The sequence below is a fragment of the Gossypium arboreum genome, chromosome 6 (genome assembly GCF_025698485.1).
Source record: "Gossypium arboreum isolate Shixiya-1 chromosome 6, ASM2569848v2, whole genome shotgun sequence".
Lineage (NCBI taxonomy): Eukaryota > Viridiplantae > Streptophyta > Magnoliopsida > Malvales > Malvaceae > Gossypium > Gossypium arboreum.
In genome coordinates this window covers 106,599,488-106,671,576 of record NC_069075.1, presented here as the reverse complement: position 1 = coordinate 106,671,576, position 72,089 = coordinate 106,599,488, and the positions used below count along the sequence as shown (strand labels likewise).

Here is a 72,089-nt window from a genome sequence, read left to right as displayed (position 1 = left end):
CACTTTCACTAGCGGAACCCTTTTGTTTCGCAACACTTTCACTTCACGAGCTAGGATACGAATCGGTTCTTCTTCATAACTCATATCGGCTTGAATTTCAACCTCGATGGACTAATTACGTGCGACGGATCAGATCTATAGCGTCAAGCATTGAAACATGGAAGGCGTTGTGAATCTTTTCGAGTTCGGGGGCAAAATCAAGCGATACGCAATCGGCCAACTCGTTCGGAGATTTCGTGCGGTAAATGAATCTCGAGCTCAACTTGCCCTTATGGCCGAATCTGAGTATCTTTTTCCACGGCGAAACTTTAAGAAGCACTTTATCTCCCACGATACTCAATGTCCTTTCGTTTCAAATCCGCGTCGATTTACGACGATCGTGGCCGCCTTTAGACTTTCACGGATTACCTTTACCTTCATTCACATCTTTAATCAAATCCACTCCGAAAATTTTGTTTTACCGAGCTCGGTCCAAAACAATGGTGTACGGCATTTATGCCCGTACAAAGCCTCGTAAGGCGCCATCTTAATACTTGATTGAAAACTATTGTTGTGGCGAATTCAATCAAAGGTAGGTACCGTTCCCATGAACCACGAACTCGAGGATGCAACATCTCAACATATCCTCAAGTATCTCGAATTATCCGCTCGGATTGACCATCGGTTTGGGGGTGAAAGGCGGTCTTTGAAATGCAACTTGATACCCAAAGCTTCTTGCAATTTCTTCCAAAATCGCGAGGTGAACCTCGGATCTCTATCCGACACAATAAAAATCGGTACCCGTGTAATCTCACAATCGAAAGCGTACAATTCAGCTAGTTTGTCCAATGAAAATCCGTGCATACGGGGATAAAGTGAGCCGACTTAGTCAATCTATCAACGACAACCCAAATCGCATCCTTCTTACTTGCGACAATGGCGGTCCGGACACAAAGTCCATTGTGACTCGATCCCATTTCCACTCGGGTATCGTGATCGTGAAGTAACCACAAGGCACTTGATGTTCCGCTTTCACTTGTTGACATATTAAACATCTCGAAACAAAGTCGGAGGTGTCTCGTTTCATACCATGCCACCAAAACCGACGTTTCAAATCGTTGTACATCTTCGTACTCCGGGTGGATTGCCATTCGGCTACAATGGGCTTCGTTCGAATTATCGAAATAAGTTCAATTCTTTGGAACACACAAGCGACTTCGAACCTCAAACAATCGTCATCATCAATTTGAAACTCCGATTCCTTGTTCGAACACACTCACCCGTTTTGCAAGCAACTCCTCATCAACTTTTTGAGCTTCACGAATTTGATGAGTCAATAATGGTTTGGCCTTTAATTGACTACTAACACATTGTCGGGCGAGAATGGACAAGTATACATTCATAGCTCGTAAAGTAAGCAGTGATTTTCGGCTTAAGGCGTCGCAACCACATTAGCCTTTCCGGGTGATAATCAATGACAAGCTCATAATCTTTTAACAACTCGAGCCAACATCTTTGTCATGATTTAAGTCTCTTTGAGTCATCAAATATTTGAGACTTTTGTGATCCGAATACACATGGCACTTCTCACCAAATAAGTAATGTCGCCATATCTTTAAGGCGAATACGATGGCGACCAATTCGAGATCATGGGTGGGATAATTTTTCTCATGTGGCGTTAATTGTCTCGGCGCATAGGCCACAACTCGACCTTCTTGCATCAATCGCAACCTAACCCAAGTAGGGAGGCGTCGCTATAGATGACAAACTCTTTGCCGATTCGGTTTGTACTAATCTTGGAGCTTCAGTCAAATGAGTTTTCAATTGGTCGAAACTTTTCGACACTTTTACGTCCATTCAAACTTGACATCTTTACGAAGCGGTTTCGTCATGGGTGTGGCTATCATCGAGAATCCTTTTACAAACCGTCGGTAATAACCTAAGCAAGTCCCAAAAACTCGAACCTCGAATATTTCTTGGAGGTTTCGATTAAGTATGGCTGAAATTTTGCTCGGTCGACTCGAATACCGTCTGAGATACCACATGACCCAAGAAGCTAACCTCTCTTAACCGAACTCACACTTGCTGAACTTAGCATATAACCGCTTATCCGTAAAATTTGCAACACTAATCTCGGTGCTCGCATGTTCGGTCTCATCTCTTGAATAGACCAAGATGTCGTCAATGAACACAACTACTGAACCGATCCAAATATGATCGAAGATCCGATTCATCAAATCCATAAATACCGCAGGGGCATTAGTGAGCCCCAATGGCATCACTAAGAACTCGTAGTGACCATATCTCGTTCTGAAGGCAGTTTTGGGTATGTCCGAATCTCGGATTTGCAACTGATAATATCCCGATCTCAAATCTATTTTTGAGAACACTGAGGCTCCCTTCAGTTGATCGAACAAATCATCAATCTGTGATAACGGATATTTGTTCTTTATTGTCACTTTATTAAGTCGGCGATAGTCGATGCACAACCTCATGGTTCCGTCCTTCTTTTTCACAAACAACACTGGTGCACCCCAAGGTGAAAAACTCGGGCGAGCAAAACCTCTATCCATCAACTCTTGCAACTAAGCTTTCAACTCCTTTAATTCCGTTGGTGCCATACGATACGGAGCTATCGAAATCGGTGTGGTCCCAGGTACAAGCTCAATACCAAACTCTATCTCCGAGCAGTGGCAAACCCGGCAATTCTTGGGAAAACATCCGGTATTCACAAACCACCGCAAGCAGATTCGGTTTTATTTCTAACTCCTTATCATCAAGTACATACGCAAGGTATGCTTCGCACCCTTTTCTTACATATTTACGGGCCAACATTGATGATATTACGGTGGCAACCCTTCAAGTCCGTAGACTCAACTCGGATCATCTCGTTATTTGCGCATCTCAAATCAATAGTCTTGCTTTTGCAATTCACAACCGCATCATGCACGGTCAACCAATCCAACCCAAGAATAACATCAAATTCATCGAGCGGAAAAAGCATCAAGTCCGCGGAAAAGCAGAACCTCGAATTACTAGGGGCATTTCTTACACACTTTGTCGACCAAAGACGTAACGACCCAAAGGATTTGACACCGAATTACGAACTCGATGAGACTCAATAGGTAAAGTCTTCTTGGATGCTAAGGTTTCGCATATATAAGAATGAGTGGAACCGGGGTCAATCAAAGCAATCATATTAGTATCAAAGAGAGTGAAAGTACCGTAATAACATCGGCGATGAAGCATCCTCGCGAACACGTATAGCATAAGCTCTAGCAGAGCGCGAGCCTCGGATCTGGTCGTAGCATCTCTAGATCCTCTCGACCACCACTAGCATTGCCCATATTTCTAGATGGTCTACCTCGGCGATGGTAGCGCCGGTTTCCCACTCGATCTACATTACATTCGAGACAACCTCGGGCAATCTTTAATGAAGTGGTTAAGCGATCCGCACTTGTAACAGGCGGTCACGGAATCTACAACTTCGAATGCCATTTGCCACAATGTCGACACTCCGTTCTATCTCGACGTTCATTCCCAACACAGCAGCAAAGTGCCTCGTGTACCCATTGTCGATCACGATCTCGTCTAAAAAGGCCGAAGTGCCTCTAGGCGGCCCACATCATCTCGAAATTTCTTCGATGCCTGTTGAAGAGACTTTCCCAAGGATCTTTTACGAAACTCTCCAGTTCCCACATTAACTTTTGTTTTTCTTTTCTAAGCTCCTCGGCTTTACAAGCTCGCTCGACAAGTACTACGAACTCTCGTATTTCAAGAATGCCAACGAACATTTTATATCTTCATTTAGCCCATCCTCGAGCGTTTACATGATAGCCTCGGACGAAACACATTCCGGCGTATCTACTAAGTCTAACAAATTTTAAACTTGTAGTCGATGGCGACATAGAACCTTGCTTAAGCTCAAGAAATTCCTTCCGTTTTTATCAACAAACCTCGACCGATATACTTCTTCCAAACTCGGTTTGGAAAAACTCCCAAGTTACTTGCTCTCGGGACACAACAAGTCGAGTACTCCACCAATAGTAGGCGAAATCGCGTAGCAAGGAGATAGTACACTTTAGGCATTCATCGGTGTACAAGATAGCTCATCGAGTACCGGAGAGTGTTGTCCAACCAAAATTCAGCTTGCTCGGCGTCGTCGCTATCCGTAGCCTTAAATTCAGTAGCCCGTGTTTCGGATTCTATCAACTGGGGCTTACTTGACCTTATTTGGTCGATATCTGGAGGCATTGTAGGTCTGGGGTTGTATTTGTTGGGAATGGAGGTTGTGGAGCGGTAGTATTTGTTAGAATGTATTGGTTAAACCAATCATTCATCACGCTATAAAAGTTTGTCTAGCTTCATCATTAGGATTACTAGCATTAGGTTGAGAGTCCGCGGAGCTGTCCCTTGTCTTGAGGCAGCGCTACACTCTCAAGATCATCACTACCGCTTCGGTCGGGATCGGGATCCATTACTATAAATAAACACATTTCAATTGTCAGAAATCACCACACTATCAAATAATCACATAAAATGGCATGTATAGCTAGACCCAACACATTACGGTAGTCCTAGAATCGACTAAACCATAGCTCTGATACCAATAAAATTGTAACACCCGTGCAGAGCCCGTTCTCGAGTCGAACACAAGGTGCACACAAACTCAGCTAAATTGTTTTCACAAATCCATAAAAATTTTCCAGACTAGCTGGTTACTGCGTCACTGTCGCTTCAAAAATCATATCTTGAGTTTTAAAGCTCGAAAATCAGTTTTGTAATTTTTACCTGAAACTAGACTCATAAGTCCATCAACATATCTTTTTCTAGAATTTTTGGTCGGGCCAATTAGTACAGTTTATTAGTTAAAGTCTCCCCTGTTGCAGGGATCGACTACACTGACCTTCGTGCGTTACGAATTGGATATCTCCCTGTACAGGGCTTCAATTCTGATGCCGTTTATTTCTATAGAAACTAGACTCAGAGAGGAATCTATACATATATGGAATGACTCCTAATTATCTCTGGTTAATTTAAAATGAATTTCTAAAGTTGGAACAGGGGATCCAGAAACCGTTCTGGCCCTGTTTCACGAGAACTTTAATATTTCTTAACATATAATTCATATGACCGTTTCGTTTCTTCCATATGAAAGTAGATTCATCAAGTTTCATTTACATAATTTATTCACTATTTAATTATATTCCTACAATTTTTAGTGATTTTTCAAATCCACACCACTGCTGCTGTCAGCATCTGTTTTTCAGGTAAACCTTACTTATTTCGTGGTTTCTATGGACCAACTAAAGTTTTGTCATACATAGGTCCACATATAATCATTTTTAGCCATTCCAATGGCTGATCATTTGCTCACACTTCCATTCAGTCCGTAGTAACATCATAAAACCATACATATATACATAAGCACAAATGGTCTAATGCCATACTCCACTTTTACGAGCCATTTTCGCATGGTCGTACACACATACATCACAAAAGTACTTAAAACGCAACAAAAGGGTAGTCCTATACATGCCATTTCAAAATCCAACCAAAATATATACCGAAAGGGACTTTGATAGTGTGGGAGACTTGACTTCCAGAAATCCAGTCCGATAGTGACGAGCTAAAATCTATAGACAGAGAAAGCAGAGAAAGCGGAGTAAGCAATTTATGCTTAGTAAGTTAGAGCAAGGATTCCAGCACAACAAAAGCATAACATTCATATAGCTAACGGATAATTTCATATGCACAAATTCTCAATATCATACTTATTTCACATTCCAACCCCTATATTCATACATAAGGGTTCATCTTAGCCAAATGCCGAAAGCTCATTTCTCGATTGAGCGAATATTATTCAAGGAATCAACTATTCCAAAGCACATACGAACATACCTCGTTGCTGGAATTTTCAAGCGTATTAGCTGAAATTTTACAGCAGGTTCATTCATTCTTGAATCACGTATCTTGAGTTTAACCGGATATGGCTACACATTCAAATGCCTTCGGACATAGCCCGATTCTGATAACTTCATACGAATGCCTTGGGACTCAACCCGGTTTAGTAGCTTGCTCGAAAGCCTTCGGATCTTAGTCCGGATTTAGTAACTTCGCACGTATGCCGTCGGATCTTAGCCCGGATTTAGTCACTTAACACAAAGCCTTGGGACTTAGCCGGATATCATTCGAATAACCATGTACATTTATCAATAAACCATAACACATTCACATTTCATTTTCATTAGCAAAATTCGACACAAGTCACTTATCACATTTGTAATTTCGGCTCAATAGCCACACACAAAGAGCATGATTTTAATTTGCTTTAAACATGATCTAATCAATTCAAATTTAAGCTCTATTGCTCAAGAACTTACCTCGGACGTGGTCGAACGATTTCGACGGCTATTCCATGACTTTTTCCTTCCCTTATCGGATTTAGCTCCCTTTGCTCTTGAGCTTAATTTAACAAATAAATTGGTTTTATCATGTGAGCATCGAAGAGGAATTCAAGATACTTAGCCAATATATATACTCATTAGGCATCAAAGTCGCATATATACGAAACCATGAATCTAACTCAACACATTAGTTAATATTCCTCTTAGCGAATTTTCTAAGCCAAGAATAGGCATCAATATGCTTGCCTCTAACCGAATGCATGCACACTAATTTCCCCTCATGTGGCCGAATATACATGTCCAATTTGAGGCCAATTATACACTTAATACCACACAAAACAGCATACATTTTACTACTAACGCATTACATATCGTAACTCATTGCATATCTCTCATTTACTTCATAATCGAGACATCATCACAAGCAAATATACACCTTGAAATAGCATATATGTCATACCAATACATCGTAATGCGAACATATATACATATATATATACTAGAGCCAATTCTCAAGTGGCTTATATCCAAATATATACACATATCCAAAGCTTAAATCTTACTTACCATGCAACATGCATGAATCATACTTATGGATATAACATGGCGAATACCACAACACCATACCATTTCAATTTGGTCATGGTAAAACAAAGAACTTAGTGTCTCATTCAAAAAATGCTAAAAGAAAATCTAAGAATCCTCAATCCTCCATCACATGTATCATTATCAAGCTTGATATTTAGCATGCAATGGCATTAACACCATATTCACTTTGGCCGAATTTCATTCCCATGACATAACAAAGATTTGAACCATGGGCTAACAAGAACATCAAGCTAGCAACTAAAAACATGCATTAATCTCATGGCACAACCTCAAACATACCTTAATCTTGATGCAAGTATAGCCAACCTCTTCCTAATCCTCTTCCAAACCAAGTATGAAGCAAAACTCCCTCCTTATCCTTAGTATTTTCGGCCAAAAGGAGTGAAAATGGATGAACAAAATTTTTGTTTTCTTTCCTACCTACACGGCAATGGGGAGGAGAAGCCTTCACACACACACATTTTTTTATTCCATACTCCTTATTTTATTTATTCCAACATAACCCACTTACCAAACATGTTTCATGACATGATTTTTGCCCATAATTCCTTGTCATGGCCGGCCACTAGCTATTGGGGGAATTTGACATGCAAGTCCATTGTTTTGCATGCATGCTTTAATTAGTCATCACACATTTCCCCATCATACTTTCAAAGTTTACTACTAGGTCCTTTCTAGTGAAATTCACATTTATAACTCTAAATCAAAGCATAAAAAATGTCACACATGGGTTAACACACATTATAGGCAATAAAATAAATATTGAATTATTTTTATGCCTCGATTTTGTGGTCCCGAAACCACATTTCGACTAGGGTCGTTTTAAGGCTGTCACAATTTATAAAATTTAAAAAGAAATTAGAATTCATCTTTGATGATGTGAAGATAAAACGTTGTCATATTCTTTTAGTTTAACAAATTATGTCTTAAAAAATAAATAAAACTAAATCCACCCAAAATTTAACACGCAGGCAAATTTAACACACACCCAACATATTTAGTTCTTTTATTATTTTTTTACTAAAATAAAAAAAATTGTTAATATTGAGAAAGATATGCCTAGTTCATTATAACTTATAATTTTATAGTTTTTAGTGAAGTTAAATCACATTTTCATTTTGAGGTGACAATAAGGGCAAAGTCAAGAATGGTAATAAGGGATAGAGATTAAAAGTGTTTATGAATCTAGTTAGATTGAGTAAAAAAATTTAAGCATAAGTCTAATTTGGCCAACCTACTCAGATAGTTCATTTCATTAATTTAAAATAATAAAATATTAATTATATACAATTATATATTTTATAATTAAATTGAACTAAAAATTGTTTTTAAAATTATTTATATAAATAAATTTATCGACTCATAAATAGATCTAATCGAAATTAAAGTGTTAAAATATCACATTTATTTAAATTTTAAAAACTTTTTTACTTGAGTTCATGTATGAATAGGGACACTAATTAATTTTACACACTATTTCAATTTTGAAAAATGAAATAAAATCTATTAAGTAATAATTCAATGTGAGCTAAGTAGAGAAAAATCATATTACATACATACTAAATTTAAAGAATTAATGTCTTGATGTAGAAAATGTAACACCCCAAACTGGCCTAGACATTATGGCCAAATCTGGCGATTTCACATTGAAGTGTTTTTTGGAAAATATAATTTCGTTGAAAAGCCCTTTTTACATTAAACCTCTTTGTGGTCTTAACAAAGATTTAGGATGTCTCGTTCAATGTTAAAACTCAAGTCTTTTAGCAAAATGTTAATCATATTAAATTGTTATTACTTTTTAAAACATTATTTGTACAGAAGTTATTAAAACATGTTGCGTAGCCGTGATGTTTGTAAAGCATTTATCTTTTGAAAACTCGTGTCCTACTGCTAGCATATATAAATCAATATAAATAAAACCCTGAATTTATCGTTAAAAATTTAAAGAGGCCTTATTACAGAAAATACCCAAATTAAACTATTTATAAATTACTAGTCGAATACGGAAGCGTAAGCTGTTGTGTGGCCACCTTCGAGTCCCTCACAGCACCGATCCGCCTAAGGATTACCTGCGCAGATAAACAGAAGGGTGAGTTTACAAAAACTCAGTGTGCAATCCCTTAATAAGTAACAGTCATGCAGCAAGCAAAAACAGTTTGGGCCTAAGCCCGTATCAGTAATAGTGACAATATCAGTCTCGACTTTGGCCCATCTCAATACAGAAACAGTTATGTGTTCGGGCCTTGGCCCATTGCAGTAACAGTAAATGGTACAGTAACAGTAAACAATATGCAAGTCCTACCCAACCAGCCTCTACACACCACTCCGTCTAGCACTACACACCAAAATAGCACCGGTTGCGGCACTAAACAGTATTTGCAGTAGAGCTGCCAGTATAATAGGCTTAGAGCCATCATGATTTGATAAAAGTGCCAAGATCAGAAGACACTTCCTCCAATCATATAAAAACCCACCCCCATGCAATGCATCATGCCACATGTCATGTCATATCATAATATTATATATATACTCAAGAAAGTTACAATAGCATGCTAAAATATAAACATACATCACATAGGGGTAAAACAGTCATCTTACCATAAAAGGGCAAAACAGTCATTTTACCTTATAAGGGCAAAACAATCATTTTACCTCATCAGGGAAAAATAGTCATTTTACTTTATAAGGGCAAAACAGTCATTTCACCACATAAGGGCAAAACAGTCATTTTACCTCATAAGGGCAAAATAGTCATTTTATAGATTAAGGGTCTAGGTACGCTTACCGACCCAACAGAAGGTCCACAGTCGTCTCGGGCGACCCGTGTAACCTTAACAGTCAAACAATGAAAATGGGTCCAAAGCCCATATTACGAGCCCATGTGGGGCCATACGCCCGTGTGGCCCACATAGCCCAAAAATGGCCTTGGCCATGTAGATTACACAACCTGGCCCAATATTCTCCACACGTTCGTGTGGTTTACTCGTGTGTGCCCATGTACACTTAGGGCTCACACGGCCCATTTCGGCCCAACGTGGCCCAAAACGGCCTAAGCCTATGAAATCACTCATGGTGGCCTCTACAATCCAACACCCATATTTTTGCATTCGAACTACCACACGAGCCAGCGCAGGTTCGTGTGGCACCGACGGTATCTTATTTCGGCTTTTACCGATTTACGAGTAGAGGCAGTGTTTTATACACCTATTTGCAAAAGTGCTCGACTAACCCACGAGAACTGATGGTTGCTAAACTAACTAAAAAATTTGACTAAGGCAAGCGCACCTATCGAACAGTAGTATAGTTATGGTGAGACCGAAAATATCGTATCCAAAAGGATTAAAAGTACTAGTAATTACTAACTTTTCATTATCTAGCCTAAAAATTTAAAGGATGTTTTTAAACTAAAATTAACTATCTAATTGACTAAGAACGCGACAGAGAATAAAGTTGGAAAATACTTTTGGAAAACCGATGGAGAAGACAATACCCAACGAAGAATCCACCTAGACTTCCCTTACTACTTCTGAATTAGACGATTTATTCACTTGACTTAATCCGTAGAAATCTTTAGTTTATGTTAATATCTCTCTCGAGACTAAAAATAACTGACTCTAGGTTGATTAATCAAAATCTTTTCCTAATTAAAACCCCTATTGTCGCATTAACTCTATCTATGGATTCTTTTATTAGATTTGACTCTAATTCGGCAGATTTATGTCGTCCTATCTCTAGGATTGCATGCAACTTCGCTTAATTATGGAGGATCTACTCTTAAACAGGGATTTTTGCTCCACTGAATAAGCACATCAAAACCTGAATTAATATCCTGGAATATTAAAGCGAGGATTAAAACTCATAATTAAGAATAAGACAAGTATTTATCATATAATTCAAATAGTAATAAGATCCGTCTTAGGTTTCAACTTCCCCAGGTATTTAGGAAATTTAGTTCATAACAATAGAGGAAAACATCTCAAAATTGGGAAAACAACAAAACATAAAGAAACCCAAAGAACTTCTAAGGAAATTGAATGAAGATCTTTAGTTTTGAAGGAGATCCTACTTCTGAGCTGACTCCGATGGCTGTTCTTCAAGTATTTTCTACTTTCTACCCACCGTCCCCCTTTGATCCTTCTTTATGATGTTTATATAGACTTTGGAATGCCCAAAATAGCCCAAACTTAGCCTTTCTTTAGTAGAATTAGACTTGAGCTAGATAGGGACACGACCGTATGATACCTCGTTGTGAAGGTGCTCAGGCTGTGTGCAATTCTGACTTGGTTTAATGTCGACATGTCCATGACACACGGGCGTGTGGATTACCTATGTGGAAGTGCCTAGGCCGTGTGAAACACTGAATTAGGCCCAATTTTTCCATTTTTGGCTCATTTCTTGCTCTTTTTGCTATCCTAAGCTCTCCTGAGTATAAAACATGAAATTAATTGATTAGGAGCATCAAACTCATTAAATCTTATGATAATCCTTCCAAAAATATGCCAAGCATGGGGTAAAAATATGTATATATTATGGTTTATCAAATATCCCCACACTTAAGCATTTGTTTGCCCTCAAGCAAAATTTTCAACTCACAATTAAAATTAATTCTTCTTAACTTATAATCCTCATCAATAATGTTTCATAGTAATCCACAGATAATCACACATTGAACATCCAACTAAAAGAACATCAGAGTTTCAAACAATCCAAGTTGAGCATTTTAATCATAAGATCGTAGGTATCTCCCTTTATCTAGGTAATCACCTTTAATTCCAAATTGACAAGAGTTGCATCCTCACTAATGATTCATTCAAATCACTCGAAGTATTTAAGGTTCACTGATTAAGCACTCAATAGTCAAACATGAAAAGTTATTACCATAGGCTTGCATGAAAATCAAATCTCCACCTCTATAAATGAGATGATACACAAATCAAAAGGTCTTTAACAGGGTTGTAATGGGGCTTGGGTTAAAGGTATGGATAAAATCTGAAAAAGAGGGTTAGAATCGAGATTAATTTAGAAAATTACCCAACTTAGAAGAATAAAGCCAATTACTAAATTACAAACAGGTGCCAGAAATAAAACTTTCTAAAATGTAGTGAGCTTTCCCTCAATATAATAACTTTAACTTGTCCAAGCTCTTTAAAACAATATGTAATTGAATGAATATAAAAATACAGTTTTTTTTTAATAATAAGACAAGTAATGGAGAGTATATAATAATTTAGCAACTGACATGGACAGAAATAGTTAGGTAACTAATCAAATCAAATCTCGATAAAAAGTAGTCAATAAAAAGGGAAATTCTTAACGAATCAAAAAGGATTTAGTCGTGGGTTAATTATTAATGGGAAAATCAAGAAACAATGGTTAAGGCTCAAGGGGGTTCACTAAGGGTCAATTATATGGGTAGCCTTTTTATGGGGTAAATAGGTTAAACCTTAAGTGCCTTTATCATTTTAGTATATCAAATCAAAGGTGTGGTCCTGTCATGTATAATCGATGCAAGTTCTAGAATAGTGAGTCAATGTTGACACACAAATAACCAATAAAATAAGTGAGCAAGGAGGATATATGCTCTAAAAGGCTCAAAATCTCGCAAAAATTATAGGTAATTGATGTCAATCTTGTAAACTTAGAACTTCAAGATAATACCTCAATTCAGGGAAACAACCTAGCAATTTTAATACTCAAAAGTCAACTTATCATGCTTGATTCTCTACTGCCTTACAGTTAGACAATCAATACATAATTACCTATGTTTTGATCCAAAACATGTCAATAAAAATTATGAATTAATCAAAATTTATTCAAATAGTGATATGAAAAAAATTACTTGGGGATTAGACAAAATTTAGGGGTTTTCTAATAATGATATGACTAACCTCCTCACACTGAAGATGCACATTGTCCTCCATGTACAAAGATAGATAATGACAACATAAGCATAATATTATAGAAAAGGGGGAGAAGTGAAACTGCCCTGAATTTGGATGTAGTCATTGAAAGAGCGAAAGTGAGTTTAAAGAGATTGGAAGTGATGTGTATGTGACATGTAGACAGAGGTGAAGGTAGTGGTAGAGGTTAGGCTCCACAATCACAGTGCCCAGCGAAGAGGTTATTGTGGTGGTCGGTATCGTGGTGACTATGGTCGGGGTCGAACAGGACATGGCAATCGTGAATTAAGTGTCCCCATAGGATTGTTTGTGTATTCCTGAGTAGCACCAATTGACTAAACCTTTTGAAACTAGGATATCATCAATAATGGTTTAGGGTGTTATATTAATGGGGTCGTTATGGTTGCTCATAAAGAAACAACCATAAAATTTAGATATTCAAAATATACTAATCAAAGTCTTTTTAAAACATGAAAATTGGAAATAGAAATAAAAATAAAAAAATAAAAACAAAAAGGAAAAGAAAATTAAAGTTGAAATATATGGACTCAAAAGTCCTCGTCGGTAGCTAGATCGTGAGGTGGGGGTGCTAGAGGCAAATGTGGAAATTCAGACAAATCTACTGCAGAGTCACCTCTGTGTTTTTGAATCGCTGAGTGCAATATTGCTGAAATCGATCTAGGTTGGCAGAAATTTCTGTCAATAAAGTAGCTGTATGAACTGATCGGTGACTCGGCGGTGGCTGAGTAGGTGGGTCCTCATGAAATGAAGGGATATCTTCAGGGTCATCCTTATCGGTGACTCGTGCTAGTCGGTACTCAGGAGGATCGAACTCACGATGTCGCTCTATCATCCTCATGTGGAGCATACTTTAGATGCCTTGTAGGGACATCTGGCCGATAACTGTGAGTGATGAGGACTATGCTGATGTGTTTAGGAGCCCAAAGTATCGAGCTAGACAAGTCACATAAGGGTCAATGCTGATGACTCTCTTTCGGTGTCGTTCTGTCTAATGGCGAAAGGCAAGGGCGATAAAGTATGCGAGATCAAAAATATGCGCTTGCCTCATACTCCATAAAAAGTATGCGTCGTGAATGTTAACGACGCTGGTGCTCTCTCGCCGCCCTGTTAAGGCGTGGGCTAAAAAGGCGTGGAGGTATCACAATGCCGGAGAGAGAGCCGATGCCTTAGAGCGGCTGGGATCATAGATGCCGGTAGCAGGCATGAGGGCTGCCCAACAAGAGAAAGGTACATAATGGATGTGATGGTAGAGATGGGCAAAATTGTCGTCCTCCATAAATTCTTCTGTATAAAGTCCTAGGGCCACTCCGAATTTTGGGACACTCAATTGTCGCACTAGTTTGCCGAGATAGAATTGGACTGTGCTTGGGTCATTGTATTCCACCATAACCGACTGCAACTGAAATGTCAAACAAAGTTCCAAGGAGAGTTCCAGGTACGTTGGCTCAATAATGTCAAGGAAGCGGCCCCACGAAGTGATAGCGAGGAGGGCCCAAACTGAATCAGCTAGGTGGACTAGCTCTAATGCGGCCCAATCGATGCAACGGCCCACACCAATGGATCAAGCATATAGAATCTGAAACAATTCCTCCTGAGGTCTTGGAGAAAATTAGAGGAATGGATTGCGTATCTCAGTGGTGGGACCCGAGAAGGTTGCACCTGAACCCTTTTGCTTTTTAGAAGCGGGGATGGTAGTTTTCTTACCTCTTGTGTTCGTCATAATTTCCTGCGAAAGTAACCACATAACTCGAATCAACATAGTAACCAAACGAATAAGAACAAACATCCAAATGCAACTTAATCAGGCCGACGAAATAAGTAGAATCATAATACCTAGTAAAAAAAACTAACTAATTGAGTACTAAATATATAAGCAAACTACGAATTTACTCAACAAAACAAATGGCCCTAAAATCTATGTATCATATTACGAGCGTCCAAAGCTTACTGAATCAATAACTAAGGAATAATCACAAAAGCATTAAAGCAATAGTAATAATAATAAATCAATCAAATAGGAAAAAGATAGAACAGTGATAAAGAACTATGAGTGATAATAGTAATAATCAACATAATAAGGGTGATTAAAATAATATAAAAGAGTTAGAGGTGCAAGAGAAGAAATCGAGAGTGGTTGGTGGTGGAGCGCGAAGGCATACAGCAGCGCTTGGTAGTCGGGGGAAGGAGAAAAGGGGAAAAGTGGAAAGGAACTGTGAGGGAAAAGGAGGAAAAAAGAGAAAATGAAGAAAAAGGGGAAGGAAAAATGTAGAAGAAGAATGGGGCTGGTTGAAAAAGATGGGGGAATAGTGAAGGGTGAATAGTGAGTTTGTATGTGAATGGAGAGAAATTAGGATTAGGAGAGGGGAAGAAAAGAGGGCCACGGTTGTGTAAGCCCCATTTTAGGCCATACAGCCGTGGCCTATACCCGTGTGGTGTGGTCCTAGCCCATGTTTTTCGTGAAATTTTAAGTTAGTGTCGCACACAGTCCTTTAGACACGCCAGTGTCCCCAGGCCGTTTGGTACGCACGGCCGTGTGGACGTTCTTTCACTTCTCCTACCCCCGTGTTCATGACTTGTGCTTATGGTTTGATTATTTAAGTCAGTATCGCACACGACCTGTGGACACTCGCACACAGCCTATGGACACACCGATGTGTCTAGGCCGTATGGCCCATACAACCGCATCGTACAGCCATGTGGTGATTCATTCACTTCTCCAACACCCATGGTAGGTCGCCTTAGGTTGGATGACTTACCTCGACCGTACCGTATGGAAAAACGGTTTGGACTACGAAAGGACCTGACCATTGTGATTCAAGCTTCCTAGGAAACAATTTAAGCCTTGAGTTATATAGCAGGACAAGGTCTCCAACTTCAAATTACTTGTGTTGCTTTAAATGAGCATCATGGCGGTGCTTTGTGGCTTCCTTGTATAATCGTGAGTTCTCATATGCATTAGCTCGCCATTCATCTAACTCGTTCAGCTGCATCTATCTCTTTTCACCTACGAGTTTGGGATCAAAGTTTAGAAATTTTATAGCCCAAAATGCTTTATGTTCCAGTTCAAATAGTAAATGACAACTCTTCCCATAAACAAGTCTGTAAGGCGATATTCCTATGGAGGTCCTAAAAGCAGTTCTATAGGCCCATAAAGCATCATCTATTTTCTCTGCCCAATCCTTCCTATTTGACTCTACAGTCTTTTCTAGGATACGTTTAAGCTCTCGGTTTGTGACTTCGACTTGTCCACTATGTAATAGGCCCAATTTACCCGGGCCCATAAAAAACCATAAACCAAAAAATAAAATAATAAAATTAAACAGAAATAAATAATAAACCAAATTATTTATGAGTCCAATGTCCATTTACAAAATTTCGGGCCTAAATTAAACTAAACCCAAACCTATTGATTTAGACCTAACCTATTTACATAGAGCAGCCAAAAAAAAATTACACCCAAAACCCCCTAACCCAATTCATAAACGGCCCAAAGAAGCTCAATAGCTTGAGTACACCAGAAACCCTAGAGGTTTCTGAAATACGCTAGAGCAGCGCCAGAGGGTCAGGCTCCCATGAGCAGCTTCCCACACACGGTCTCCACGTCACCAGGGCCTCTTCCTCCGTACGGCCACTCTTGCAACAGAATACACGAGAAGCAGCAATAATAGAATACAATAGCAAAAAAAAAAAGAAAAGGAAAATAGATTTCTTGTATTTTTAATTCTTATTTTTCCGGCTATAAAAAGCCATTTTTTGTAATCTAAAAATTTACAGATACTAAATACAAAGAATCAGCAAAAGAAATCAGAAGGTGATTTCAAATTTTTACCCTCCTTCATTTTAATATCTCAGTTTCTTTTTGCATATATTTTGTTTCGTAGACTAAACTTTTTTTTCAAAAAAAAAGAAAAATGTGAGAGGTTTACCTTCGTAAATGCATGACGAGATCCTTGCCTCCTCCGTTGAAATCGGAGTTTGAGATGAGGATTTTCGAATGAAAATAAGCTTTGAGACTCGGCTTTGGTGGAAATAAAGAGCGCCTCTGCTTCATTCACCAATTATAATGGTGAAATGGTGGTTGAATGGCCGAAATGGATGAAGAACATTAGGGCTGCTGCACTAAAACCCTAGCTAATGGGTATTCGGTTTGTGGCTTGTGGAAATGGCAGATTACCATTCAATTTCTTTTAATTTTGGAACAAAATAAAACGGCGTCATTTAAGGGGAGGGGGTCCGCGCGTCGACCAGCTCCAAGACCCAGATCCGCGCTTTTGTGCTTCAAATGGGAAATTTCCATGGCTAGTCCTTCCCCTTTTGCTCCGCATTTCAATTGGCTCCTATTTGCGTTTTATCTATTTTTTTAAATTTTTCCTAAAATCTGTGTGCTATTGCATTTTGATTCTCGCTTTGACGTTGCATTTCGAGATCTGGAATATTTCCAGCTTTGGTCCCTGTGCATTCGCACGCATTGCGCATTGGTCCCTATTTTAATTCTAGTAGTTTATTTTATTTATAAATTATCCCTTTCATTTTAAATTTATTTTAATTAAGTTTTCTACTTTTATAATTCATTGTTTTGAAGAGAATTCACTTAATACTTTTTATATGTATTGAGATTACTTTAATAATTTTTACTTTGTTTTAAAAATCATTATTTTGAAGTTTTTATATTATATTATTTTAACATTATGTATAATATTTTATTTAAATATTTTTATATATATTTGTACATATATATTATTTTAATTGAGCTTTCTATTTGAAATACTTATTATTTTAAAATTCTTAACATTTTTATATATGTGTTGAGCTATTTTAATGACTTTACTTTGTTTTTATAAAATTATCATTTTGAAGTTCTTGTTATATCATATTATTTTAACATTTTATATAATATTTCGTTCAAATGTTTTTATATATATTGGTACATATATTTGATCCTAGATACATATTTAATTCCTGTTATTTTTAACATATAATTGCTTCTAAAATCTATTTATGTATATATATTTTTAAATTTATTATGTACATAGTTTATTTCCTAAAATCATATTTTATTATATATTTTATTATCCTTTCATATTTTGTGTATTATTTAAGTTTTCCTTTATTGTGTGTATATTGTTAATTTTAAACAAATGTTTTTTAACGGTTTGCATATTATTTGATTCAAATGTCTTTATTCTATAACATTTATTTTAATGATTATATATATATCCCTAGTTTTTTATACAAATTATTTCAAATCCATCAATTCATCATTTCATATGTTATATATATTATGTGTTCATCAATTCATCATTATTTTAAAATAGTCTTATACCACATTGGCTTCTAATTTCCATTTTGTTTTGTACATTTTGTATTGATTGTTTTATATTATGCCATATATATTGTTGTTGCATATTATTTATTTGTTTTTGTATTGTTATATTCTCCATCCATGCTTGAAAATTTGGTTACATTTTTCTTAGATTAGCTATATTTAATTGTTTGTTATGTTAGTTGGTTAAATAAAGTTATATTATCTTTATTCATCAAGTGTTGTATTTTATGTGTGCATATTATCCCATATTTATTATTTTTCTTTTGATTTACAAATGTTGCTTTATAATTTCCAATTTTTAAAATTAATTATTCCATTTTATTTCAAGTGAGATCAATACGTTTTGAGCTAGTTTACAATTGTTTACTTAAAGTTTTTTAAGGCAATGTTCAATGTTTAGAAATTTAAAAAATTGTGCCCTATCGTGCTGGGTTTCGGTTTTTCGTTGGACTAAATAATTGGGCATCCTTTTGTAAATTTCAACGATTGAGCTTTTGGAAGTAAAAAATTAATCGTGTTTTCGAAGGAATAAAGGATCGTGTCCTATCGTGCTGGATGTGGTGCTGTATTCCTTTGAGACAAGAAAATTTTGACGACCAACTTGAGCCATTCAAATGTTTTAAAAGGAACCATATTTCAAAATTTTTAAAATCTTAGACATAAGGGCAACACTTAATTAATTTGGTACCAATTTTGGGCGTAGTGAGGGTGCTAACCCTTCCTCATACGTAACCGGCTCCCGAACCCATTTTTTTAAATTTACATAAACCAAAATTGATTTAAATGGAATAAAATATTTTATTAGGTGATCCAATCACACTTAAACAAAAAGATTGGTGGTGACCTCACGCTTTGTTTTAAAAGTCGATCCTCGTTTTTTCCAAAATAAAAAAAATGGTTTCGAAAGCTTGGCGACTCCACTAGGGATTGAACAAAAGAGTCAAGCCATAAAATTGATTATTTTTGTCCTTTCGTCTAAAATTGAAAATCTAATTTGAAAATCATGATTCTTTGTTGCATTTGTTTTGGTCCAAGTTTTGTGGAATAATATTGCATTGCATTGCGTAACCGTTGCAGTTATACCTTTAAGTAGGAGTGAGAAGCTATGCCTTCATGAGGTTTTCACCTCCGCATGGGCTAGTGGATTACTTTCGGGATACATCCGTACCTATGATTTCGTGAGATTTTCATCTCCGCATGGTCATAGGGAAATGTATTCCCCTGAACCGAACTCGATCTATATGAGCCTAGAATGGGTGAGGATTGAGGACTCTATTGGTTCGGGTACCTTTTCTTTAGAACTGAACCACATATAGTGAACCCTAAGAGCCATCCTTAAGTAGAGCTATGTTAAGCCTGAGTAGTTGCCCATATATGTATTTTGATTATCTTTGTTTTGCTTGTATTTTTATCACTTATATTTGGTACTAACTTGTTGTGTTTTGTTTTGATTGTGTTTTGCATAACATTGCATATTTAAGGAGGTGTTGATTCGTGTTCGATTACTAAGTTAGAAAATTTAACATGGAGAATAAATTTCTTGATAAAGTCAAGGATAATGTGACCGTTTGTACATGGTTAGAGAAGATACAATCAAAGAAATTGATAGCCTGGTAGAAGGATGTACATCGGGGTTGCAGAACTTCACTCGCATCAATGTGACACAGAATGAGTTGCAAGAATTAAGAGATATATGGGCTTGTTGGGATGAGGGAGCTAAACAGTTGTTCTATCAAAATTATGGTAATATACCCTATCTGTTTGATGTTAAGGTAGACAAGTATTTGTTTCGAGCTATGGCTCAGTTCTGGAACTCTGCTTATTGTTGTTTTACTTTTGGGAAAGTAGACCTGGTGCCCACCATGAAAGAATATACTACCTTGTTGCGATGTCTAAAAATTCAAGTCAACAAAGCTTATTCTAAGGTTTTTAATGGCCCAACTTTTGCTAAGAAGTTAATGAACATTACCGGGATGAGCGAGCCTTGGGTTACTGCTCGAATTTAACAAAATGGTGATGGAAAATGTATTCCTTGGGAGAATTTGAAAGATTTGAATTTAGCACATCCAGATGAAAGGTAAAAGGAAAAGGGTCGACATATTTGCCTTGAGCATTTATGGTTTAGTGATTTTTCTAGAGCTTTAAGGCATGTGGATAAGGCTGTCACTGATTTATTCGATCATCTTGATAAAGGAATCACACATGTACCGGTAATATTAACTGAGACATTCAGATCCTTGAGCATGTGTCGAAGGGCAGGTGAATGTAGATTTATTGGATGTGCGCAGCTGTTGTTGGTGTGGTTTCATGGTCACTTTTGGAAGGTGAACGAGGTCTCTTACCGGGTCTTCTCTGAAAGTTCTCCTTATTAAAGGAAGAGGTAGCTATGCAAAGGATAGATGATATTTCAAAGGAAAAATGGCTGGAAATTCTTCAAAATCTCAAAGAGGAGGATGTAGAGTGGAGAGCTTTTTGGATGGTCCCTGATGAGATCCTTTATCAATGTGGAAAATTTGATTGGGTACCATTGCTAGGGATTTGGGGAGCCATTGGATATACTCATTTACTTGCATTAAGGCAGTATAAATCGAGGGAGTTTATACCCATGACTTACGGGCTTGCTCAGTGTGAATTCTCATATAAAGGTGACCACTATAAGAAGAAGGTTCAGGAAATGTCTGATGCTTGGATGCAAGCTCGCTGGATAAAGAGGTTGGTTGTTAGTTCCATGATGACACCTGAGTACAATGGATTGTTTAGGAAAAGGGTCAATGATAATGTTCCTAGGCTAAGTTTAGAAGGCACTCGACCAATGGAGGAACAATTACAAGTTGCCCCGTTAGAGTTAGAAATTATAAAACAAGACTTTGAGAAGTAGAGTTCTGAGCTTGGGAAGAGGACTGAGCAGTTGGAGGAAGAAAAGATGCACCTGAGATTAGATATGGAGGTTCAGAAGTTAGAGGCAGAAAAGTTACGAAAAAAGAATAATGAAGTTGAGGAGGATCTTGAAAGTTTGAAGATGGATTATAAAAAAGCTACGCCTATCGATAAGGACTGCTGGGTTAGGGAAAATTTCAAAGCAGTGGCGTCAAGAAATTCAAGAAGAAAAGACTAAGGCTGATCAATGGGAAAAGAAATTCCAGAAGGTTCAAGCGCGAAATGAGGCCTTGGAGAAAAGTCTGTCAGAGAGTAAAAATGAACAAGTTGAATTAAGGGCTAGAGTAACAGAGCTTGAGAGATCTCTTTGTCTGTACTGGAATAGCAATTCTGTGATGGAGTTGAGACCAAGCTTAAGCAAGATAGAGGAAATGAAAGGGAAAATAGAAGAATTAGAGGCAGCATTGTAGAGTTGTGAAATGAGGATCGAGTTCTTGGAAGCAAGTGAAGAATAATGCAAGGGGCAGCTTCATCATTCTCAAGATCAAGTTAGAAGCAGGGATTACATTATGGGAGAAACCCTAACACAAATTCGGGAAGTAGCTGATTACTTGCAGACTTTGGCAGTATAGGCAGACATATTAAGTGTGAAGTATGAGTTGGAGTCAGATCAGGGGAAGGAGCTAGCTTCGTTGCTCAGGAAAATTGAAGCTCTGAGCATTAGGGCGAAGTCTTATTTGTAACTCGGTTTTATGTAAAGAATTTTGTTTTCTAGTAAAGTTTTCTAAATGGAATTGAATCAGAATTGATGCCTCCTTTGCATTCATTTCATGCATTTGCATTACATTACATCATATGCATTAAAGACCATTAAAAGATTCTAATTAATTAGAAATTATTTTAGTAACAAAAACACACCAAGTATGCGTCCCTACGGTACAAGGAAAAAGACCAAGTTAATAGACAAAAGACTTGAAAAGTTAGAGCAAATACAAAGGGATATACAAGAACAAATACAGTCACAGATGCAAGAACAGCTAGCTAAAATTCAGCAAGAGATGAAGGATCAAATGATGGAGTCCCAAAGAAATATGATGAATCAACTGTCTCAATTGCTGGTAGGAAGGATGGATAAGGGGAAAGATCCTATGGACAATGTTGGGGAAAATAATGAAAACCCTCAATATCCTCCTAGTTTCACTCCAATACATGTACAGACACAACCTGAGATAAATCTACAGAAACCAGCTGTTACGATCAGGCCTCAATAGTTCCAGGCCGGAGTTTCAATACCAATGAATTTCGAAGCTGGTTCAGGCCTTAACCCTGATAATAACTCGAATAATCTAGTTTTTTCTGATTTGGATAAAGTTGCGAAAGAGGAAAGGGCAGAATCACAGAAACAATTAGAGGAGTGGTGTAAATGGCTAGAGGAAAAGGTCAGGGCAATGGAAGGCGTTGATAGACATCCTGGAATAGATACAAAAGATCTGAGTTTGGTCCTAAACTTAGTACTTCCATACAAGTTCAAGATGACAAACTTCGAGAAGTACAATGGAACGAGCTGTCCTGAAGCTCATCTTACCATGTTTTGCAGAAGAGTGACTGGGTATGTTAATAACAATCAATTGTTGATTCATTGCTTCCAAGACAGTTTGGTGGGAGTAGCAACTAAATGGTACAATCAGTTGAGTCGAAACAGAATTAGTTCATGGAGAGATCTAGCAACAAAAGTTTCAAGCAATATGTACAGAGGTGGAGGGAAGTGGCTATCCAGGTTCAGCCGCCACTCTTGGAGAAGGAAACTACACTGCTCTTCATTAATACTTTAAAAGTTTCGTTCATAACTCATATGTTAAGAAGTGCCATAAGGAGTTTCGCAGATATGGTAATGACTGGAGAAATAATTGAGAATGCAATAAGAAATAGAAGGATAGATGCAGGAGAAAGTGCTAAAAGGTCTGCCCCACGGAAAAAGAAAAATGAGGTGAACAATGCAAACGTGGGGTACTTAAAATCTGTTACTATAAGTCAACCAAAAGCAATAACTGAAGCAAAGCAAAACAATGAGAAGCGTCAATTTACGCCAATCCCCATGACATATAAAGAATTATATCAAAGTTTGTTTGATACACATGTGGTGGAACCTTTTTATCTAAAGCCATTACAGCCTCCATTCCCTAAATGGTACGATGCCGATGCTCAATGTGAGTATCATGCAGGGATCGTATGGCATTTGATAGAAAATTGCACTACTTTTAATAAGCTAGTTGAAAGATTTATACAAATGGGCATTGTGAAGTTTGATAATGAGCCCAATGCAGAAAATCCGTTACCTAATCATACTGATAGTGAGGTAAACGTGATAGATGGAGGCATAGGAAAAAGAGTCAAAGCAGATATTACAGAAGTAAAAACTCCTTTGAAATGGGTCTGGAAGGAGATGGCAAGAAGGGGGTTAGTTGCTTTGAGTTCAGAAGGAAGTTGGGATGAGATAGAGAATTACTACGAGTTTCATCATGAAAAAGGGCATAGAATTCAGGAATGTGAAGAGATGAGAGCTTTCATCCAGAGCTTGATGGATAAGAAGGAGATAGAATTTTATGAAGAGGTTAAAGAGGAAGAATATATATACGTGTCAGAATCCACGTCGAATGTCCCAAAATTCAATCGACCTGTGGTCATTATTTCACGTCCCAAAAATGAAGCAGGAATTCAGATGACACCGAAGATCATAATTCAGAAACCAGCAGTTTTCTCTTATAAGAATAACAAAAGGGTCTCTTGGAATTATGATTGTAATGTGACAGTCTCGGTGAAGGAGAGTTCAGTTAGCCTGTTAAAAGAGGATCAAAATATAGGTTCTCACACGTGCAGTGGAAAACTATATGATCTGATGGTCAAACAAAAGAGAGGAAAAGTGGTCGAACCGGGGGTGCCTGTTAATGAACCAGTGAAAGAAGAAGAAGCTAAGGAATTTCTGAAATTTCTGAAACATAGTGAGCACAGTGTGGTGGAACAGTTGCATAAACAACCAGCTCGTATATCCATATTGGCTTTGCTCCTAAGCTCAAAGGTACATCGAAGTGCATTACTGAAAGTGCTGAACGAGACATATGTGACCAATGATATTTCTGTCAACAAGTTGAATCGGTTGGTTAATAATATAATTTCTGACAACTTCATTTTCTTTAATGATGATGATATACCACCAGGAGGTATAGGATCTACTAAAGCTTTGTATATAACCACCAGATGTAAAGGATACATGTTGCCAAGGGTCCTGGTAGATAATGGGTCGGTACTGAATGTATTGCCCTTGTCTACACTAAACAGGCTACTTGTAGATAGCTCACACATGAAGGGATGTCAGAATATAGTGCGAGAATTTGATGGTATAGGAAAGAGAGTCATGGGGAGAATAGAAATACCTTTGTTGATTGGCCCAACTACATATGAGGTAGATTTCTTAGCAATGGATAGTAAGCCTTCCTACAATTGCCTGTTACGGAGACCTTGGATACATTTGGCAGGGGTAGTGCCTTCATCATTACATCAGAAGCTAAAGCTGGTACCTGAAGGGCAGTTAGTAATGATAAATGCTGAAAAAGATATTATTGCGACTGTAAGTAGTGATGTGCCATATTTAGAGATAGATGAGGAAGCCATTGAGTGTTCTTTTTGGTCTTTGGAGTTTGTAAATGCAACATTCATTACTGAGGGAAGCAGAATTCTGGAGCAAAAAAATCCAAAACTACAATGATGGGTTTACAGTTGATGTTAGGACTCAGGGCTTTACCAGGAAAGGGACTTGAGAGATGCCTCCAAGGAGGAGTTGAGGTTCCGATGTTGAAGGACAAAAATGATCGCTTTGGTTTGGGGTTCAAGCAAGATGCCAGACAAAGAAAAAGGGAATTAGAAAGAAGACAGGAAAGAAGAAGAGCACGTGTAAGTGGTGGAGAAATTAAGTGAGAGATCGTGATAATCCCTCATATCTCTAGGACTTTTGTATCAGGAGGGATTATTTATCCTGAACGAGGGTTGCCAGAGAAAGAAAGCATGGAAGGAGTATTAGGAAATGTTCACATCAATGCCATATTTGAAGAAGCAATTGAAGAAGAGACTTTGTCAGATATTCGTCCTTATGAGCCTGGAAGTGTTCTAGACAATTGGACTACAGAAGACCTTCCTATAGTTTTTAGAGCTTACTCAGAGTAATGTTCAGAACAAACTTGTTGCTTTAAGCCTAGAGGCAATAAGGATTTCTTTGTGAAATAGGCTCATGTTCAAACATCATTATTTCAATGAAATACATTTTTGCAATCATTTTAAGCAAACATTCTTTTATTCTTTCCACAAGCAATTGTTTTATTTTTTTCGTTTAAGTAATTATCCTAGTCCTTCTTGGAATTTTCTTCAATCATTCTTTCATTTCATTCATAATCATACCATACAGAGAATAATTATCAAATTCATTCATTCTTTGAATATCTTTTGTACCCATAATAGGTCCCTGGATATCAATATCACGAGTGACGCTGTTACTGACTCAAAATTACTATTTGAGCAAGACATGTGTTTAAAGGGATCTCAGGACTTTGAAGATGATAGAGATTGTAACTTATCTCCTGATTTGTTAAGGATGGTAGAACAAGATGAAAAACAGATCCTACTTTATGAAGAGTCTGTGAACATTGTGAGAAATAGGCAAAAATCGGAGCCTGAGTCACAACAAAGAAAAAGTGAATCGCCATTGAGTTATTCCAAGAATTCAAAGATGTTTTCGCATAATCATACCTGGAGATGCAAAAAAGAAAATGTCTATATGGGTGTCAGAAGGACATATGTTAATGGTTTCACGGTACCTACTCTAATCATGATGTTTGGGTACTATTGATCCACCATGAAAGAGGGTTGTATCAGTTAGGCTGTATTTAGAGAGACAAGATTCATGTGCCGTATTCATTTCTTCACAGACATTCTCTATATGTGGCATGGATGTTATCAGGCCATTCTCGTCTAATATACATCGATTCATCTTGGTAGTCGTCGATGACTTCACGAAGAGGGTGAAGGTCACTTCATATGCCAATGTTACAAGGTCGATAGTCATCACAGTTAAAAAAAAGGTGCCGACAAGTAATATCAGAAAAGATCATGTCCAATACAACTGTACAATGTGAAAAGTTTGCAATCTGTTCAAAGATCAGACACCATATCACAATACAGCAAAGGCAGCCAAAAAAAGTACAAAAAAAAGAGAAAAACAACAAAACAAAGGCCATAGTGAAAGGTGACCGAGGCTTGTAAAGATTGGTATAAAGAAGTTACCATTTACCCTATATGCTTATTGAATGTTGACATGGATCTTCGCTGGGGCAACACATTGCTCATTGGTTTATAGGATAAAAATAGTTTTGAAAATAAGATTCCTTTTTCCCGAGTCTTGTCAGAACCGAAGGGATAAGGCATAATGAATCCAATCCTGATATGATCAGTTGAATTTAAAAGATGTCCATCACAGTCAGATGATACAGGCTTATGACAGAGAGGTTTATCCTAGAAAATTCCATGAGGGGAGCTTGATATTGAAGAAGATCCTTCTTATACAAAAGGTCTTCAAAGGAAAAAATATGCCAAACTAGGAGGGACGTTATGTAGTAAAGAAGGCCTGTTCTGGAGGAGAATTGATATTGACAAAACGAATGGCAAATCCAGTCAATGAGTATTCTACCTAAAATGGGAGAGGCCAAGGTGAAAACCCGCAAAGGGTGCCCTGAGACCTTAAAAAAAATCAAAATAAAAAATCAAAACCAAAACAAAACAAAAAAGAAAAATTCAAAAAAAATAAAATAAAAAAAATAAAAAAAGAAGAAAGAAAAAGAGAGGCCAAGGCGAAAACCCGCAAAGGGCACTTTGAGACTAAAGGGGATTTGAGTTGAAAACCCGAAAAGGGTGGCTCAAATTTGGATCAAAATGGGGCATACAATAGTCTTTCTATGCCTGAATTAACAATGAAAGAAGTATGTTACGTCTTGGGGCATCGACAAAGTACTCCGGAACCCCTAAACACAGATTGAGCTCAGAATGGTCCTCAAGAAGTTGGTACAGAGAAGCTCAAGCTGTGATATTTGGGGCACCTAGTTTTCCATTTACCCATTTCGAATTTTTTATCTTTGATTACTTTATTCTTTCCAAGATACGTCTCAATAAATTTCTTTCTTGGTAGTATTTGCTTACTTGTTTCGAACTATACTCTTAATTAATTCCTTTCTTGTCTATGGTTATAATCTTTTTCAAGCATTTTGCATTGAAATAGCGATTAGTGGACTAATAATACTTTCATAAAAGGAGTTTCGCATATTACTTTAGAAGTTTCTAAATAATACAAGAACCTAAAACAGGACTATTGTTTAAAACTCACCAAGCTTAAGATTTGGAAATATTTAAGCCCAAATTAAGGGTATCTCTTTGGATTTTCTGTCAAAGATATTGGTTACATCAGTGTTGTAATCCCGAAAAAGAACCTCGAGAAAAGAAAAAAAGGTATTCTGTATTCATGTAGATATCAGGCATATACATCTGTTCATTACACCCAGGGAATGGTGTAAGAGATCAAATTGATTGAAGATGATGCAAATCCTATACCTCTGAGTTGCAGCAGGATGGATAGAAGAAACCAAATGATTATTCCCCTGAAGATTGCAGTGGGAAGTACAAAATTTATGTCTCAAAAGGTACCGTGGAAGAGACTCTGAAATTACAGCGGGGCAAGCTTGCTGAGCAAAATGTGATTGTTTCTTTAGGTTTTCTGTCAAGAATACCAACTGAACAAGATGACAGTATAATAATCAGTGATAATGCCTTGATGAATAACGAGCAATGATACTTTAAGCCTTTTAAAAAGGATCATTTTCATTTTTGCATTCATATATCATCCATAACACATCTAGTTAGGAGCATTTGATTCATTTCGATCATAGCATCCTAATTATTTGACATAAGCAACACATCTAATTAGGAACAGTTGATTCATTTTGATCATAGCATCCTAATTATTTTCCATAAGCATAGATACATGAAACCGAGTCTACAGGACATGTCCCAGAGGATGCTGTAGTAACATCGGTGAAGTCAGGTCTTATCTCTCTGAAGTTGCAATGGAGCAAACTGAAGATGGCAAATATTATCTCCCTGAAGTTGCAGAGGAACAAATTGGAGCTATAAATAAAAAGATCTTATCTCTCTAAACTTGCAGTAGAGCAGATCATAGCAAACCTTATCTCCCTGAAGTTGCAGTGGAGCAGGTTGAGGTGACAGATCTTATCTCCCTAAGTAGTTATGGAGCAGATCGAAGATGGCAAATCTTATCTCCATGTATTGGCAACGGAACAGATTTCAGCCACCAGCCCTATCTCTCTGAAGTAGCAAGAGAGCAGGTTGAAGTTTGAAGTCTTATCTTTCTGAGGTAGCAAGGAAGCAGACTGAAGATTGAAGATCTATTTCCCTAAGCAGTTGTGGAGCAAATTGAGGATAGCGAATCTTATCTCCATGTATCGGCAATGGAGCAGATTTCACCACCAGTTCTATTTCCCTAAAGTTACAGTTAAGATTCAGCAAAACTGGGCAAAATTGGCCCTATTTGAAATCTTTGCTCTATTCTCGTTACACGATAATGAGCAAAGAGGGGCAGCTATAATAGGCCCAATTTTCCCGGGCCCATAAAAAACCAAAAACCAAAAAATAAAATAATAAAACTAAACAGAAATAAATAATAAACCAAATTATTTATGAGTCCTATGTCCATTTACAAAATTTCGGGCCTAAATTAAACTAAACCCAAACCTATTGATTTAGACCTAACCTAAATACATAGAGCAGCCCAAAAAAAACTACACCCAAAACCCCCTAACCCAATTCATAAACAGCCTAAAGATGCTCAATAGCCTGAGAACACCAGAAACCCTAGAGGTTTCTGAAATACGCTAGAGCAGCGCTAGAGGGTCAGGCTCCCATGAGCAGTTTCCCTCACACGGTCTCCACGTCACCAGGGCCTCTTCTCCGTACGGCCACTCCTGCAACAGAATTCACGAGAAGAAGTAATAACAGAATACAATAGCAAAAAAAAAAAAAAGGAAAATAGATTTCTTGTATTTTTATTTCTTATTTTTCCGGCTATAAAAAGCCATTTTTTGTAATCTAAAAATTTACGGATACTAAATACAAAGAATCAGCAAAAGAAATCAGAAGGTGATTTCAAATTTTTTACCCTCCTTCGTTTTAATATCTCTATTTCTTTTTGCATATATTTTGTTTCGTAGACTAAACTTCTTTTTTTTAAAAAAAAAAAAAGAGAAATGAGAGAGGTTTACCTTCGTAGATGCATGACGAGATCCTTGTCTCCTCCGTCGAAATCAGAGTTTGAGATGAGGATTTTCGAATGAAAATAAGCTTTGAGACTTGGCTTTGGTGGAAATAAAGAGCGCCTCTGCTTCATTCACCAATTATAATGGTGAAATGGTGGTTGAATGGTCGAAATGGATGAAGAACATTAGGGCTGCTGCACTGAAACCCTAGCAAATGGGTTTTCGGTTTGTGGCTTGTGGAAATGGTAGATTGCCATTCAATTTCTTTTAATTTTGGAACAAAATAAAATGGCGTCATTTAAGGGGAGGGGGTCCACGCGTCAACCCGCTCCAGGACCCAGATCGGCGCTTTTGTGCTTCAAATGGGAAATTTCTGTGGCTAGTCCTTCCCCTTTTGCGCCGCATTTCAATTGGCTCCTATTTGCGTTTTTATCTATTTTCTTAAATTTTTCCTAAAATCTGTGTGCTATTGCATTTTGATTCGCGCTTTGATGTTGCATTTCGAGATCTGGAATATTTCCAGCTTTGGTCCCTGTGCATTACATACGCGTTATGCATTGGTCCCTATTTTAATTCCAGATTTTATTTTATTTATAAATTATCCCTTTCATTTTAAATTTATTTTAATTAAGTTTTCTACTTTTATAATTCATTGTTTTGAAGAGAATTCACTTAATACTTTTTATATGTGTTGAGATTACTTTAATAATTTTTACTTTGTTTTAAAAATCATTATTTTGAAGTTTTTATATTATATTATTTTAACATTACGTATAATATTTTATTTAAATATTTTTATATATATTTGTACATATATATTATTTTAATTGAGCTTTCTATTTGAAATACTTATTATTTTAAAATTCTTAACATTTTTATATATGTGTTGAGCTATTTTAATGACTTTACTTTGTTTTTATAAAATCATCATTTTGAAGTTCTTGTTATATCATATTCTTTTAACATTTTATACAATATTTTGTTCAAATGTTTTTATATATATTGGTACATATATTTCATCCTAGATACATATTTAATTCCATGTTATTTTTACATATAATTGCTTCTAAAATCTATTTATGTATATATATGTTTTAAATTTATTATGTACATAGTTTACTTCCTAAAATCATATTTTATTATATATTTTATTATCCTTTCATATTTTATGTATTATTTAAGTTTTCCTTTATTGTGTGTATATTGTTAATTTTAAACAAATTTTTTTAACACTTTGCATATTATTTGATTCAAATGTCTTTATTCTATAACATTTATTTTAATGATTATATATATATATATCCCTAGTTTTTTATACAAATTATTTTAAATCCATCAATTCATCAATTCATATGTTATATATATTATGTGTTCATCAGTTCATCATTATTTTAAAATAGCCTTATACCACATTGGCTTCTAATTTCCATTTTGTTTTGTACATTTTGTATTGATTGTTTTATATTATGCCATATATATTGTTGTTGCATATTATTTATTCGTTTTTGTATTGTTATATTCTCCATCCATGCTTGAAAATTTGGTTACATTTTTCTTAGATTAGTTATATTTAATTGTTTGTTATGTTAGTTGGTTAAATAAAGTTATATTATCTTCATTTATCAAGTGTTGTATTTTATGTGTGCATATTATCCCATATTTATTATTTTTCTTTTGATTTAAAAATGTTGCTTTATAATTTCCAATTCTTTAAAATCAATTATTCCATTTTATTTCAAGTGAGATCAATGTGTTTTGAGCTAGTTTACAATTGTTCACTTAAAGTTTTTTAAGGCAATGTTCAATGTTTAGAAATTCGAAAAATCGTACCCTACCGTGCTTGGTTTCGGTTTTTCATTGGACTAAATAATTGGGCATCCTTTTGTAAATTTCAATTATTGAGCTTTTGGAAGTAAAAAATTAATCGTGTTTTCGAAAGGAATAAAGGATCGTGTCCTATCGTGCTGGATGTGGTGTTGTGTTCCTTTGAGACAAGAAAATTTTGACGACCAACTTGAGCCATTCAAATGTTTTAAAAGGAACCATATTTCCAAATTTTTAAAATCTTAGACATAAGGGCAACACTTAATCAATTTGGTACCAATTTTGGGCGTAGTGAGGGTGCTAACCCTTCCTCATATGTAACAGGCTCCCGAACCAATTTTTTTAAATTTACGTAGACTAAAATTGATTTAAATGGAATAAAATGTTTTATTAGGTGATCTAATCACACCTAAACAAAAAGATTGGTGGCGACTCCACACTTCGTTTTAAAAGTCGATCCTCGTTTTTTCCAAAATAAAAAAATGGTTTCGACACACTAATTTAAGGATGGTAAGAGGTAGCTATTCTATGGTAAACTCCATATTTCTTAAGGGTTTTATCAAGTTGAGTATTACAGAAATGAGTGCCCCTATCACTGATAATTTCTCTAGGTGTTCTAAATCGAGAGAAGAGTTTCTTAAGGAACCTCACCACCACTCTAGCATCATTAGTAGGTAAGGCTTGGGCTTCTACCCATTTAGACATATAATCAATAGCTACTAAGATGTATTTATTCTCAAATGAGCTAGGGAGAATGGACCCATGAAATCAATACCCCATACATCAAATATTTTACATGAAAGCATGGACGTTTGAGGCATTTCATCACGTTTAGAGATATTACTTGTTCGTTGGCATTTATCACAAGAAGTAACATACCTGTTGGCGCCTTTGAATAGTGTGGGCCAATAAAAACCTGATTCGAGTGTTTTATGTGCGGTTCTAGTCCCATTATAATGTCCTCCAGTCTCCTGTGTGGCAATATTCCAAGATTCTAATTGCTTCTGACTTCGTAACGCATCTTCTAATGACTTGATCTGCACATATACAAGAAAGAAAAGGATCTTCCCAGAAGTAGTTTTTCACATCAGTAAAGAAGCGTTTGTTTTGCTGATGTGACAGCCCTTTTGGTGTAATGTTAGCAACTAAATAATTCGTAATGTCTGCGAACCAAGGTTCCACGGAGTCAGATATAGCTAAAAGTTGTTCTTCAGGGAAAGAGTCATTTATCTCATGTTCATCAAGATCCTTGAGATGTGGGTTTTCTAATCTAGATAGATGATCTGCTACAAGATTTTCTGCTTCCTTCTTGTCTTGAATTTCTAAATTGAATTCCTGCAACAATAAAAGTCATCTTATTAGTCGAGGTTTTACATCTATTTTAATAAGGAGGTATCGAAGAGCTGAATGGTTAGTGTAAACGACAACTTTAGATAATATCAAATATTGTCTAAATTTATCGAATGCAAAAACCACAGCCAACAGTTCTTTCTCAGTTGTCGTATAATTTTCTTTTGTGGCTGTCAAAGTTTTGCTAGCATAATGATCGGTTGAAAGTGCTTGTCTTTCCACTGTCCAAGAACCGCGCCCACTGAAAAATCACTCGCATCACACATTAGTTCAAAGGGTAAATTCCAATCAGGTGCAACTACAATTGGAGCATTAATTAATTTATCTTTAAGGGTATTAAATGCTTTTAAACATTCTTGACTGAAATTGAAAGGCACATCTTTTTCTAATAAATTCATTAAAGGCTTAACTATTTTAGAAAAATCTTTAATAAATCTTCTATAAAATCCAACATGACCCAAAAAGCCACGAATAGCCTTAACTGAACTAGGGGGAGGTAATTTCTCAATAGTTTCAACTTTCGCTTTGTCAACCTCGATTCCCTTGCTAGAAATTTTGTGGCCTAACACAATCCCTTCACAAACCATGAAGTGACATTTTTCCTAATTCAGAACAAGGTTCGTTTCCTCACATCTCATTAGAACTCGTTTTAAATTTTCAAGGCAAAGATGGAAAGAGTTACCGAATACCGAGAAGTCATCCATAAATACCTCCATAATGTCTTCCACGAGTTCATAAAAAATGGCCAACATGCATCGCTGAAAAGTAGCAAGAGCATTACATAATCCAAAAGGCATTCGTCGATAAGCAAAAGAGCATTACATAATCCAAAAGGCATTCGTCGATAAGCAAACATACCGTATGGACATGTAAATGTCATTTTCTCTTGGTCTTCAGGAGCTATCAGAATTTGGAAATAACCAGAGAGTCCATCTAGGAAGCAATAATACATATGTCCTGATAATCTTTCCAACATTTGATCGATGAATGGTAAGGGAAAGTGATCTTTTCTTGTGGCATCGTTCAATTTCCTATAGTTAATGCAAACTTGCCATCCCGTGACTATTCGTGTTGGGATCAGTTTGTTCTTCTCATTAGCTACAACATTCATGCCTCCTTTCTTAGGAACAACCTGCACAGGGCTCACCCAAGAACTGTCAAAAATAGGATAAATAATTCCAGCATCTAGAAGTTTAATTACCTCATCTTTTACAACTTCTTTCATACTAGGATTCAGTTGTCTTTGAGCTTGCACACAAGGTTTATATTCATCTTCCATTAAAATTTTATGTATGCAAATAGAAGGACTGATCCCTCTTATGTCAGAAATTTTCCAAGCTATGGCTCTTTTGTGCTCTTTCAACACTTGGAGTAACTCGTCCTTTTCAGTTGGCTATAAATCTGAAGCAATAATCACTGGTAATGTGGAATTATTTCCAAGAAATGCATATTCTAAGTGATTTGGAAGTTGATTTAATTCCAATTTAGGAGGTTCTTCAATAGAGGGTTTTAATTTTGATTCATTGTTTACCTCAATACCCTCATTGCTCTTCTGTCTCAGTGAAGGCTCATTAGAATTTAATTTAGCTTTTATCTTACCTATCGCAAAATCATCATCATTTACCTTCTCTCCTTAGGCAAGACACAGTTCCAACGTGTCTTTATGTACAATTTCCTGTAAAGAATCTTAAGTAGTATGATCAATAGAATCAATAAAATAACAGGAGTGATCTTGTTCCCTAAAAAATCTCATGGCATCATAAATTTTAAAAATAATTTCTTTGTCACCTACCCTAAGCACAAGTTTACCATCACCCACATCAATAAGAGCCCTAGCAGTGGTTAAAAATGGTCGACCTAAAATCAAAGGCACCTCAACATCCTTATCCATGTCAAGCACAACAAAATCAACAGGAAATATGAATTTATCTACTTTTACAAGTACATCCCCAATAATACCCCTAGGATATTTAACAGATCTGTCAGCTAGTTGAATACTCATCCTAGTAGGTTTTGGTTCCCCAATGCCAAGTTGCTTGAACATTTTGTGGGGCATCAGATTAATGCTAACGCCTAAATCAGCTAGTGCCTTCTCTACATTTAAACTACCAATTAAGCACGGAATAGCAAAACTTCCTGGATCTTTCAGTTTGGTTGGTAGTTTATTTTGGAGTATGGCCGAGCACTCCTCATTGAGTTCCACCGTAAACAATTCTTCAAACTTTATTTTATTTGTTAGAAGCTCCTTCAAAAATTTTGCATATGTAGGCATCTGTAAGATAGCTTCAACAAAAGGTAAGTTAATATGCAATTGTTTAAACAATTCAAGAAATTTACTAAATTGTGCATCCATGCGGTCTTTCTTCAACTTTGCTGGATACAGGATTGGTGGTTTATATTCCCTCGGCATCGATTTTTTATTGTTTTCAGGTTTTACTTCCTCATCCTTTTTTCTATCCGCTTCCTGCGGCACCTGCTTTTTAGATTCAGCTAACACTTTCCCACTCCTTAGTGTAACCGCTTTCACATGCTCTTTTGGGTTCGATTCGGTGTTACTAGGTAGACTTCCTAGTGGTCTCTCCAAAATCATCTTAGCCAGCTGTCCTATTTGATTTTTGAGTCCTTGAATTGATGCTTGCTAATTTTTAAGTGTAGTTTCAGTGTTCTGAAAATGATTTTTCGCTACTGAAATAAACTTTGTCATCATCTTCACAAGGTTCAGATTTTTCTCTTGCTGGTAAGGTTGTTGTTGGAAGCCTAGAGGAGGTGATGGTCTTTGATTCCCTTGGCCTCCCCATAAGAAATTTGGGTGGTTCCTCCAACCTGCATTATAAGTGTTACTGTAAGGATTATTTTGAGGTCAAGGATTATTACCCATATAATTCATTTGCTCGTTCTCCATGTTAGGGCCGTAGAGTGGATACTCTGAATTGCTCGTTCAACCTCCACTTGCATTGCACTACATTACTGGATGAACCTGCGTAGAACCAAGTAAACCATCAATTTTTCTATTCAAAAGTTCTACCTGATTTGAAAGCATAGCAACCGAATCGACGTTAAAAACGTCGGCTACTTTTGTCGGCTTTGTCCTCATGACTTGCCGCTGATAATTATTTAGTGACATCTCTTCTATGAACTCATAAGTCTCTTCAGGTGTCTTATTATTAATAGTTCCACTAGCATCTGCGTCGATCATTTGTCTAGTTAAGGGATTCAAACCATTGTGGAAAGTTTGAACCTGTAGCCAAAGAGGTAACCCATGGTGAGGGCGCCTTCTCAATAGATCCTTGTATCTCTCCCATGCATCATAAAGTGTTTCTAAGTCCATCTGCACAAAAGAAGAGATATCATTCCTCAACTTTGTCGTTTTGGCCGGCGGAAAGTATTTAAGCAAAAAACTTTCGGTCATTTGTTCCCAAGTAGTGATTGACCCTCGTGGAAACGAGTTCAACCATTGTTTAGCATTATTCTGTAACGAAAAGGGAAATAACCGAAGGCGAATGGCATCATCAGAAATGCCATTTATTTTGAAAGTATCGCAGAACTCTAAGAAGTTGGCCAAATGATTATTTGGGTCTTCATCCTGCAAACCATCAAACTGAACAAACTGTTGAATCATTTGTATAGTGTTAGGTTTCAGTTTAAAATTATTTGCAGCAATTGTAGGTCTAACAATACTCGATTCAGCCCCCGTTAGATTAGGCTTAGCATAGTCGTACATAGTACGAGGAGCGGGATTCTGATTCACTGGATTTGTGGCAACCACAGGAGGCAGTGGATTATTTTGATTTTCAGCCATCTCCTCGGTTGTAGCATGGATATCGCCCTCTCGTTCTTCCTCTATGTATTGTAGACTTCACCTCATTTCTCTTCAGTTTCTGCGAGCTGTGCTCTCGATCTCACTGTCAAAAAGCAAAGGTCCTGATGGGTTCCTCCTAGTCATAAACTAGAGACACCTGCCAGAAGCAATTGAAAAGAAAAATTAAACTAAAAACAAAAAGTAAATTGCAATAAAAGTAAAAAAATGGCTAAATTAATAGAAAGCGAGCGTTCCTAATATCTTAGTCTCCGGCAACGGTGCCAAAAACTTGATGGTCGCTAAACTAACTAAAAAATTCGACTAAGGCAAGCTCACCTATTGAATAGTAGTATAGTCATGGTGAGACCGGAAATATCGTATCCACAAGGACTAAAAGTACTAGTGATTACTATTTTTTTATTATCTAGCCTAAAAATTTAAGGGATGTTTTTAAACTAAAATTAACTATCTAATTGACTAAGAACGCGACAGAGAATAAAGTTGGAAAATACTTTTAGAAAACAAATGGAGAAGACAATACCCAAGGAAGAATTCACCTATACTTCCCTTACTACTTCTGAATTAGACGATTTATTCAATTGACTTAATCCGTAGAAATCCCTAGTTTATGTTAATATCTCTCTCGAGACTAAAAACAACTAACTTTAGGTCGATTAATCAAAATCTCTTTCTAATTAAAACCCCTATTGTCACATTAACTCGATCTATGGATTCCTTTATTAGATTTGACTCTAATCCGACAGATTTATGTCGTCCTATCTCTAGGATTGCATGCAACTCCGCTTAATTATGGAGGATCTACTCTTAAACAGGGACTTTTGCTCCACTGAATAAGCACATCAAAACCTGAATTAATATCCTAGAATATTAAAGCGAGGATTAAAACTCATAATTAAGAAAACGACAATTATTTATCATATAATTCAAATAGTAATAAGATCCGTCTTGGGTTTCAACTTCCCTAGGTATTTAAGGAATTTAGTTCATAACAATAGAGGAAAACATCTCAAATTGGGAGAACAACAAAACATAAAGAAACTCAAAGAACTTCTAAGGAAAATTGAATGGAGATCTTCAGTCTTGAAGGAGATCCTGCTTCTGAGCTGACTCCGATGGCTGTTCTTCAAGTATTTTTAGCTTTCTACCCTCCGTCCCCCTTTGATCCTCCTTTAGGATGTTTATATAGACTTTGGAATACCTAAAATAGCCCAAACTTAGCCTTTTTCGAGAAGAATTAGATTTGAGCTCGATAGGGACATGGTGGTGTGACACGTCCGTGTGAAGGTGCTCAGGCTGTGTGCGATTCTGACTTGGTTTAATGTCGACGCGGCCATGACACACGGGCGTGTGGCCTACCCGTGTGTCACACACGGGCATGTGGATTACCAATGTGGAAGTGCCTAGGCCGTGTGAAACACTGAATTAGGCCCAATTTGCCCGTTTTTGGCCTGTTTCTTGCTCTTTTTGCTATCCTTAGCTATCCTGAGTATAAAACATGAAATTAAATGTTTAGGAGCATCAAACTCATTAAATCTTATGACAATCCTTCCAAAAATATGCCAAGCATGGGGTAAAAATATGTATATATTATGGTTTATCAAGAACCCCAACCTAACACAATCAGAAACTTCGGTTAGTCGCTTACCAATCAATTGAAAAGAACCCTAACCCAAAACACTTGCTCAAGATATTACTTATCACTCACCTTGATCGATCACACTAAACCGTTGCAAGGGATTACTTAGAATCCTTAAAGACTACCTGCATCCCAATCGTAACTTGTTAACTAATACCATACGTGCAAATAGATGAACCAAGTGTATAGCAACTTACCGAAAGAGCTGACTAAGAATAGACGACAGTAGTATTCGGCCTACCTCTAGAAACACCCACTCGAACCGGGGCATAAGATGTAACAGTCGCACCTCCTAACAGTAATCGGCAGAGAAAAGAGTTGTTAGATGGAAAACTATTACAGTAGAAAAAAAGAGAAGAGAGAGAGCATAACTGAATAGTTGTATTATCACCAAAAACGACAGAGAGCACAGGAGAATCGGCACAGAGAAGGTGAAAGAATGAGTATTATTCGATCAAGAGGGAATCGATTGGGGGAAGAGGAAAAATGAGGTATTCAGTCAAAGTAACAGTATGAGAAAGAGGGGAGATCTATTAATTACAGAAGAATCGAAGGAGGAGGAGAAGAGAAGATGATATTCAGCTTTAACAATGCAGGAGGAAAACTCAATAAAAGCCGAAGGAATAGAGAGAAGAGAGAAAGGGATACTCGACAAATGACAAAAGGAGAAGGTCACTGATTAGAATCGATTGAAAGAGGGAGTAAGCACAGAAAAACAGAAGTAGAAAGCAAAAGACAGTAGGGCACCAAAGCAGAAATATCGAAAGATGAAGTAGAGAGAAAACTCCCAAAATCGAAAACGTCAGAACTAGGAGGAAAATGCCAAAATGACAGATGGTAGCCAAATTCTTCTGAGAAAGAGTTCAATTTCGGCACCACTACTTCCTTCCCTTGATCCACTCCTTGAAAACCTCTTCACATATCTCCACCAACTAGTTTGAACTCCACACAACCTCTTCTATCCAAATTTTCGTCCCCAAATCTCCCTAACAACCGAAACTCCTCAATCCACTCCCCAAAAACGTCCACCCCTTCCTCAACCACCAATTTCAAATTCCAATCCAACTTTTCAGTAATTCGGTTGAGCTAGGACACTTCCACGATACTAGTAGAAAAATAAAACTCCTATTGCGCATACCAGGACTTCAACCTCAAACCTCAAGTTACAATAACACACCACTTATCCCCTAAACCAATAGGCCCTTTATGTCATGAAATACCCATATTTATTTAAGAAATATACTGACTAGAGGCAGGGTTTATTCAAGTAAAAACAAAATTTTGCACAAGCCAAGGCTTGAACTCAGGACTTCTCCAACACTTCCTTGAACTCAGGACTTCTCCAACACTTCCTAAAACACTTAACCACTGAAATAAATACACATTTGTGTCACTTCTTGCACAACTAATCATTTATGTCCTGCCTCCTAACTGTTCCCATGCTCAAGACCTAATACTTCTAGGCCCAAAATTCGGGGCGTTACAGAAAAAATATAATTTAATTAAATTATGGATAGAATTATTTAATATTAACTTTTCAATTACCAATAAATATACCTACTTGATTGATTAAAAAATAAAAGAGAGATGAATGAGATCTAAAGCATCAAATTTTATAATTTCAAACTGAATATTCTAAGAAGATTAAACACCAACATACTTTTTAATATTTGTGAAAAAAAAAAGAAAATAAAAGAGTTACAATTAAGATATCCTGCTATGCCCAACTTGGCATGCATCATCATGCAGTTCTCTCAAGATCTGACCTATACTCGAATTCAACCCCATCCTAGTAAGGCCACAAGAACAAAATTACCCTCACCAAAACATGTTGTATCCTTACTTTCTATGACCAACTAAGTATATTTTTTATTCTCCTAACTAAAACATTGTGTTTACCAACTAAGTGTATTTTTTATTCTCCTAACTAAAGCATTGTGTTTAGCCTTCTCCAGAGAACATAAAATTTTCACCACTGTTATATTGTCCATTTTTAAAATCACCCTATGAAACCTGCAATTCTAAGTAAGGAGACCCTTCCAAGCACTTTATAAATTGACATCAAGCACAAAACATGAACCCAGATCACTATACAAGCCTTGCAACCACTTCGCATTATGATCCTTGATGACTTCATCTGTTGTTGTTATATCTAACGTTCGTTGAACCACTCCATCTGTATTGATTTCAAATAAAAATGGGTAAACTACCCTATTCTCACTTTAGATAGGGGTTAATTTTATTTTGGTCACCCTAACAAATTTTTTATTAATTTTGTCATCGTCGTTAAAAAGATTGATCAAACTAATCACTCAATCGTTAAATGGTAAAAAAAAATGTTGACTTAGAATTTCCACTTCCATTTTTTTCCTTTTTTCCAGACCTTTCCTTTTTTTTTACTATTTTTTTATCTTTTCCCTTTTTCTATTCTTTCTTCTTCTTTTCCTCCCACAAACCCTAGCAGCTGCCCCTTTTATTAACGTGGCCATTGGATTCGAGTGGCCTTACTCGACCTAGTATCGCTTAACTCTTTCCAATGTCGTTAATGGTTGATTAAATTGGGAGAGTTCTTGGTTTTGGTTTAAATGAAAAATTTGAGGGGTTTCATGTTCATTCCTGAATATCAAAGAAGAAGAGATTTATGGGGGTATTTTAGAGTGTTCCATCACCAAAAATGATGTGGCTAACGGAATAGTGGTACCTAACAAGTCATTTAACCATTTCCATTCAACTATTTCAACATAGGTTTGACCTATTACCAACTACCTATTTCCATACATTACATCAAATACCATTTCAAATAAACCAACCAAACCATTCAATTATCAACTTTTACCTAAGCCAAGTCATATAGAATCATGCTATTTCATTTCCATTTCAAGCACTTGAGCATATATGCACATCCATTCAATTAACTTACCATTTCTTCAATATTCAACTTTTAGCATACCTAATGATATATTCAAGTTTAAAATCATCAACTGAACCACATCAAGCATTAAATAGTTCATACACCATTTGGTACATACTAACTTTTCAATATCTTAACATTTGCCACAAATTTCAAACATACAAAATGATCAAGATAGTGACCATTTTCTTAACATCTCATCCCTATATACATGCCACAACCCCAAAACTCAAAATGATCAAAAAGCTATCAATTCGATGATAGGATAGTGTGAGCTTCAAAATCGATACGGCTTGACGTGTTCCGCAAGGTGACGATCTACAAGGAAAAGGGAAAACAAACGGGGTAAGCATATAGGATGTTTAGTAAGCTCATATGGAAACTAAAGCTTAATTTGATCATTTAAGCATAAAACTTATTCTAATAGCTACAAATTAAATTTCCTTGGCACTTGAATACATATCTAACATGCAACATCACCACAAATCGAATACATTAGTTACGTTCTCAAATTGTAATACCGTCAACTTATAAAACATAATCACATAGCAATCTACATGTCAAGTATCATCTATGCCATTTCATTCTCAATTCATGTTTTAAATTTCATTTTCAATCAATTGGATGTCGCCTGGTGGAAATATAGTAAAACGGATTTGGATATACGGGAATGTAGTGTTCACACAAGCTGACAGTATTTCAGGGTTGCTCACACAAGCTGACATTGTAATCGGATTGCTCACACAAGGTGACATCATATTAAGGTTTCTCGCATGGGCTAAACTAATGATATGTATAATCTAAGGATCTGCAACAAATTCTAGATCTCGTAACATCATGTAAATCCTTGATCAATTATGTGTATAACCCTAATGACATGTCATATTTATCTTAAGATTTTACTAAGTTCACTCCGTCATCATTTTCGTATCATGACATTATCATTTCTTGTACATCATTTCATTTCTCATATAAGATATATATTCATTCAATATTCTCATTTACATTCTATTCTATTTTAATATAACAAATATTCTCATAAATTCACAATCAGTCCTTTTTTTTGTTAAAATGTCAAATTTGCTGATTCATTTCAATCCAATACCTAAATAAAATAGAACACTAATCAACATAACATAAAATAAAATAGTAAGTTCCATACGAACTTACCAAGTCAAAACAAAAAACAAATAAATCTTCAGGGACTAATCAACAATTTTGGTTTTTCCTCAATTATCACTGGTTTGATTCAATTATTAATATATACAATTATTCCATTCAATTCATCAATACCAAACATTTATACACTATTCCATGATATAAATGAACCTATGAAACTTTATTTTTTGATACCCCTTATGTTTTACATTTATTTCCCTAAAGTCGAAATAGCCATAACTTTCAATTTTGAGCTTTGTTTTAAAAACTGACCTCAATAACATTCATTAAAGTCCCTTTACTACCTATTATTACTGAGATTTCACATCAATTTTATAATTTATTCGCTTTAGTCCTTATTTACAAAACTAAGAACCAAACATTACAATTTAGTCCTTTTTCATAATCTAAGCTTAAAATCTATCAATTTAACATCATTTTCTTCAAGAAATCAGCAATGGAAACTTTCAAAAACTTTAACAATTTTACAAATTGGTACATGGGCTAAATCAAGTTCCCATGACCTCAAAAACATAAAAATTACAAGAAAATGACTTGAAATCACATACCAATTGAAGACCAAATGTAAAACTTCAAAAATGGCTTCTCCCTTGGGTTTTTAAGCTTTGTTAAATTGAAGAAGAAAAGATGAACACAAATTTTCACTTAAGTTTAATATATACTTAGATTAATTTATTAATCACTTAATTAACTTAAATAAACCTTAATTAATTAATCTTAATCTCAATTAACAAAATTTAGTTGATGGTAGCATCATCATCCTCTAATTGATCAAACAAAATGGTTCATTTATCATTTTGAACTTTTAGCTAATTAAAAATCTATATCGATAAGACTTTTACAATTTAGTCTTTGTACCTAAATTAAACAATTAATAGACAAAATTGACGGAACAAACTTTAATAAAATTTTATACTAACCCTGTAAATATTCATATTTAAATTTACGGACCTATTTTATGGAAATAGGGTTCCGAAATTGCCTTTTTTAGCACCATTAAATATCAGGTTGTTACATGAACTTTTACAACTTAGTCTTTAGGCCTTAATTAAACATATTTTCGGATAAATTGCTTAACCGATTTTCAATTCATCTATATACTAACCCCAATATCCCTATTTAATGTTTACGAACTCGATTCACGAAACGAGGTTCCGAAATTGCACTTTCCGACACCACTGAAAACCGAGCCGTTACAATAACTCTAATTAATCTAAACAAGAAGTAGTTTTAAATTAAATTTTCATATTGATTATGAAACATAAAACTACTAAATAACTTAAAATACTCTAAAATATTCAAAATTTAGAATAAACAAATAATAAAATATTAAAACCTAATAAATATAATATTAAGCTCATATATAATAAAAATTAAGTCTAAAAATCGAACCCAATATGATTTAACTCGAATTAAAAATTCGTAATTCGTAATTTTCATAATAATCCCATCCAGATATTTTGCTCGCATAATCTTTATTAAAACAATCATAACTTGAGCTTCTGAACTCAAAATCGAGTGATTCAAAATGTGTTTCAAAGATAAGAGATAAATCTCCGAATGCTATGAAAAGATCTCTACCCAGAAATGCTTACATCCCATTCAAAAAGTCATTACAAGTCGATTGATTTTTTAAACTTAAAAATTAACAGCTTCAATAAATGGAATTTAATAAATTTCACATCATCTGTACATATGTCAATAAATAATTAGATTAATATACTAAAAAAAGCCTGTAAAACTAACTATATGCCTTTTTGTCTAACTAAACAAGCTTTATTCTTTGTTTTTATTCATGAGAATAAAGTAAAAAAAATGTTTGGAGAATCCCAAATACTTGAGTGAAAAACAATGCTGTTAAGATATGAAAGTGTTTATATTCAATTTTTTAATTTTATAATTTAAAATAATTTTAACCACATTGTTAAAGATTATATGATTTGTTTTTACAACTAATAAAATTGTCATATATGCAACAAAATTAAAGGTTTTTCCTAATGTACTTGTCAAAATTTTCCTAAGTCATTATGTCACGTGATTTAGTTTTAAAATGTAAGTATTTTTATTTTTAAAAAATTTTGATACATCGCGAGTGGAGTTTTTAGACTGTACAAGTAGGTTTAATATTTGACAAGTGTATTATAAGATGTAGTAAAAAATAAAAATAATTATATAAATAAATGTAATATTTATTACATCCTCAATCCACTTTCACTCACTGTATATCAAATAATTATCCTTTTATTTTTGTTAAAATCAAAGACATCCATTCAATAAGAGTTTATTTAGTTGCAAAACAAACATAGTGGTAAAATTACAATTTTTTAGAAATTTTGTGTCAAAATTATTTAAATTGAATTATCAAATTTTAAAAGATAAAAAATTACATTTTTTCCTTTTTGGCCAAAGGATTTAAGATTTAAATTAAATGTTTATTTTTAGATGTTAAAAGCATTCATTTAATTAAGAAGGTGAAATCCTATCTACCCTTTAATTCTCTCATGCAATTAATTAAAATTATTAATGGACAATATCACATTGGTCATAGACTTTTTTAAAGTAAATAAATATTATAAATCTTTGTATTTTTCATAAATTTAGAATTTAACTTTTGTAGTTTTATTTTAAAATTTTATAACTTTTGTAGTTTTGTTTTAAAATTTTAATCTTTCTAATTTTAAAATAAAAGTATAAAACTAAATTCTAAATTCACGAAGAATATATATGAACTTATTACATAATTTTAACTTTTTTAATTATAGTTTATTACCTCACACAACATCTCTACTAATGTCTTAAAATGTATCTAATTAAAGTGTCGTATCTAATTAAATGACACTTGTTCAACTCTTTTCTTCCTTCTTTATTCATTATAAAATCATAGTCAAATTTTATATACGATACTTTACTATGTTGAAATTTAGGATTAATCTTTATATTGCATATTTTAATCTTAAAAACATATTTCTAACACACATACAAAATAAAATCTATTTTAACATGATAAATTGGAATAGGTATTTTAAAAAAAATTCAGCCTTAATGTTTTAATTGAAATAATTACGTGTCAACTATTTAAACTAACGATGATATTATAAAAGTAGCGAGAACTAAATTATGTCAAATTAAAGTATAGATACTAAATATTATATTTAAATATAGTAGAGGGTCATAAACATAATTTAACCTAAAACAATTTATACCTAACACAATCATGTCATTTGATTTAATAAAAGTTTGTTTTTAAATATTTTTAATTAAAATTTTAATTAATAAAGATTTAACCGTGCCAAACAAGTGTCTTTAACAAAAGATTTAACCATCGTTTCATACAAGTAAAGACATCTAATAATTTATTATAATATTATTAAAATTGTATAAAAAAATTGAAGGACAGAGTATTTATTCTAGTTAAATATTTTTTTTTAAGTTACCCATTGCATGTGGTTAGTGCTCAAATGGATTTCCATGAGTGGCTTTCTTGGATATTGAAGATGTATCATACAACAAAACATAATGAAATTTGTGTTACACTGTGGGCTATATGGTTTGCCCGGAATCATATGGTGCATGAGGGAACAAACCAGAGTGTGGGTGAGATTGTTAGCTTCATTCGCAGCTATTGTGTGAAATTGGTCTCTGTGATCCCTACAAATAAAGGTGTAGTTTTCGGCTTTCAAGTTCGGTGGTCTCTGCCACCTACAGGGGTGGTCAAAATAAATGTTGATGCTGGGTTTAGATTAAATCAAAAGACAGTTACAGCAAGGGTTGTGATTCGAGATAAAAATAAGGAAATTTTGGGGGCTTGTTGTAAAATCACTTACCCTGTTCTTTCGATCTTTGCAACAGAAGCAGTTGCGGTGATACACAGGCTCCGATTTGCTAAAGAGTTGGGTTTTCTGTCAATAATAGTCAAGGGAGATTCAAGATCTGTTATTAGGAAGACTAATAATCATGAACATCATTTCTCGGGTATAAGTGCTCTTACATGGTCCGCAAAGGAGATAGCGAAAGAATTTTACGCTTGCGCCTTCCACTTCATTAGCAAATCTAGGAACAAAACAGCGCATGCAATGGTGCAAGAGGGATTAAGTCAAGTTGAGGATGGCTACTGGGTCGAAGATGGTCCGGCGTTGGTAGAAGCAACGACTGCAGAAGACTGTCGTCTTCATGAACCTCTATAGAACTATTGGTTTTCTTTGAAGGGTTATGAGGATTTGCGTTCTGATGACTACATTTCTTCTTTGGTTGCTCTCTATCTAGTATTGTTAATGATCTTGTTTGAGCAACTATCGGACGGAATCCCACGACTGAGGGATTCATTTTAGTGGTTAATTATTTTTCTTTGTTCCGTTCTTCAATAAAGAGGTCAGCTTTTGAGTTCAAAAAAAATTATATATATATATATATATTGAGTTAATTGCACCATACATCTCTAAACTATAACCTTCATCCTAAATTGGTCCACAATTTTTAAAATATTTTAAATAACTATCAATAATATATCAAGAAAGTTAATTTTTCACTAAAATTATTAATTTAACCATTAAATGAAATGTCAAGTCTTATGTGGCATAGTTCAAAAGAAAAGTTTAAAGAAAAATAAATATTGTAAAAATATTGGCTTTGAGGTTTTGAAGTTTTACAAGAGATTTAAGGCTTATTCTCTCCATGTTCTTTTTTCTATTTTACTTTATTTTTATTTTTACCTTTAAAAATTATGTAGTAACATTTTACTTTTCTTTCAAAATTTTTATTTTAAATTATTTCACATAAGATTTTAAATTTTAATGGCTAAATTAACATTTTTAATAATTGAAGGAATTGAATGATATAACATTTATTGTTTAATAATGTAATTAGAATATTTTGAAGTTTGTGGGTCAATTTAAAATGATGGTCATAATTTAGAGATATTGGATGCAATTGACTCTTTTTTTTTTTTCAAATATCTTAAGGCTAGACCTGTACATAGGTTGGATGGTAGGCCCATCCTGATCAGTCAAGCCTAATTTTGGGTTGAGTTTAGGCAAAAATTTATTGTCTTTGGACTGGCCCGACTTGAATTCAAATTAAATAATTTTTAAAATATTTTTATTTAAATTTAATTATAAAAATATATAAATATTAATATTGTTATGAATATTTTATTAAGTGCATGTCCATCAAGATCAAGATAAGTCTTGATGTAATTTAAATTCTATAGTCATTAGAATTAGATCTCTACTTCATTTATACTTCTTATGCCTATAAATATAGACTTTGGAGAAGCATTGTAAATATTCCCATTAATCAATTAAATATGCTCTCTCTTTGCTCTCTCATACTCTTTGTTCTTTATTTTTTATCTTTTAATTTTGTTAACACATTATCAACACGATTCTCTTTTATTTTATAATACGGTCACTCCAAATCTGTTGCTCAAGTTGTTGTCGATTGCCTTATAGAGCTATTGCAATTTCAGTCTTCAATTGAGGCCTGCGCACTATGGGTAATCATTATCCAAAGAAATTTATATAATCCTTACGTGTGCTCATGATAATAGCTAGGGTGATAATAATGATGTTAAAGAATCTCGTGTATATTTTACTATAATTTATTTATTATATCATGTTTATTATAATTGAAGACTAATCATGACAACATGAATAGTAGATTTTGATTTGAAATCCACGCATGTTTGCGATGGTGATTATGAAATAAAAAATCTATTGGGACATTTATAAGTTTGTCTTGGTAAATCTATTGCATTCCCCGATGTGAACACAAACACAAAAGAAAATAAAAACCACCTATTCCAATATTTAATAGTATAAAATTAGTTGAAAGCTCCAGAAGAGCTAATATATCAGTATCTAAAAAGCACAAAATTTGAGATGGTTACTGCATTAATTTTAAAAGATATTCATTATAATAGATATCATATTGAGATTGTGAATGAAGAAAAAATTATATTTTATATGAATCATTATTGTTATAACTATCTATTTTGAAAGGATGAAAAAAAGGGAGGATTGAGTTATTGATTACTCTTGTTATTAAATTGAATTGATTGTGATTAATTTTGTGATCTTCTTTTGTCATCATCCCTATTAAAGGGTTGAAAGCAAAATATTTGACGATGAAAGGTCTATTTATGAACAATAGAATATGGTATTTCTATCTAAAGCTCGTTACGGTTGGATGCACCTGAAGTTGCAAGTTTCTTTTTAAATTGTGAGTATAACTCTACAGTATTCAGAATAAGTTCTCAAGCAAAATTACGTGAAAAATATTACTGATGAGAACTTACGAAAGAGAAAAATTATGTATGAAAAGTCATTGGTTATGTACTTGTTGTACACTTGGAAAATAAGATACACTCTAAAAGTTTGCTATTAATAATTTTTTTGGATATTTGAAGATTTTGGCATATTCCCTGAAATGAATATTGCATACAATTGTTTGGAATTTATATTTATTTTGTTGACTTAGTGACATAATAGACTTCACAATGATTTAGACATTTCCAGTAGTAAATGTCACAATAGTATTTATATGTGGATACAAAGTAAAAGGGATGACAGTAAAATTATCAAATTGTCACATTTATATTGACATTATTAGTACAATTGAAATGCATGTTAAAGTAAACCAGAAGTTTTCTGATACAAATGCATTTACTACTTGGTGTGACCAATTAGACTATCCGGAATCATATATGATGATAAAATTAATTGAGAATTGATATTGACATTCATTAAAAAACCAGAAGATTTTTTAATTGAAAGAATTTTCGTTTGTTGTTTATTTTCAATTAGAATTGATTGTTAGAAACTCACTAGCTAAAGTTGAAATTTAATGTCTTACATTTCTGAAATGAATATGGGCTCATTCATCCACCATGTGGATGATTTTTATATTATATGATTCCTGGTAGATACATCTACAAAATAATCACGTATGTGTTATCAACTTGCAACCTGTCGTTTGCAAGATTGCTTGTTTAAATAATCAATTTCAGATCATGCAATTAAAACAATTCATCTTGCTAATACTGATGAGCTTATATCTCAGTCTTTTATTGATTGATTTTTTATTATTTATGCGCATAATGGTTTAGAGAAATTATTGACTAAACAATTCTGATTAAAACCATTACTTATAAGAACTAAACTTCCTCTTTCAACATGAGATTATGTTGATTTAAGTGCTGTATGCATCAAGTCAATAAGTTATAAATACTCCCCCATTACAATTGGTTTTTTATCAAGAGCTAAATATTTCCCATATTTGAATTTTTGTATGTGCGTATATGTTCCAATTGTTCCACCAGAACGCACAAAGATGAGTGAACCTCAAAGAAAGTTGAAAATATATATTAATTACAAGTCTCTTTGTATTATTAGATGTTTTGAATGTATTGGAGATTCAATTATGACATGATTTATGATTATCATTTGGATTCGATAGTTGGGGGGAGTAATTTGAACTAGAAGTTCAACAATAATAACTCATTTTATTATAAGTTAACTGTCAGATGTATTTAGAAACTTAAAGAGAATAACTGAGTGTTATATACCATCTAATATTTTAATTTGAATCAAAGTCCCAATAGGACAATCAGTTAGAATAAATAATAGATTAATCGGTTCCAAAGATGAAAATTTTTTTAGATAGTCATATAATGGAGGCGGGTGCTCTAGAAAAGACCCAAGACATAACTAATAAGTAAAACTCCAGAAGAGATTCAAGTACCTGAAACTGAAGATTAAAATAGTGAAAATAAAGAAATCTCGATCGTTATGTCAATTCGAGAAAATGTGGAACCGATAATAAAAGTAGTCGACAATGGTTTGCATGCCATAGGAGAATCTTGAATAAATCTGTAGAATAGATTGTTCAAAATAGAAAGACGCAACTCAAGTACAATTAAATTCATGGAATTTTTGGACCAATAGTCTAAATACCTAAAGGTATAAAGCTAGTAAAGGTACACATAAAGTAGTTTTTCAAAAAAAAAAAAAAATATGAAGTTTTTGTTAAGTCCTGACATTGATTATGAAAAGATATAATATTATTTTATGGTAGGTACAATCACCTTTAGATATATTATTAAACTAATAGTTCATAAAAGATTTAACTTGCGTCTAATGATTGTTATTACAACCTTTTATGAATCACTATGTAGTAAAGTTTCTATTAAAATACTTGAAGGATTTAGAATGCTAAAAGCATATTGAAATTCTCATAAAATTGTTCATTTATATGAATTGAAATAATTTGAACATATGTGGTAAATTTGACTTAGTGAATAGTAGTTGGAGGATTATAAAATGATCCAAAATACCTATTCGTGTTTTTATAGAAGAATATGATTAAAGTTTGCTATGATTTGTAACCTCCCAAACCCAGCCTAGAAGTTACGGCTAGATTGAGAAGGCTACATTAGCCATCGAAATGGCTAAGTTAACTTACGTAAATAAACTCATTTTAGAGAAAACTGTAGTTGTACTTTGAGTTAGCTTAAAAGCATTCATTCATTAGGTCATGTATGCTTAGAATTCATTTTACTGTTGACAGTGTTGTTTTAAAAAAACCGTTTGCAGCTCTTCTTTAAAAAAAACTCGAAGTTAAACTAATACAGCGGAAAAACCATTTTTCAAGTCATTTTGGAAAATTAGTTGCCTTATTGCTTTGTTTTTTAAAAACAGTTCATTTGCAATGTAATGGAAACTAGGGAACAGTATCAAATTTTACTTAAGCTCGATATCATGCATTATCCAGTTATTATGCTTGAGTAATTCATGCATGCAAAAATCCCTAAAAGAAAAGTTACCAAGTCACAGACCAGAAATAATTAAAAATTACACGCCAAAACCAATAAAGACTTAATAATACTTAATTAAATAATTATAATTCGAGGTCTAAGTTGATTCTCCAAATGTTGAGTCCAGTCCTAATTTTGAGGTTTACCTAAAAAGTTATCCACTATTAGGGGGTGAGCTTATGAAAAGCTCAGTGTGAGTCGAATAATTATTTAAACGGGAAAAAACATCAAATACAGTGAATCATATTAGCATTAATAGAAGAAAACAAAACCATCATAGGAATTTCATGTCATTACATAGCCATTATCAAATTGATGTCAAAAGGCGTATGAGCATAGTTCATCATTCATTCGAGTAACAATTATTAATTCTGATACCATTCAATACAAAAAAATACAATGCATAGCATAAATTAATAACATTCGAATATATCATGCACATGATGCAATGCAAAAAGGTTCCTACCCATACCATCCGCTACACACCACGAGTTCCCCAAAACCTATCTGTCAAACTCCAAAATATTATGAGCATAGCTTGATGTGGCAAAACCACCGAATAATAAATAATGCAGAATATCTACCGGATATCAAATAGTGCGATACAATCACCAATAACATATAATATGCGATAAAATAGCCAATCCCCTCAGTATTCCAGGTGCAGTGCACTGACTACGAATAATGCAGACCTAATATGCCGCCGATACTCCACAGAACTCCTCCGTCAACCACAAAATCCCAACCCAATGCATATGCAATATGTCACACAATCTCATACATAATCATATCTCAATACTTTTTACATCCATTTGACATGTTTAGTATGTCCTCAATAATCACATACTTTCAGTAAATGGAAACAATGTTCCAATGTTTCAAATTACCATTGTGTTGGTATCAATCAATATCATTCAATTTCACTTACTTTACAGATTTTAATTGTGGATAAATAGCACCCTTTTCAGTACACGATGTAACAAATATCTCATGCGTTTGAATCATATATAAGCTTAATATTTCAACACATTATATCATTCAGTCAAACATTCTCATATCTCATAACTCAAATATGCAATTACAAACTCAATCAAACATCCATACTATCAAAGCAATTTTGCCAACATGTCAATCTTTTAAGGCTCGAAACATACCTAGTTCGGCCACTCACAAAATTTATAATTTGGTTATTAAGACAATCCAAACAGCAAGCTAATTTATCATATATAGCATGGTATTTAACATTTTTAAATAATTTTATGAGTTTAGGACCCACACCTTATTTTTTGCTTCCTCGTAGCACACTAGCAAATTTTTCAATTTTCCTTAATAATTCATTAAATGAACCTAAACTGAAATTCAATATAAATTCAATCAATTTACCATTATACTAGCCCAAAAACACCAACTTATGAGTTTAAACCAATCGTTAAAATTATAACTATTTTATGAATCCAAACTAGTTAGACTCTTTGTAACGCCCCAAAATTCTTATTTTTGTTTCTGTTAAAAGGTGACACAATGTGTATATGCTTCAGTGGTTAAGTGTTCTAGGTATGTGTGAGAGGTCCCAAGTTCAAGTCCTACCTTTGTCAATTTTTGTAATTTTTAGAATTAAGCCCTATATCTGTTCAATGGGCTTATATTTAATTGCCTGTAGTTCCATATCAGAATGAGCTTGTTGGTTTGAGTGGTAAGGGTGTGCTGTGTTATACTGGAGGTCTTGTGTTCAAATCCCTATGTGAGCGTGGGAGTTTATTTTTGCTCATTTGACCGAGAGAGTTTCGGTCAAACAAGAAAGAAACTGACATTTCATCTCCCTCTCCCTGCATTTTCTTTTTTCCTCTTCCTCTATCGATTTTGATCTTTCGTATTGTAGTCCTTTCGTCTCGTTATTTTGGTGTTTCACACTATTCTAGTAAGTGGGATTTTAGTTTCTGGAACTTGGTTTTTTTAACATGTTGGTTAAAGCTTAATTGTTGTATTGGATGTTTGGTATATAAGTTAAGGAACTTTTTTTCATGTTTCTAAAGTAGGAAAACGTAGTGAGCAGTAAGGTTACGCTCGGATTTCCTAAACCACGTTAAAGATTGATTGTTTCATCGGTAAGTCACTTGTGTAATTTTTGGGCTTAAGTTTTGGCTCGTAAATCATTTGTTAAGTGGCCTTTGGATTGTTGTTATTAGGTTTTGAAGAGATCGGGGTTGCTATTGCATTGCTTTCAAAATAGGTGTGTACCCGAAACACAAAAAAATGAGATTCGGTGAAAGCTAAAAAACCCCACTGTCGATGCCACACGAGCGTGTGGTCGCCCCTATGGTAGGCCGTGTGTGACAACACGGCCATGTGGTTGACGAAGACATGGTCGTACGCAGCATACGACCGTGTAGTGGCTAAGGTGTGGTCGTGTAGGTTACACGAGCGTGTGGGTCCACACGGGTAGTCCACACAAGCGTGTGGAAATTTGGGCCAGGCCTTGTGATCCACACGGGCCTGGGCGTGTGGGCAACACGGGCAAGCCATATGGGCGCGTGGGCCCATTTAGTTAAAATGTTTCCTAGGGTTGCACAAGTTGCCCAAGTTGACTGTGAACCTACTGTAGGGTCGATAAGTGATAAACCGTAATTTATATATATTTTTATCCCATGCTTAACACATTTTATGGATGATTTTCCCTTAGAATTGGTGAACGATGCTCCTGATGCCTTAATTTCATGTTTTATACTTAGGAGAGCATAGGAGAGCGAAAAGAACGAGAAAAGGGCCAAAAATGGAGAAAATAGGCTAAAGTACGAAATCAACACGGCCTGGATGTCCTCACACGGGCAGACCACATAGCCGTGTCAATTTGGCAGAATCGAAGCATGACTCACACTGGTGTACTACACGGCCGTGCCTATTTAACAGGCTCGAGTATGGCCTGAAGTAATCGCACATGGGCATGTCACACGGGCGTGTCCCTGTCGAGCCCAAGTTGAATCCAATTCGAAAAAGGCCAATTTTGAGGGCTTCTAGGCATTCTAAAGCCTATAAATACACCCTAAATGAGGAAGGAAACAGAGACAGAGAAAATGAGGCAGGGAACTGCTCAAGAGAAGCCGATTGATCCATCTCAGAAGCCGGATAATTAGTTAGTTAAAACAAAACCCCCTTATTCTTAGGCTAGATAATAAAAAGACAGTCATTACTAGTACTTTTAGTTCCTTTGGGTTCGACAATCCGGTCTTGCTAAAACTATACTAATATTTGATAGGTACACTTTCCTACATCGTGATAATAGTTAGTTTCAAGAACGATCCATTATAAATATTTAAAACCTATCACACGAAAATTGCGATCAAGTTTTTGGCGCCGTTGCCGGGGAACTAAGATATTAGGAACCCTCAATTTTTATTACTTTAGCCATTTAATTTTATTGCAATTTAATTTTAATTTAATTTTTATTTTTATTTATTAATTTACTTTTTTCTTTCTCTTGGCAGGTTTTTATAGTTTATGACTAGGAGAAACCCGTCAGGACCACTACTTTTTAACGAAGAAATCGATCGCACAGTTCGCAGAAACCAAAGAGAAATAAGGCGAATCATAAGATACGTAGAGAACGAGCAAGAGGACGATACTCAAACCCCAACCAAAGAGATGGCTGAAAACCAAGATAATCAGCTGCCTCCTGCAATACACGTTGAACTAGCAAATCAGAATCCTGCTCCTCGTACTATGTATGATTATGCTAACCCTACTTTAACAGGAACTGAGTCAAGTATAGTTAGGCCTGCTATTGCTGCAAATAATTTTAAACTAAAACCTAACATATTCAAATGATACAGCAATTTGTTCAATTTGATGGTTTGCAGGATGAGGATCCAAACACTCACTTGGAAAATTTCCTGGAATTTTGTAATACATTTAAAATTAATGGCGTTTCTGATGATGCAATACGTCTTCAGTTGTTTCCCTTTTCGTTGAGGAAAAAAGCTAAACACTAGTTGAACTCGTTACTACAAGGGTCAATCACTACTTGGGAACAAATGACCAAAAAATTTCTATTAAAATATTTTCCACCGGCTAAAATGGCCAAATTACGTAACGATATATCTTCGTTTGTGCATATGGACTTAGAAACTCTTTATGATGCATGGGAGAGATACAAGGACTTACTGAGAAGGTGCCCTCACCATAGGTTACTGCTTTGGCTACAGGTTCAAACATTCCATAATAGCCTGAATCCTTCGATAGGAAAAATGGATGACGCAACTGTTGTTGGAACCATCAATAATAAAATACCTGAAAATACTTATGAGTTTATTGAAGAGATGTCACTGAATAACTATCAGTGGCAAGTCATGAGGACTAAGCCAACTAAAACAGCTGGCATTTATAATGTCGATTCGGTCACCATGCTCTCTAATCAGGTAGAACTCTTGAATAAGAAAATTGATGGTTTTCTTAGTTCTTCACAGGTTCACCCAGTAATGCAGTGCAAAGCAAGTGGAGGTGGATCGAGCAATTCAACATACCCACCTTATAGCCATAACACAGAGAACGAGCTGTTAAATTACATGGGTAACAATTCTCAATCCAAAAATAACCCATATAGTAACACTTATAATGCAGGTTGGAGGAACCATCCCAATTTCTCGTGGGGCGGTCAAGGAAATCAAAGACCACAACATCCTCCAGGCTTCCAACAACTACCCTATCAACAAGAGAAGAAGTTAAACCTTGAAGAGATGCTCACAAAGTTTATCTCGGTGTCAGAAACTCGTTTTCAGAATACCGAGATAGCACATAAAAATTAACAAGTGTCGATCCAAGGGCTCGAAACTCAGATAGGCCAGCTTTCCAAACTAATCTCCGAACAACCACAAAGTAGCTTGCCAAGTAATACTGAACCCAACCCAAGGGAACAGCTCAACGAGATTAATGTTCAAGATGAAGAAGGATTCGTTGAGCCTGAGCCAGAACGAGGCAAGAAATTGTGGTGAGCAGAGGTCAATGTGAGGTAGGTCATAATAAAAACAAAATTTTGATTGCTGCTAGCTAGGGATTGGGGTAGGGGATAAAGGCATCCAACGCAATGAAGAAGACAATGCACAAAGGACTGCTTTCGATTCTCTTCTCTGCCGAGCTAATCTAATCTTAAGCAAAGGATTCCCCATCCTTCCTATGATCTTTTGCGTAGCCACAAATAGAATGAGTGATGTCAATCAGTGAATGTTCAATCTAAACCTCGTGCGCCATACCCCAATGTGACAAGGAAAGACCGCTCAGATGAACAATTAGGTAAATTCCTCAAACTCTTAAAAAAATTACATATTAACTTACCGTTTATTGAAGCTCTATCGCAGATGCCAAACGCAATGAAATTTTTAAAGGAGCTTTTAAAAAATAAGCGAAAGTTAGACGAGGCGTCGCATGTGGAGCTAAACGCAGTTTGTTCAGCTATTCTCCAAAATAAACTACCCAACAAACTAAAAGATCCAGGGAGTTTTACAATTCCTTGCTTAATTGGTACTTTAGATGTTAATAATGCATTAGCTGATTTAGGGGCTAGTATTAATGTCATGCCCTACAAAATGTTCAAACAATTAGGTCTTGGGAAACCCAAACAGACTAGGATGAGCATTCAATTACCAGATAAAACTATAAGATCCCCAGGGGTATTATTGAAGATGTGCTAGTTAAAGTCGATAAATTTATATTTCCTGTTGGCTTCATTGTTATAGACATAGAGGGGGATAGCAACACTCCTTTGATTTTGGGACGGCCCTTTTTAGCAGCTGCTAAAATGATTATTGATGTTGGCACAGGCGAACTTACACTCCGTGTGAGAGACGAAACAATCACCCTTCAAGCTCGCAATTCTGGCACCACATCAGAAATTGAAGGTGATCGTCTAAACCATTCTACTAAAACTGACAATATGGTACAACCTACTTTGTAGGAAACGAGTCTGAGGGAAGCACATGAGTCATTCTCAAGTAGTAGCAGAGGACCTATTCATGAAGATCGAAGGCTACAAATTGAGGTGCTAGATGAATGCCGAATACATAAAGAGAGAACACACGATAAACCAAAACTACGCCAGAACGAACTCAATACCTTCCCAAATCAACTTAAGGTTGGAGATAAAGTATTATTAGATGCAACAAATCCTCACATTGTCACTACCAAACCGAATGAAAAAATTCCTCTTATGGTACTTAGCATTTTCCCATTCGGTACAATCGAGGTAAATCATCCCAAGTTCGGCACTTTTAAGGTAAATAACACCCGTCTGAAACCTTATTTTGATGAGAATGATAGCAGGAATGAGGAGTATAAACTCCTCGAACCACCATGACCATTCAATGGAGAGGTAAGTCAAGCTTAGACTATAAATAAGTGCTTCTCAGGAGGTAACCCAAGCACTAACAATATTAATTTCTTTAAATTTTAGAATTTAACACCTAACTTACTAACAGAGATCTTGAATACAGGTTTTTCCACACAGACATGGCCAAGCACACGGGCGTGCTTAGGGCCGTGTGAAAACAGGGCAAAGGTTTCCCCAACATGGGCTACGACAAATCACCACGACCGTGCGACATGGCCGTGGACGAACCTGCCAAAACAACAGCACGCCCGTGTTTAGAACCCATGGTCGAACCTGTCAAATTACCACGGGCGTGCGACACGCTCGTGCCAAGCAACCGTGGTCGAACCTATTAAACTAACATGGGCATGGGCCTACATACACGGGCGTGGGAGAAGTGAACGAAGCCAGGCACGGCCGTGTGCACCCACACGCCCAAGGAACACGGGCGTGGACTAAATGTCAGATGCGTCCAAATTCAAAATTCGCAAGTCACACGAGCAAAAATTGGGGAACACAGGCGTGTTCCTTGGTCATGTGCCCCAAAATCTATAAATAGGCCGCACTATTCATTGTCTTCTTCACCCAAAAACCCTAACCCTAGCCGCTGCAAGTCCATATACCCTCCCCACCACGCTCGTACGCCGTTTCCAACTGCATTTTCGACACCCAACCTCTCTCCTTTAGCGTTTGTTTACTCCTTTCTCTTTTATTTCACTGATTTATAATGTTATTTATCATAGCAATATATATTTTTCATATTATTTTCATCTTTCTATCACTCAAATTTCATTTATAAGACAATTTATCATCTTTTTCATGTTTAAATTCTTACTCATTACATGATTTCTCTACTCCATTTGATTAGTTAAAAGTGCATATTCATTGTTAAGATAGTTGAAATATTCATGCCTCTTGTGTTGACATTTCTGTTCATTCATATAGTATGTTGCATTCCATTCTTTGCCATTTTTACTTATATCACCATGCTAATGCCACAAAAATAGGCCATTGAACTTATTGTTTTAGTTAAACTTAGTAGTTGTGGCTGAACAGATTTATGGATTTTCCTCCTCGAATTTAGTCGCATTTTCCCCTATCTACTCATCAAGATGAATTAATGTTTCCAATTGCAGGTATACAATGTCATCTTCACGTGGTAAAAAGGCCACTGTCCCTGCTTCAAAGAAAAAGAAGGGAGCGTCATCTTCCTCGAGTCCTACCATGAAAGTTCGTCACCCTTTCCTGAAATTCCCCATCGGGCCCCAAGAAGAAGTTCTGTTAATTGCGGGCCACCGCATCAACTGGGCTGCAATAGAACAAGTTTAGTTCACTGACGCGATTCGGGCCCTCCTAACCACCGACCCTTGAGAGTTTTTCTTTGGGATTATCGAGCCGATGTATCTCGAGCTCACGATGGAATTATGCTCCACATGTCATCTTCAGACCGTGACGACAAACTACGATGATCCCGGCACGGTGCAATTTCGCCTAGGCAGATTAGTCCGCCAGTTCAGCGTCCCAGAATTCGGTACTACACTGGGTTTATATATGGAAGAATTCAAGGAGAAGAATGACGTACATGCTCTCAACCGCCATATCCATCGTTCTCCTTCATGGTGTTGGGACACACTAGTACCAGGCGTGGCCACCTACAATCCTAGCCGCTCCAAGGCATCGGCTCTCCATCCATCTCTAAGGTACCTACACGCCATTTTGGCTCACACGATAACAGGAAGACGAGAGAGCACTGGCGTCGTCAATACTCACGACGCCTACTTTCTATGATGTATGTTGCACGGGCACGTCATCGACCTTGCCTATTTCATTGCCCTCGCCATTCAATACCAGATGCAGAGGCATAGAAAGGGCGTCATCTCCATTGGCCCCTATGTGACGCGATTGGCTTGACACTTTGGGCTCCTCAGCACCGCAGCCCAAAAATCATCCTTGACCCTCATTGGCCAGATGTCTCTACAACGCATCTCGAGCATGCTTAGCATGAAGATAATTGAAAAGCACCAAGGAACCTACCCTCCTCAATATCGTCTCACCCAATCTACCGAGGAGGAGGCCCCCGAGGACATTACTGATGATGTCTCCCCACAGCACGAGGACCCACCGTCTCAGCCACCACCACATTCTCTTCCAGTTCATGCAGCGGCCTTATATGCTAACATTTCTGAGCACCTCACTCGATTCTAGCAGTAGTGTTTTCAATGATTTGACAACATTGATGCTACTCTACAGTAGATTTGTCAGCACCTCCACATCTCATCGCCAATCCCACCTCGCGAACCATCCAACGATGAAGATGTTTTATTTATTATTTTATGTTTTTACTTTTATTTTATTTTAAGACTACTTTTTATTTTTCTTTCATCTTATTAGGATTTATAATTTTTATTTAACAATTTTGAATTCCGGCTATTTCCTACCGAGTAATCATTCTTCCTTATATATTTTCTAAAAGAGTTCCTGATGCTATCACAGTTACAAAAAGCTCCAAAGATCACTATTACTCAGGGACTCGAAACTCCACTGGGAAAGGACTTATGGAATAATGAACCTCTACCAACGCCAGAGTATCCTCATCCACTCTCACGCCGATTATTCTCCGACACTCCAGTTCAAGGAAATTCATTCTTCACTCAGGAAGTTTCACTTCTCTCCCTATCTTATTTTGACATTCTTTTCTATATATCTATCTTTGTACATTAAGGACAATGTACATCTTAAGTGTAGGGGGTATCCATTTCATTATCAGAAAAATCCCTGAATGACTGCCTTGTTCTCTTGAAAAGCTCTCATATCGTATTCAGGATAAAATTTGATTGATTTATGATTTTGATTGATATATCTTAAATTAAAACATAGGCATTTGTGCATTGATTGTTGAAACTTTAAGACGTTAAGAGAATCAAGCAAGATAAGTTGATTTTTAAGAATTTAAAATTGTAGGTTGTTTCCTCAAAGTTTAGGTATTACTTTGAGTTCGAATTCACAAGTTTTAAACATCAAAAAGCCATAATTTTTATGATATTTTTGAGACTTTTGAGCATCTATTAATTCTTTCATGCTCACTTTTATTATTGCTTTGAGTGCGTCAGTAATTGAAACTGTTATTCTAGAACTTGCTTTATTATGCATGTCAAGACCACACCATTTGATTTGATATGTCAAAATGATTAAGATACTTAGGATTAACCCACTCATGCCATGAAAAACCTACCTCCACGATTAACCCCTAGTGAACCCCCTTGAGCCTAACAAGTCATTTTTTGTATTACCCTTAATATTAACCCTTAACCCATTATTGTTGAAATCCCCTAAATTTGATCCCTATTTTTATCGAGATTTGAATTGAAATAGTTGCTCAGCTATGTCTTGTTCTTAATAGTTCGTCTATGTTTTTTTTTAATTCTTGTTCGTCATTAAAAAAAATTGTGTACATACATTAGTAGTAATCTTCTGTTTTTTAGCTTAAGTATTTAAATTTCATATTCTAAGAAGAAGCTCTGTTGTACGTAAGTGATGATTAAATCTTTTTCTAGTTAAGTGATTTTTCAATTCAATCTCGATTCTAACTTTTTCTTTCAGCCTATGACCACACCCCCTAACCAAGCCTCATTACAATCCTCTAAAGACCTTTTGATTGATGTATCATATCAATTTATAGTGGTGGAAATTTGATTTTCATGCAAGCCTATGGTAATGACTTTTCATTATTGACTATTGAGTGCTTCATTTATTATCCTTAAACACCTCGAGTGAATTGAGTAAATCTTTAGTGAGGATGTGAAACTTTGTGACATTTTGAATCCAAGGTAATTACTTAGACGAAGGGAGACACCTATATTTTCATGATAAAGTGCTCAACTTGGAATGTTTTGAAACTTTGATGTTCTTTCAGTTGAATTTTCAATATATGATTACCTATGGATTATTTTGAGATATTTTCAATAGAGATTACAAGTTGAGAAGAATTTATTTTGATTATGAGTTGAGAATTTTTCTTGAGGACAAGCAAATGCTTAAGCGTGGGGGTATTTGATAAACCGTAATTTATACATATTTTTACCCCATATTTAACACATTTTATGGATGATTTTCCCTTAATTTCATGTTTTATACTTAGGAGAGCATAGGAGAGCGAAAGGAACGAGAAAAGGGCCAAAGTATGAAATCAACACGGCCTGGACTTCCTCACACGGGCAGACCACACGACTGTGTCAATTTGGTAGAATCGAAGCACAACTCACACGGGTGTACCACACGGTCGTGCCTATTTAACAGGCTTGAGCACGGCCTGAAGTAATCGCACACGGGCGTGTCCCTGTCGAGCCCAAGTTGAGTCCAATTTAGAAAAGGGCAATTTTAAGGGCTTCTAGGTATTCTAAAGCCTATAAATACACCCTAGAGGAGGAAGGAAACAGAGACGGAGAGAAGGAGGCAGGGAACTACTCAAGGGAAGTCGATTGATCCATCTTAGAAACTGGATTCACCATCAAGACTGAAGATCTCCCCTCAATTTCCCTTCAGGAGTTTTGGGTTTTCTTTATGTTTTGTATTCATTATTCTTCTGAGATATTTTCCTTTTTAGTTATGAACTAAATCCCCTAAATACCTAAGGGGAATGAAACCTAAGACGAATCTTGTTATTATTTTCTGAATTGTACGATAAATATTTAACTTGTTCTTAATTATGTGTTCTTAATTCTTGTTTTGATATCCCAGGATACTGATTCAAGATAAGCTCTTATTCGGAGGAGGAATAGACCCTGTCTAAGAGTACATTTGTCATAATTAAGCGGAGTTGATTGCGCGCCTAGAGATAGAGTGACAAGATTTTACCGGATTAGGGTGAAACCTAATAAGGGGATCCATAGATCGAGTTAATGCAACCCTAGGGTGTTAATTAGAGAAAATTCTCAATTATTCAATCTAGGGATAAGACGTTATTAGTCTTGAATAGGGATAATAACATAACTTAGGGATCTCTACGGAACAAGTTAAATGAATAAATCGTCCGATTCGAAGCCAGAATAACATGTAAAGTCTAGGTGGATTTTTCCTTAGGTATTGTCTTAATTCAATCATTTTCCAAAAGTATTCCCCCAATTTTATTTTCTACGAATTCTTAGTTTAGATAATTAGTTAGTTAAAATAAAACCCCTTATTCTTAGGCTAGATAATAAAAAGACAGTCATTACTAGTACTTTTAGTTCCTTTGGGTTTGACAATCCGGTCTTGCTAAAACTATACTACTGTTCAATAGGTACACTTACCTACATCGTGATAATAGTTAGTTTCAAGAACGATCCATTATAAATATTTAAAACTTGTCACACGAAAATCACGATCAGTAAGCAATACTTAGACCCTAAATCATGTGACCTAAAGCTTAATTATTGTATTGGCAGGTTGGTATATAAGTTAGGGAACTTTTCTGCATGTTTCTGAAATAGGAAAACGGATTGTCTAAACCACGCTAGGGATTGCTTGTTTCATCCGTAAGTTACTTGTGTAATTTTGAGGCCTAAGTGTTGGCTCGTAAATTGTTTGTTAAGTGGCCTTTGGATTGCTGTTATTAGGTTTTGGAGAGCTCAGGGTTACTGTTGCATTGCTTTCAAAACAGCTGTGTACCCGAAACACAGAAATTCGAGATTCGACAAAAGCTAAAAAAACCCCACTATCGATGTCAAACGGGCCTGTGGTCACCCGTGTGGTAGGCCGTGTGTGACAACACGACCGTGTGGTCGACGAAGACATGGTTATGCACAGCGAACGGCCGTGTAGTGGCCAAGGTGTGGCCGTATGGACTACACGGGCGTGTGGGTCCACACGAATAGTCCACACGGACGTGTGGGAATTTGGGCCAAGCCGTGTGATCCACATGGGCCAAAGCCAATCTGGGCGTGTGGGCCACACGGGCAAGCCACATAGGCGCGTGGGCCCATTTAGTTAAAATGTTTCCTAGGGTTGCACGGGTCACCCAAGTCGACTGCGAACCTACTGTAGGGTCAATAAGCGATACTTAGACCCTAAATCGTGTGACCTAAATATATAATATATGTATTGAGTATGTTAGATTTATGCATGTTTAGTGATCCATATGTATGACTGATAACTGAATTTTAGCATGTAAGCATGTATTTCTGTATGTCTGCATTGAGCATGTTTAGTTATTTCTACATTAGGGTGGGATGATTAATTATTGGAGGAAGTGTAATGAAAGGTTTTTATGTCTATTATCTGGTAGCTGAGCTGCAATATTACTTATATGTGCCGCATTCGGTACGACTTGGTGTGTAGGACTAGGTGGGTGTTTTAAACCCCACATGGTGTGTAGGGATGGTCGGAGATGATGTGGAGAGGATGGTAGGTAGGATACTGATTTCTGTTACTGTACGCATATTGTATTTGAAATGGGCTAAAGCCTTAATTTGAACTTGAAACTATATTTGAATGGGCCTAAATTGCATCTGAATCTATAATGAGCTTAGGCCCCAGACTGCATTTGATTGATAACTATTGTCTAACTGTATGCATGTCTTCTGTGGGAATTACACACTGAGTTTACGTAAACTCACCCCTTTCTGTTTTATCTGTACAGGTAATCCCTAGACTTAGACGGATCGAAGCAGCAGAGGACTCAACGGTGACCACATGTATATTAAACTGCTTCAATTTCATTTATGGTTTTTTTTCTTATTTTGATGTAATTTGGGACTTTTGGACTGTCTGCATTAATTTGGATTTTAATTGTTTTCATGGACTTTTAAACTGTAAAACTCAATGAAAACTCGGTTTAATTAAAAATAACATTTTACCTAAACGTGAACGATTTTCTTTAAATAGAACGGTTTTAAAAGCTTCTGCTACATGATATGTTTTTAAACGAATCAAATTAACGAGAAAACAATTTTAAAATTAATGAGAGATAAACAGAAGCTAATAAACGGAAACGGTTTAAACTTGATAAATTTGATTTCAAATCCCATTCCATGTGACATCGCCAGATTCAGCCATAACATCTAGGCCGGGTTTAGGGTGTTACATTTAATGGTATCAGAGTCATGATGCAAAACTCAGCTGTGGATTTTTGGTTTTAAAACTTGGTTTTTAAGAACTGATTTTCAAATTATTTGAAATAATTTGACTGAGAATATGGTACACCGGGTCTTCAGTGCCGATCTTGTAAGTATTCTGATAAATTGTTACAATATTATAGATAGTCTATTCTGAAAATATTCTAGTTAGTGTATACTGAAACTGTACTAAAACTGAAACTGATAGAGATTGTACTTGTGAAAAACCAACTTTGAATTTATGATATTGTTTTACATTAAACATCTGTTAATAAATGCTGAAATTGTAACTGATTTATAAAATTTTTAATACAGATAAATCTGAATAGACATAAATGTATGAGGTATCCGTGGACGTGGTATTAGAGGCTGAGGTAGAAGCCGTAGAGGGCCTAGAGTTGAGTCATCTTTTTTGGGTAGCATGCCAAATCTAGATACGGTGAGACGCCAATATCACCTGCTACTGAAACTGGGTCTCAAGATCGCATGGCTGGGGATGACGCATTGTCCCAGGCTATGTTAAGGATACTGGAGAGGGTTGCTAGGCCTGACATTGGATCTGGGGGCCGAGGGTCAATTATGGAACGACTCAAGTCCAATAGAGCTGAACTTTTTAGGGGTGTCACTAGAATCACCCTTAATGTGGCTAAGTACTGGATATAGGCCACTGAGAGGATAATGGATGATTTAGACTGTACCTCTAGGTAGAAATTGAAGGGTACAGTCTCGTTGCTTCGCGATGAGGCCTATCAGTGGTGGCTGGCCATTAAGCAGGGTACTCAACCAGATCGTCTATCTTAGGAGTTTTTTAAGTCTGCCTTCCAAGGGAAGTATGTGGGAGCAAGTTACATCGATGCTCGTAGGCGTGAGTTTCTGAACTTCACTCAGGGAGACCGATTAGTGACCGAGTATGAGGCTGAATTTCTAAGACTGAGTCGCTATACGCGAGGTATGGTGGCTTCTGAATATGAGATATGCGTCCATTTTGAGGACGGCCTTAAGGATAATCTGAGGGTACTGATAGCTCCGCAGAGGGAGCGAGAGCTCTTCGTTCTGGTAGAGAAGGTGAAGATCGCCGAAGAGGTTAATCGCGCTGAGCGCCAAAATAAAGATCTTGAGAGGGGTAAGAACAAGAAGGATTTGGAGCCCTCGAGTTCGATACAGAGGCCTAAAAAAAAGTCCAGAACTGATAGGCCGATTAGAGTTGGGGCCCCTATTGCTTCTACTAGATTGCAGCCATGTAGAGATTATGGTAGACGCCATCAGGGCGAGTGTTGGATAAGGACTACGGCATGTTTAAGGTATGGGTCATTAGAGCACCACATTCGGGAGTGTCCGTTGAAGGCCGATCAAGTGCAAGCTCTGGGTTTTGGTACTGCACAACTACAAAGGGTAGTTCAGCAGCCACGGATGGGCCGTGGTCAGGCTAGGGATGGTAACGGTATGGGTCATGGACAAAGAGCACTAGGTAGAGGTGCTGGATAGACTAAGGCGAGGCAGCCTGCTCTTATTTATGCTGCTCGTCACTGAGAGGACAGAGATGCTTTAGACGTCATTACCGATACGTTCTTAATTTTTGATGTACCTTACCTTGCTTTGATAGACATAGGTTCCACACATTCCTATGTAGCTAGCGTTGTGCCTGAAAACTTGAGGATTTTGGTGGAGAGTACTTCTAGTGAGGTGACTGTACTGAATCCACTGGGGCAATCGGTTTGGGTTAGCAAACTGTATAGAGATGTTCTGCTAGAGGTTTATGGGTCGGTATTTCTGGCTAATTTAATGGAGCTTCGATTTGGAGAGTTTGACTTAATTCTGGGTATGGACTGGTTGGTCAAGCACTGTGTCAGTCTGGACTGTGTGACTAAGAGGGTTTTCTTGAGAACTGAGGAGGATAATGAGGTAGTCATGATTGGAGAATATCAGAATTATTTGGCTAATGTGATCTCTGTACCAGTGGCTGAGAAACTGGTTCGTAAGGGATGTGAGGCATTCTTGGCCTATATTAGTGTTTCTATTTCTAGGGACTATTCTGTAAAGGACATCAGAACTGTAAAAGACTTTCTGAACGTCTTTTCTGAGGAGCTACAGGGTTTACCTGAAAATCGAGAAGTGAAATTTGCGATTGAGATTCTTCCTGGTACAACTCCAATGTCTATCGCCTCCTATCGAATGGCATCGAAGGAGCTTATGAAGCTTAAAGCTCAACTACAAGAGTTGTTGGACCGTGGTTTCATTCGTCTTAGTGTGTCTCTATGGGGAGCACCAGTTCTATTTGTTAATGAAAAAGATGGGACCATGAGGATGTGCATAGACTATCAGCAGTTGAACAAGCTGACCATTAAGAACAAGTATCCACTTTTGAGGATCGACTACTTATTTGATTAGTTTCGAGGGTCTTATATGTTCTCTAAGACTGATATTTGTTCAAGGTATCATCAGTTAAGGGTTAAGGAGGTGGATGTGCATAAGACAACATTTAGGATTCGTTATAGACACTACGAGTTCCTAATTATACCTTTCAGGTTGACGAATGCACCAGCTACATTTATGGATTTTATGAACCGAGTACTTTAGCCCTATACGGATCAGTTCGTCATGGTCTTCATCGACGATATTCTGGTATACTCTCAAGGATAATCATGATGAGTATCTTAAAGTTGTACTTCAGATTTTGCGTGAGAAACATCTCTACGCTAAATTCAATAAGTGTGAGTTCTGGCTTTGTGAAGTCACTTTTCTGGGGCACGTAGTGTCTGTTAAGGGGATCTGAGTCAATCCTAGAAAGATTGAGGTTGTACTGGATTGGAAACAGCCTAAGAATGTGTTTGAGATTCGTAGTTTTCTAGGCCTGACGGGTTATTATCGGCGGTTTGTAGAAGGTTGCTCACTGATTACAGCGCCCTTAACTAAGCTGCTATGTAAGGATGTTCTATTGTCTGGACTAATGTGCAGCAGGAGAGCTTCGAGAAGTTCAAGACTATTCTGACTGAAGCTCCTGTTCTGATACATCCTGAACCTGGAAAGGAGTTTGTGGTTTACAGCGACGCGTCACATGTGGGTTTGGGTTGCGTTCTAATACAGGATAGTAAAGTCGTGGTATATACATCTCGTCAGCTCAAGACGTATGAGGCAAACTATCTTACGTACGATTTGGAATTGTCCCCCGTAGTCTTTATTTTGAAAATCTAGAGGCACTATCTGTACAGTGAGAGGTGTATTATCTATACTAATCACAAAAGCCTTAGGTACCTCCTAGCTTAAAAGGAGTTGAATCTTAGGCAGCATAGATGGACTGAACTGCTTAAGGACTATGATTGTACTATTGAGTACCATCCTAGAAAGGCCAATGTGGTGACCGATGCGTTAAGTCGTAGGGCGATAACTGATCTGAGAGTGATGTTCACTCGATTTAGTTTGTTTGACGATGGAAGTTTGTTGGCTGAGTTGTAGGTTAAACTGACTTGGATAGAATAGATTTGGGATAGGCAATTAGAGGATGAATCCTTGGGTCTTCGGTTCCGTCAGATTGAGAGTGGCACACTATGGACTTTGGGCTAAATAATGATGGGGTACTCTGTTTTCCTAGTCAGATTTGTATACCAAATGATACTGATCTGAGGCAGTCTATTCTGAGACAGGTGCATAGTAACCCTTATGCTATGCATTCTAGTGGGGATAAAATATACCGAGATGTTCGAGAACTGTACTGGTGGTAGGGATTAAAACGGGAAGTTACTGATTTTGTAGCACGATGTCTGACATGCCAGCAGGTTAAGGCTGAGCATTAGTTACCTTTGGGTTACTGTAGCCGGCTAAGATTCCACTATAGGAGTGGGAGCGAGTAATGATAGACTTTGTTAGTGGGTTGCCTCTATCACCCACAAAGGATTCTATTTGGGTAATCGTGGATCGATTGACCAAGTCTGCGCATTTCATTCCGGTTAGGACCGACTATTCTTTTTAGAAGTTGGTGAAGCACTACATTTCTGAGATAATAAGACTGCATGGGGTATCGGTCTCAATCATTTCTGATAGGGTTCCTCACTTTATGTCTCAATTCTGGAAAAAGCTACATGAGGACCTAGGTCTGAGATTAGACTTCAATACTGTGTTCCATCCTCAGACCGATGGTCAATCTAAAAGGGTGATTCAGATACTGAAGGATATGTTGAGGAGTTGTGTTATCGATTTTCAAGGCAGTTGGGAGGATTATCTGTCGCTAGTGGAGTTCACCTATAATAACAGCTTCTAGTCTAGCATTCAAATGGCACCATACGAAGCTCTGTATGGATGCAAGTGTCATACATCCCTATGTTGGACTGAGTTAGGTGAGCGAGGGTTCTGGGTCCTGAGTTGGTTTCTGAGACTGAGGATAAAGTTAGACTGATTTGAGATCGTCTAAAAGTGGCCTTTGATAGGTAGAAATCATATGCTAATATGAAGAGACATGAGATTCAGTATACTGTGGGGGACTTCATGTTTCTCAAGGTCTTGCCATGAAAGAAGGTTCTGAGGTTCGATCGCAATGGCAAATTGAGCCCTAGGTTTATCAGGCATTATCGAATTCTGAAGCGAGTGGGACCAATCATTTATCAATTGGAGTTACCTCCAGAGCTAGACCATATTCATGACGTATTCCACGTCTCGATGTTGAGGTGTTACCGCTCTGATCCTGCTCATATTGTCTCTGTTGAGGAAATTGAGGTTAGGCCAGATTTGACCTTCGAAGAGGAACCAGTTCAGATTCTGGATCACGATGTAAAGGTGTTGTGCTGAATCATAGCACTGAGGAGGCCACGTGTGAGCCTGAGGATACGATGCATTAGCATTATCCTCATCTGTTCTAATTAGTAAATTTAGAGACCGAATTTTTTTTAGGGGATAGAGTTGTAACGCCTCAAAATTCTTATTTTTGTTTCTGTTAAAAGGTGACACAATGTATATATACTTCAGTGGTTAAGTGTTCTAGGTATGTGTAAGAGGTCCCAAGTTCAAGTCCTACCTTTGGCAATTTTTGTTATTTTTGGAATTAAGTCCTACATCTGTTCAATGGGCTTATATTTAATTGCCTGTAGTTTCATATCAGAATAAGCTTGCTGGTTTAAGTGGTAAGGGTGTGTTGTGTTGTGCTGGAGGTCTTGTGTTCGAATCCTTACGCGAGCGTGGAAGTTTATTTTTGCTCATTTGACCGAGAGAGTTTCGGTCAAACAAGAAAGAATTTGACGTTTCATCTCCCTCTCCTTTCATTTTCTTTTTTTCCTCTTCCTCCATCGATTTTAATCTTTCGTATCATAGTCCTTTCGTTTCGTTATTTTGGTGTTTCTCACTATTCTGGTAAGTGGAATTTTAGTTTCTGGAACTTGGTTTTTTCAACATGTTGGTTAAAGCTTAATTGTTGTATTGGCGGTTTGGTATATAAGTTAAGGAACTTTTCTTCATGTTTCTGAAGTAGGAAAACGTGGTGAGCAGTAAGGTTGCACTCAGATTGCCTAAACCGCGCTAGGGATTGATTGTTTCATCAGTAAGTCACTTGTGTTATTTTTGGGCTTAAGTGTTGGCTTGTAAATCGTTTGTTAAGTGGCCTTTGGATTGCTATTATTAGGTTTTGGAGAGCTTGGGGTTGCTGTTGCATTGCTTTCAAAACAGGTGTGTACCCGAAACACAGAAATTCGAGATTCGACAAAAGCTAAAAAACCCCACTGTCGATGCTACACGGACGTGTGGTCGCCTATGTTGTAGGCCGTGTGTGACAGCACGGCCGTGTGGTTGACGAAGACATGGCCTTGTGCAGCACACGGTCGTGTAGTGACCAAGGTATTGCCGTGTGGGCTACACGGGCTTGTGGGTCCACACGGGTAGTCCACACGGGCATGTGGAAATTTAGGCCAGACCGTGTGATCCACACGGGCCAAAGCCAATCTGGGCATGTGGGCCCACACGGGCAAGCCACATGGGCGCGTGGGCCCATTTAGTTAAAATATTTCCCAGGGTTGCACAGGTCGCCCAAGTCAACTGTGAACCTACTATAGGGTCGGTAAGCGATACTTAGACCCTAAATCGTGTAACCTAAATATATAATATATGTATTTAGCATGTTAAATTTATGCATATTTACTGATCCGTATGTATGACTGATAACTAAATTTTAGCATTAAAGCATGTATTTCTATATGTCTGCATTAAGCATGTTTAGTTGTATCTGCATTGGGGTAGGATGATTGATTATTGGATGAAGTATACTGAAATAATTTTATGCCTATTATCTGGCAGATCAGCTACAATATTACTGATATGTACCGCATTTGGTACAACTTGGTATGTAGGGCTGGGTGGGTGTTTTAAACCCCAACATGGTGTGTAAGGATGGTCGGAGATGGTGCATAGAGGTTGGTGGGTAGGATACTGATTTCTGTTACTTTATGCATATTGTATTTGAGATGGGCTAAAGCCCTAATTTGTACTTGAAACTATATTTGAATGGGCTAAGGCTTAAATTGTATCTGAATCTATAATGAGCTTAGGCCCCAGACTACATTTGATTGATAACTATTGTCTGACTGTATGCATGTCTTCTGTGGGAAATACACACTGAGTTTACGTAAACTAACCCCTTTTTGTTTTATCTGTACATGTAATCTCCAGACTTAGACAGATCGAAGCAGTAGAGGACTCAACGGTGACCACATGTCTATTAAACTGCTTCAATTTCATTTATGGTTTTTATCTCCTATTTTTTATGTAATTTGGGACTTTTGGACTGTCTGCATTTATTTGGATTTTAACTGTTTTCATGGACTTTTAAACTGAAAAACTCAACGAAAACTCAATTTAATTAAAAACAACGTTTTACCTAAACGCGAACGGTCTTCTTTAAATAGCACGGTTTTAAAAGCTTCTGCGACAGGATATGTTTTTAAACGAATCAAATTAACGAGAAAACAATTTTGAAATTTATGAGAGATAAACAGAAACTAATAAACGGAAATGGTTTTAACTTGATAAATTCAATTTCAAATCTCATTCCATGTGACATTGCCAGATTCAGCCATAACGTCTAGGTCGGGTTTGGGTGTTACATTCCTTACACTGTATCGATGCAAACCGTACGTACAATCGTTCTTCACCTTTACGGATGATTTGGAGCGTTTGGGTCAACACCTAATTCAATAATATACTGGAAAATCAGTAGTTGATTAATGATTAAATTCCTTCATTTAATCAATTCATAACCTTTACTCAACAACTATGTCAAAATAACAAACTAGTTACCCTTAATTGCACTTACGCTTCACGATTTGTGGGATCCGAATGGCCAATCGATCAAGAACTTTTTTCCTAATTGGAATGGGTTTAAAAGTTGATTAGGAGGGTTCAAGAATTCAAATTAATTCTGGAAAAATATAGGCAAGAACCAAGAAACAGAACAACCCTCTTTCTTGCACATAGGCGTACGCACCACCTCCCATGGTGGCCAAAATTGGGGCTGAATTTTAAAACGGTTTGAGATCTCATTAAATTTTGGAAAAATGCCTTTGAAATCATTTAAAATCCCCCAAATTCCAGATCTGAAAATTTAGGTTTTTAATGGACAAAATTGATTAAGAAATTAAAGAGAGAAGATACCTT

The 72,089-nt window shown here is 36.2% G+C and overlaps 2 protein-coding genes and 2 non-coding genes across 4 annotated transcripts; 3 read left to right on the top strand and 1 right to left on the bottom strand.

Annotated features, from left to right (window-relative positions):
- The first annotated feature begins 23,004 nt into the window (after window positions 1-23,004).
- Window positions 23,005-24,882, top strand: LOC108485166 (uncharacterized). The gene has a single exon (XM_017789009.1). It carries the CDS (start codon window positions 23,005-23,007, stop codon window positions 24,880-24,882), a length of 1,878 nt encoding a protein of 625 aa, XP_017644498.1.
- An 11,031-nt stretch (window positions 24,883-35,913) lies between these two features.
- On the top strand, window positions 35,914-36,020 carry LOC128294808 (small nucleolar RNA R71). The gene has a single exon (XR_008285115.1). It is a non-coding gene; the product is annotated as a small nucleolar RNA R71 (small nucleolar RNA).
- Window positions 36,021-45,663: 9,643 nt separating this feature from the next.
- Window positions 45,664-46,389, top strand: LOC108485164 (uncharacterized). Its single transcript, XM_017789008.1, has one exon. It carries the CDS (start codon window positions 45,664-45,666, stop codon window positions 46,387-46,389), a length of 726 nt encoding a protein of 241 aa, XP_017644497.1.
- An 8,701-nt stretch (window positions 46,390-55,090) lies between these two features.
- On the bottom strand, window positions 55,091-55,197 carry LOC128295020 (small nucleolar RNA R71). The gene has a single exon (XR_008285327.1). It is a non-coding gene; the product is annotated as a small nucleolar RNA R71 (small nucleolar RNA).
- Between the last annotated feature and the right edge of the window lie 16,892 nt (window positions 55,198-72,089).

Excerpts from the sequence above, each read along its gene's own strand:
- LOC108485166 (XM_017789009.1), top strand. The coding sequence starts at position 23,005 with ATGGTAATGACTGGAGAAATAATTGAGAATGCAATAAGAAATAGAAGG.
- LOC108485164 (XM_017789008.1), top strand. The coding sequence starts at position 45,664 with ATGGATTTCCATGAGTGGCTTTCTTGGATATTGAAGATGTATCATACA.